This window comes from Myotis nattereri (genome assembly GCF_964212035.1).
Source record: "Myotis nattereri genome assembly, chromosome: X".
Lineage (NCBI taxonomy): Eukaryota > Metazoa > Chordata > Mammalia > Chiroptera > Vespertilionidae > Myotis > Myotis nattereri.
Genome location: NC_138078.1, coordinates 104,231,370 through 104,303,458, shown reverse-complemented (window position 1 = coordinate 104,303,458; position 72,089 = coordinate 104,231,370).

Here is a 72,089-nt window from a genome sequence, read left to right as displayed (position 1 = left end):
AAAATATATTTAAAAAAAAAGAAATTCCAAACTACAACTTGCACCAGACTCTGGATCCAGAGTATGTGACCCAGGAAGAGAGTTACTACACAAGCTTCTGCCTTTCTTTCTTAAAGCCAACCATCTCTGGAACCATTCAGGGAAGAGTTAGGCAAAGATTAGCAAAATAGATCTATTTATTAGCACAGTTATGAAATATTCAACAAGTCTAGTTCTAAAGTAAATCCATAAAACTTTTTCATTTTTGTGCAGTTATAGTTAGCATTAAAGTTTTCTACCAAATATAATGGGCTCTGTATATTTACAGAGTCAAAATCATTCTTCTGCAAACATGAACTTAATTACTCATACTTGCTCCTTCACATATTTTCTTAAGTGAGCCTTGGGCTAGAGAAGGAACTCAAATTTTTCTCAGAAAAGCAATCAGGAAATACAGAGCTGCTAAATTTGTGCTACCAAAAAAAAGGGAGCGGGGAGGAGATATCAATTCTCTGAAGTAACATTTTAAAGCTTATAAAATGCAAAACAGTTGCTCATCTCCTTCCCTACTCCCACATCCCTACCACTACTTGAATTTCAATAGAGTGATTACAAATGTAGATTTTGCCAGTTGCTAACTCCCTTAGAGACTAATCCCCATCTGTAAAACTTGTTAAATGAATCTGTGAATTTAACTGATTTCAAACAACCATTCTGGGGAAATAATAAGCTGTATACACATTTCTAGAATGTAAGTATTCATTCAGTAAACATTTCTTGAGGGTTTATAATGTGCCAGACACTGCTAAGGCACTATGGGTACAAAGACAAAAGGCACATTGCCCCCAAGGAACTAACTCGCTGTTGAGTTGGGGGGCAGCCAAATAAACAGTTAAAATGCAATATATTTAGCTCTAAAATTAAATCATTCACCCTGAGCGGTTTGGCTTAGTGGATAGAGCGTCGGCCTGTGGACTGAAGAGTCCCAGGTTCAATTCCGGTCAAGGGCATGTACCTTGGCTGTGGGCATATCCCCAGTAGGAGTGTGCAGGAAGCAGCTGATTGATGTTTCTCTCTCATCAATGTTTCTAACTCTCTATCCCTCTCCTTCTCCCTTCCTCTCTGTAAAAAATCAATAAAACATATTTTTTAAAAAATTAAATCATTAACCATGAAGGAGCCTTCCTCCCCCCCACACACACACACTTCAGTCTTATATATGGAAGACAAGACTGCATAGATTCTTAAGAATCTTTAAAGCAAATATATCTGGGTCCAGATCTCATCTCTATCACTAGTCTAACATTGTGTCTTTAGGCAAATTATTCATCACTCTAAGCCTCAGTTTCCTTATCTGTGAAATAGCTATAATAACATTCCAATTCACTAATGCATATTCTTAACACTAGAGGACACACAGCAAGTGCTCAGTTAGTATTAGCTATGGTCACCATATTTTTTTAAATATATTTTATTGATTTTTTACAAAGAGGAAGGGAGAGGGATAGAGAGTTAGAAACATCAATGAGAGAGAAACATCGATCAGCTGCCTCCTGCACACTCCCCACTGGAGATGTGCCCACAACCAAGGTACATGCCCTTGACCAGAATCGAACCTGGGACGCTTGAGTCCACAGACTGATGCTCTAACCACTGAGCAAAACCGGTTAGGGCTATGGTCACCATATTATTAACTGGGAAAATCTTTCCAGAGAAGGTGACACAAACTGAGTGGAGCAAAATGTATCAACCTCACTGTCCATAATATAGGCCATAAAATATCTTGTTGCAGACAGCTTTCCTACCCACTAATTTTCATAACAACCTCTCCTCTAAGTTGCAAGAACCAAAATTTTTCCAGACATTGCCAAACAAGTCCTTAGGGACAAAAATCACTGCTAGTCGATAACCATGGTTGATCATAGAAAGTGTCATCAGAATATTCTTTAAGAAAAACAACACTGGCACTATTTAGGGAAATGGATTTTAAGAGAGAATAATTAGAAGAAAGATCAATTAGAAAACATTCTTGATTCTTCTTTCCTTCTCACCTCCCATTACAGCAACTCCTGTTAGCTCCAACTCTCAAAGATAATCTGAATTCTAATGCCTTCTCATCATTCCAATTACTATTATGTAGTCATCACTCATATAGATTCCTACATTAACTTCCTGTATCATCTCCTCATGTCTGTACGTGCTCCTTTATAGTCTATCTTCTACTCGGAAGCCCAAATGTAAATCCAATCACATCCCTTACTTGATTCCTACTTCCATTAAACGCAACCAGAATTCAAAGCTCAGTAGCATCTTCCAAAAGGGCCTACATGATCTTATCCCTGCCTTCCTCTAGCTCAGGGGTCCTCAAACTACGGCCCGCGGGCCACATGCAAATACAAATATTGTATTTGTTCCCGTTTTGTTTTTTTACTTCAAAATAAGATATGTGCAGTGTGCATAGGAATTTGTTCATAGTTTTTTTTTTAAACTATAGTCTGGCCCTCCAACAGTCTGAGGGACAGTGAACTGGCCCCCTGTTTAAAAAGTTTGAGGACCCCTGCTCTAGCTTCACCTCTTATTACTTTTCTCATGGTGCCTCTTTTGCTATTTGTGAGGTTATTAAGCTCATTCTTTTTTCAGGATTAAAGTTGTTTCCTCTAAAATGTTCTTTCTCCATTCACTTGGCTGGCTCCATGTCATCATTCAGATCTCCATTCAAATGGCATTTCCTCATAAAGGTCCTTCTGGATATTCTGTCTAAAATGCATATACATGCTCAGTGAACCATGATTCCCTAATTTTGCTTTACTTTCTTAACAATATTTGTCATTGTTTCAAAATATATTATTTACTAGAGGCCCGGTGCACGACATTCATGCACTGAGGGGGAAGGGGTCCTTCAGCCTGGCCTGCACCTTCTCACAGTCTGAAACCCCTTGGGAGATATGTCTGACTACTGGCTTAGGTCTGCTCCCCGAGGGGTCCTTAGCACTGCCGTGGAGGTGGGAGAGGCTCCTACCACTGCTCTCGCCAGCTGTGAGCTCGGCTTCTGGCTGAGCAGCGCTCCCCCTGTGGGAGCACACTGATCACTAGGGAGCAGCTCCTGTATTGAGCTTATGCCCTCTGGAGGTCTGTGCGCATCATAGTGGCTGGTCGTTCCGCTGTTTGGTCAATTTGCATATGAGAGTTTTATTATATAGGATTGTTTATTGTCCTTCAGTAGAAAGCAAGGCTCATGAAAATGGAGATTGGGCCGAAGCCGGTTTGGCTCAGTGGATAGAGCGTCGGCCTGCGGACTGAGAGGTCCCGGGTTCGATTCCGGTCAAGGGCATGTACCTGGGTTGCGGGCACAGGATGTGCAAGAGGCAGCTGATCGATGTTTCTCTCTCATCGATGTTTCTAACTCTCTCTATCTCTCTCCCTTCCTCTCTGTGAAAAATCAATAAAATATATTTAAAAAAAAAAAAAAAAAAAAAAAAAAAAAAAAAAAGAAAATGGAGATTGGTCTGTTTTGGTCATTAGTATATCACAAGCACTTAGAACAATGCCTAGCACATAGTAGGCACTCAATAAACATTTAATGACTAAATATGTTCATAATCTAGGGATGAATTGATGCTGGAGAAAATTAAAGCAGTAGCAGTGGGTAAAGAAAAAGTAAATTGTATATTATTAAGCTAAGCTAAGCTATTTATTTTGGGTATCCTTAGACTTAAATTTCTCAAATTACCCTTTAAGTCATTCCTCTGTTGCACTTAAGTATTCTGCAAGTAAGGGAGGCCCAAATAGAAAACCTGAAAGGCAAGGACATCCACATTATAAGCCTTACCTTTCAACCAACCACAAATCCTCTCCAGCTCCCCCTCTTTCCATCTCCGCAAAAAGAACTATATTAATTTAATAGAAGAAATGGGACTTGGTGACCGTTAGAACCCCATAGCAAGGACAATTGGCCAGGCACAGCAACTCACCAGGGCAGAAAGCCCTGGATGCCCAGCAAGGAGCAAAACTGGGCAAACAAGAACCTGATCCCTAGGGTAACCTATCCTCCCCTAGCATATCACTAGTGAGGCAGTTTAGACCCATGACCTTTTCTTCCCTAAAGATAACATCTAGGTCTCAGTTGTATTTCAGCTCAAGGACCAGAAAATTAACAAAACCAGACAAGTGACGCCACGGCTGCCTTAGGACCAAACTGCATTGAATAATAACCCCCTGCCCTAGCACGACTAATCACTGGTCTTGGAGACCATGACCCTGAAAAAGCACATCTGGAAAGCTGATGAATATTCTATGGAGACTCTCCCCTAAGATTTCCACCCAAAAGAAAGAGATAAATATGCTCAGGACAAAGGACCCAGTGAGAGCTCTCCCTCCAATGAGCACACCCATGCCATTTCTTCACAGGTATGTATCCCCTAACCCAGGGGTGGGCAAACTTTTTGACTCCAGGGCCACAATGGGTTCTTAAACTGGACCGGAGGGCCGGAACAAAAGCATGGATGGAGTGTTTGTGTGAACTAATATAAATTCAAAGTAAACATCATTACATAAAAGGGTACGGTCTTTTTTTTTAGTTTTATTCATTTCAAACGGGCCGGATCCGGCCCACAGGCCGTAGTTTGCCCACTGCTGCCCTAACCTCTAAGGGGCCTCACGAGACTTGCAACCAGGGGAGCAGTGGGCAGTGGCAGCTTGTCCTGGGCTAACCCCCTGAACCTGTCTCCAAAACCCCCTTTTCTCTGTATAGTCCTTCCCTTTGGATATCCCCATCTTCCATCCTTTTCCTTAAATAAATTCAATTTTCTTTAATTAAGATCTAAGATGTCTATTTAGCCTGCCCACATACCACCTACTTTAACCATTCAGTAACTAATTAGATAGGAGATGTACTTAAGAGAGAAGAATCAGGAATAACTCCCAGATTTTTGTCTTTACAAATGGGTGAATTCTGAAGGTAATAAGAAAAGGAACATAATAAATAGAAAAAGATTTGGATGGAAGTTTAAAAACACTGAGTTCACTATACTTAGTACAGCCATGTATAGACAATCTAATAAGCAATTGGATGTAAATTCTAGAGATTGGTGACATTTTCATACTGAAAGTAAATATATGGGTGTCATCCATTTACTGTGACAGGTGAAGCCATCCATGGTGGTTGGTGAGATTATCCAAAGAGTAAAATAAGAAAACTTAAGTCTACAGAGATGGAATATTTAAGGTTTATATAAAACTGGGGGATCCAACAGAGGAGATTAAAAAAATGAAATACTTATAGAGGTAGGAAAGTTGGACTTCAAAGAAGTCAAGGGAGAAGCATTTCAAGGGGGCAGTAGAGTTAACAATGTCACATGTGATAGAGCTAATAGCTATTGCATATAATAATTTTAAAAAGGCACTAGAAATATTGGTTAGAGCAGTGTCAGTGGAATTCAGGAGATATAATCCAAACTTAATTGAAAAAATACTGAGAGATGAGAAAATGGATATGTTAAGTATAGACTACACTTCTTAGACATTTGCATTCCAAGGGAAGGAGTAATATGATTGAGAGGTTTGGTTTTTAATGAGCACAGCTTGAACATTTGTATATGCTAAAAGAAAACAAAATAAAAAAGAGAAGCTGCATTTACTGAATGTCAAAATATATCAAAAGAGGAGAGTTTCCTGAAAGGGTGGTAAGGACTGGAATACAGAACAGAAGTGGATGGATTAGCTATGAGAAATTGCTTTGTGTAGAAAAAAAAAACACAACAAAGTGAAGTATTGAGGCTGGTCATGGGTATAGATTGTGCAGATCAGTGGTGAAAAGGATAGAAAGTGGAGAGAGATTCCATGCCCTGGCTAGGACGATTAGAAGAAATAAGAAGTAATTATAGCTGGCATTTATTGAACCCCTATACTTTGTGACATACATTTTTCTCTCTGAAGTAGAAGACATGGTTACCAACTAGAAAGGAGAAAGGAAGGAGTTAGGTCCTAGAGAAAGGGGTTAGGGACAATAGCAAAAAAGTGAAACAGCTTTGGTGGAAATAGGAACAAATTTTTTCCATGTTTCAGAGATATACTAGAGGGATCTTTTTCTAAAGTCTTTGCCTATTTGCTCTTTTAAAAAATCTGGAGACATAATAAAAAAATAAGCAGTTGCTCTTCTACTAATTTTAGACCTGGGGTAAGTCAAATCAATCTTCAGTCTTGCTAGAATTTTGTTGAGGATTTTAGCATCTATGTTCATCAAGGATATTGGCCTGTAATTCTCTTTCTTTGTGGTGTCTTTATCTGGTTTTGGGATTGGGGTAATGCTGGCTTCATAGGAAGAGCTTGGAAGTGTGCCTTCCTCTTGAATTTTTTGGAATAGTCTGAGAAGTATTGGTTTTAGTTCTTCTTTGAATGTTCAGTAAAACTCCCCTGTGAAGCCATCTGGTCCAGGGCTTTTGTTTGCTGGAAGCTTTTTGATTACTGTTTTAATTTCATCAGTAGCTATCAGCCTATTCAGGTTTTTTGATTCTTCCTGATTGAGTTCTGGAAGCTTGATTTTTTCTAGGAATGTGTCCATTTCGTCAAGGTTGTCCAGTTTTTTGAAGTAGAGTTGTTCACAGTAATTTTTTTACAATCCTTTGTATATCAGTAGGGTCAGTTGTTACTTCACCTCTTTCATTTCTGATTTTGTTTATTTGGGTCCTCTCTTTGTTCCTTGGTGAGCCTAATTATATACCATGACCAAATGGGATTTATTCCAGGGATGCAAATCAATAAACGTGATACATCACATAAACAAGTTGAGAAATAAAAATCACATAATCATATCGATTGATGCAGAAAAGGCATTTGACAAGGTCCAGCACCCTTTTCTGATAAAAACGCTCAGCAAAGTGGGAATAGAAGGATAATACCTCAACATAATAAAAGCCTTATATGAAAAACCTACAGCCAACATCATACTCAATGGGCAAAAACTAAAACCATTTCCCTTAAGAACAGGAACAAGACAGGGATGCCCGCTTTCACCACTCCTGTTTAACATAGTATTAGGAGTACTAGCCATAGCGATCAGACAAGAAGAAGAAAGAAAAGGCATCCAAATTGGAAAAGAAGAAGTAAAATTGTCATTATTCGCAGATGACATGATACTGTACATAGAAAACCCTAAAGACTCCATCAAAAAATTATTAGACTTAATAAACAAATTTGGCAATGTAGGAGGATACAAAATTAATGCCAAGAAATCTATGGCATTTCTATACACCAATAGTGAACTTACAGAAAGAGAGATTACAAAAACAATCCCATTTACCATCACACCAAAAAAAATAAGATACCTAGGAATAAATTTAAGTAAGGAGGTAAAAGACCTATACTCAGAAAACTGCAAGACATTGAAAAAAGAGATAGAGGAAGACATAAACAGATGGAAGAACATACTGTGTTCATGGACTGGTAGAACCAACATCATTAAAAGGCCCATGCTACCCAAAGCAATTTATAAATTCAATGTATCCCCATTAAAATACCAATGGCATATTTCACAGATCTAGAAAGAACTCTCCAAAAATTCATCTGGAATAAAAACAAAAACGAATAGCTGCAGCGATCCTGAGAAATAAGTACAAAATAGGAGGGATCTCAATATCAGATATCAAGATGTATTACAAAGCCACTGTTCTCAAAACTGCCTGGTACTGGCACAAGAACAGACATAAAAACAAATGGAATAGAATAGAGAACCCAGAAATCGACCCAAAACACTATGCTCAATTAATATTTGACAAAGGAGGCAAGACAATCTCTTCAATAAACGGTGCTGGGAAATTTGGTCAGACACATGCAAAAAAATAAAACTAAACCACCAACTCACACCATACACAAAAATAAACTCAAAATGGGTAAAGGACTTAAATGTAAGATGGGAAGCCATAAAAATATTAGAGGAATCCACAGACAGCAAGACCTCAGATATATGCCAAAGCAGTATCTTCACCGACATAGCTCCTAGGGCAATGGAAACTAAAGGGAAAACAAACAAATGGGATTACATCAAAATAAAAAGCTTCTGAACAGCAAAAGAAACCATCAACAATACAACAAGAAAACCCACTGCATGGGAGAACATATTTGCCAACGATATCTCTGATAATCTCCAACATTTACAGGGAACTCATGCAACTTAACAAAAGAAAGACAAACAACACAGTAAAAAAATGGGCAACGGATATAAATAGATACTTTTCAAAAGAAGACATAAGGAAGGCCAAGAGACATATGAAAACATGCTCAAAGTCACTAATCATCTGAGAGATGCAAATCAACAAATGACAAATGCTGGCAAGGATGTGGAGGAAAAGGAACACTCATGCACTGCTGGTCGGAATGTGGAGAACAGTATGGAGTTTCCTCGAAAACTAAAAATGGAACTCCTATTTGACCCAGTGATCCCACTTCTAGGAATATATCCCAAGAAACTAGAAACATCAATCAGAAAGGATATATGCACCCCTATGTTCATAGCAGCACAATTTATAATAGCTAAGATTTGGAATCAGCCTAAGTGCCCATCAGCAGATGAGTGGATTAAAAAACTTTGGCACATCTATGTAATGGAATACTATGCTGCAGTAAAAAGGAACTCCTACCATTTGCAACAGCATGAATGGAGCTGGAGAGCATTATGCTAATGAAATAAGTCAGTCAGAGAAAGATAGATATCACATGATGTCACTCATTTGAGGACTATAATGAACAACATAAACCTATGAACAAAAACAGATCTAGAGAAAGAGAGGCATCGATCAGATGCTCAAACCTCAGAGGGAAGGTAGGGGAGGGTGGGGATAAGGGGAAGAAATCAACCAAAGGACTTGTATGCATGCATATAAGCATAAGCGATGGATGCAGACAACAGGGGTGAGGGCAAGACAGGGGGGATCAGGGGACAATGGGGGGATAAAGACACATTCGTAATACCTTAATCAATAAAAAAATTTAAAAAAAATTTTAATCTTCAGTCTTAGATTCCCTCTTCTACAAAATGAAGTGTTTAGACTCATTGACCTAACTATAAGGTCCTTTACAGTTCTGGCATTCTATGACTTTGGTTACATCATCTCTAAACCAGAGTCCATTATAAGACAGAGGGCTCAATCTTGTTTTGTTTCATCTGTGAGACACACTGGAAACACTGCAACAACCAACCATGGAGGAGAAGAAGCAGGAAACAATACAGGGCTGGTGTCTGTGAGGACATAGAGGTAGTTAAAGTTATTGCACAAAGGGGCAAAGTCGTCTTGCATTTAACCTGTATTAGTGATGCCTACAATTATGTGATATCGTGGTTGTGGTAAGGCAGCAATGATTTCAAAGAAGTGGTGATGTTGGAATCAGATGGATGTCCACACCATGGTTCTCAGTTTAGAACATGGTACTAACCTTAAACTGGGAACAGAGAATGCTAGATGTAGTACCTAGAAAGGGTCCTATGACTAAATCCAACAAGAAGAATTATAGATCAAATTAAAAAAACACAGTATCCAAAACATACAGATTTCACAAACTTGCTCAGTGAGCAGGTGGGACCTCAAGTTTGCTTAGACAAGGTATATCAAATTTCAAGCTGCAAGACCAATTTCATTCCCCACTTGTTCAGGAGATTAAACTCCAAAGGTACAGCCTGTCTTAGCAAAGACTGGCTCATCAATATATTTAAGAATTTTCACGGTTTCCAGTATATCTTTCCAGTTTTATTTGTTCCTTCTCCCTAAAGTGAACCCCAAGTTATATTCAGGTGGATATTTGAGTGTTTCCTTCACTGTCTGCAAATGGCTCATGTAATTATTTATATTTGGAATGTTCACTGCCATCTTTTCCCATCAATCTGAAATCTACTCATCTTTCGAAGCCCAATGCAATGCCCTCTACTTATTTTATTACTCGCCATCTGAAATTCCATATACCCACACTCTTATAGTAATTATTGCCTATACCAAATGGATATTTAGAAGATTTCACTTTTAAATTATTTTACTGTTTCTAGCTCATTCACTTTTGCTTCTTAGCACCTAATTTTCTGCTCTGAATAGACAGTTTGATAAATTAATGTAAATATTTACACAGAAAAAAACAACAGATACAGGGGGAAAAAAGATCATTCTCAATGACACATAAATTTTGTGCATTCTCTTTTTCCTCAAACTTTTAAAGTTTTGTGGAGGTTTGTTTTTTGTTTTGTGTTTTTTGTCAAATTGGAAGGCCCTCAAATAAATAGTACAGGAAGAGCAGTGGATAGTAGGATGTGGCTGGAAGATGAGAGTACAAGAAACATTTACCTGTGCATATATGTTTTAATACTTAGCTAGAAACTATGCCCTAGAAAGTGTCAAGAATGCCTTATAATGTAAATAAAAGGGGAAAAGGGGGATGTGAGAGGATAAATCATGAGAGTTAAATAATGAACTAATTTCGCACCAACTAAAATTGCCAAATCCCCATGCTCAAGGAGGATGCTTTTTCGGTGGAATCAAAGGAAGAATACATATTTGAAGAATGTCCTGAGCAGAATCAATATCTTTAGAGTTCTTATCACCACCACTAATCCACTGTGAACTTTGGATATTGATGTGTAGCTGACATTTTAACTTTGGCATAAAGCTGTAAAGAAATGAGCCTGTATCTAAAAGGGTAATATGAAAAATGAATGGTGGTGTGGCTTATAAATCTAAAATATGACAAATGCTACCACATTCGAGAAAATAACCCTTCTATTTGTGTATTTCATCTTCTAAAATGCTTTCCAAAATAGTAAAAGAAGGACCACAAATGGGATTTGGAACCAATCTCTAAGGAGATTGCAATCAATAGCTCTGAGAAATAACTGCTGCATTTAAAAACTTAACTCTGATAGGGCTTTATTTCAAGATGATTGTAATTCTATTTAGCTATAATGTTAAATGGAGTGTGAGCAACTTTCAAATTCTGAAACTGCCTCCATCATCAAAGAAAGTTAAAACTGGAAGTCAGTCACCATCATGTGCTGAGCGGTCAGTTCTTATATCTCCAGGGCAACCTATGGAATATTACTAGTGCTAAGTCATATGAAGTATCAGAATACTTTCAGCCTCATAATGCCAGAATCATATTTTGGTGAATGCTGCCATAAAGTAAAACCATGGACTTTTTCAATTGACTCTTGATGAAGAAAAAAATAAATAAAATTCATATAAGACACATCCTATATAATAAAAGGCTAATATGCAAAGCGACCAAACACTGGAACAACTGGTTGCTATGATGCGCACTGACCACCAGGGGTGGATGCTCAATGCAGGAGCTGCCCCCTGGTGGTCAGTGCACTCCTACAGGAGGAGTGTCGTTCAGCCACAAGCCTGGCTCATGACTGGCGAGTGCAGCAGCAGTGGCAGGAGCCTCTCCCCTCTCCACAGCAGCACTAAGACTGTCCAACTGGGCCTAAGCCAATAGTCAGGCATCCCCTGAGGGCTTCTGAACTGCAAGAGGGCTCAGGCCAGGCTGAGGGACACCCCCCCCCCAAGTGCACAAATTTTGTGCACCAGGCCTCTAGTCTAGTACATTGGGCAATCAGAACAAACTCCAGTTTGTTTAGAGTTTACAGCAGGGTTTAGCATTTCTAGAGTAGAATTATATAAATAGTTGGAGTAAATTTAAGGAAACAATTTTAAAACTAAATGGTATCAATGGAAGCTATAGAAACATGTAAGGAAAGAAATAATTCTGAAAAATTATTGCACTGGTGGATTTCTTTTCATGATTTTTGAAAAATTACATTACTGTTCATACTTTTATATGGTTCTTTGTAAATGAAATTTTTATAGGGTGATTATGGATGACAACAAGTCCAAGTGTCAACAGAAATGGTCAGATGACTATTTGGCAAAAGACCCCATTAGTGTGGGAAATTTACCTGCTTAGGATCTGACCTTTGTCAAACTGGGATTATCAGATTCACATGAAAATTACATTTTTTTTTATCTTTAAATTCTTTATTAGTTAAGGAATTACAAATGTGCCCTCATTCCCCCCCATTAGCCCACATCCCCTCCCCCCACCCCCGACGGATGAGAGTATGAAAATTACATTTTTAAAGCAAACTTTCAATAAATTTACAGTAGGCAATTCTATATATAATTACATATTGTCTCTGTGATTAATCACTATGCTTTAATTATGTTCAATTTGTAACAATGAAAATACATCCTGCATATCAGATATTTACATTACGATTCATAACAGTAGCAAAATTACAGTTATGAAGTAGCAATGAAAATAATTTCATGGTTGGGGGTCACCACAACATGAGGAACTGTATTAAAGGGTCGCGACATTAGGAAGGTTGAGAAACACTGAATTAGAGGGTTGCTTGGTTAGCATGGAATCACAACCAATGAAAGCACATATCATTTTTGAGTTATTTTATAAAGATCACAATGCAGCCAACAATATTATCCCTGCTCCAGTACAAAATGGAGCTCTCTAGTGGCCAGAAAATTTAGGTCCTGAAAATCAGTTCCAGATAATGATAACTTAATGGCTCTGTAGGCTCCCGTCTGTGTTCTAATCTAGACCAATGTTACTCCAACCCTTGACCAGCTCTCTTAGGCAGATAACACATCCAGAGGTGCCTACATGCCACTTCTCATGAAAAAACAGACTCAGTGATAACGAATTAGAAAGAAATAAAATAACATTAAAACCATGATCAAAGAAAAAAATGTAAACACATGTAAAACTAATGGTAATTACATGTTTTTTTTAATTTAACAATAATAATAATAGCAATTGAACCCCATTACCAAAATGAGAAATCACAAATGATACAGTATCCTTCCTAAAAATGTGAAGGAGCCCTAGCTGGTTTGGCTCAGTGGATTGAGCGTCGGCCTGCGAACCGTAAGGTCCCAGGTTCGATTCCGGTCAAGGACATGTACCTTGGTTGCGGGCACATCCCCAGTAGGGAGTGTGCAAGAGGCAGCTGATTGATGTTTCCCATCAATGTTTCTAAATCTCTATCCCTCTCGCTTCCTCTCTGTAAAAAAATCAATAAAATATATTTAGTTTGCAGTCTGACGCTCTATCCACTGAGCCAAACCGGTTAGGGCAATAAAATATATTTAAAAATAAAAATATAAAAATGTGAAGGAGTCCACTAAAGACTTTGCACAATTGCCAAGCATTTTATAACAGCCATGTATCATTATTATTACGTACCTCTAAAAAATTCTTCTTAGAATAATACTGAATTAAATACTCAGTAAATCTAATACTATGCTAATTTTTCTAATTATTATAAAGGTAACCAACTTTTATTATTAATATATTAAAAAGAATCCTTTAGCCTGCTTGGTGTGGATCAGTGGATGAGTGTTGACCTATGAACCAGGAGGTCACACTTCGATTCCTTGTCAGGGCACATGCCCAGGTTGCAGGCTCGATCTACAGTGTGGGGCGTGCAGGAGGCAGCCAATCAATGATTTTCTTTCATCATTGATGATTCTCTCTCTCCCTCTACCTTCCTCTCTGAAATCAATAAAAAAAACATAGTAAAAAAAAACAAAACCCTAAAAATAAAAAAAATTAAAAAGCATACTTTAGATATACATAAAAATAAAAGCATATGAAATTACATGATTTTCCTCTATAAGAACTGGAAAAAAGATTTCATTATGTATCAGCTATTGGCCCATCAGGAACCCCAGGAAACTAAATGGAAGGTTGTCAACTAACTTTTCTTTAAATAAAATATAGTGAGGTGACATTGGTTAATAATATATAGGTTTCAAATGTGCAATTCTATAATACATGACCTGTATATTGAACTGTGTATTTACAACCCAAAGTCAAGTCTTTTTCCATCACCATATATTTGACCCTCTTTAGCATAACTTTTGTAGGATAATTCTTGCCCTTTGGATACAAATCTTTCTCCAAACACTATATAATAAAGCTGATTAATTTTCTGTTGCCTAAATTATAGCCACATTTAAGTTACAGATTCTTGGAATTGTTCCCAGATTATCCTGACAGAAGTTTGGAGGTTTACCTACTTCTTCAACCATATATGTATAATATTGAGATTTACCATCTTCCAGGTGGCTATGCACATTAATTAGGTGTCAGTTCTACTGGCTTAGCTATCAAAGGTCATCATTATTTCCAAATCATTGACAAAGAATTAATACCTTGTTATTGCCATCATGTACAATAATAAAATATATTTCATAAATGTATGTTAATATTTATAAGTTGTTTTACATTTTCTACCTGCAGACAGATTAGCAAATATTTTCATGGGTTCATAGTTCTAGTCAAAGCAACAGTTCTTAAGTAGCTAACACCAACATAAATATAAACAAAGCTCTATCTAATGAATATGCTCATTGTTGGGCTATGTTCCAGTAAGTAGGCTGCTAAAAATATATATCAACATTATACATACAATTATTTCAAAGGAAAAGATCTCAACTTCTATAATAAAATATAAAAGGAATATAACATGCTGCGAAAAATATACCTGATTTTTTTTTTAATTATAGGTTTTGTTGGTTTTTTATTGATTTCAGAGAGAGGAGAAAAGAGGAAGAGATAGATAGAAACATCAATGATGAGAGAGAATTATTGGTCAGCTGCCTCCTGCATGCTCCTAACTGGAGATCAAGGCCTGAACATGAATTGAACCATTATGTTCTGGTTCATAGGTCTACACTCAACCACCTAGCCACATCTATCAGGCTATACCTGATTTTTTTTGTAAGCATGTCTATTCCATAAATTGAGGTTTACCTGTGGAATCATGTATTTCAAACTACTATAGTAAAGAATAAAAGGAAAATAACATGCTGTAAAAAAATATACCTGATTAAAAAAATATATTATTATGCGGTCTTAGAATTCCTTGACTTGTGCTAGGGGATATCATGCCACAGGACAAACTAACAACACTTTTATAAAAAAATTATTTAGGCTTCCAAACTTCTATCATGATAATATGTTAATTAAAATGTTTAAATATATTAAGCATAAATATATTAAGAAATAAAATTCAAAATGTGTTCAACTTTTTCAAGATAAAGTAGTAAGACCACACCAAGTAGGATTTATTCCAGGGATACAAGGCTGGTACAATATTTGCAAATCAATAAACATTGATATATCATATAAACAAATTGAAAAACAAAAACCACATGACCATATCAATAGATGAAGAAAAAGCATTTGAAAAATTCAACACCCATTTTTGATAAAAACTCTCAGCGAAGTGGGAATAGAGGAATCATACCTCTACATGATAAAGGCCATGTATGACAAACCTAGAGCCAACATCATTCTCAAAAGGGCAAAAACTAAAAGCATTCCCCCTAAGAACAGGAACAAGACAGGATGTCTGCTTTCACCACTCTTATTCAATATAGTACTAGAAGTCTTAGCCACAGTGATCAGACAAGAAGAAAAATTAAAAGGCATCCAAATTGGAAAGGAGGGATTAAAATTGTCATTATTTGTAGATGACATGGTAATGTACATAGAAAACCCTAAAGACTCCACCAAAAAACTACTAGATTTAATAAATGAATTTGGGAATGTATCAGGATAGAAAATTAACACCCAGAAATCGAAGGCATTTTTATACATCAATTAGAGGCCCAGTGCACAAAATTCGTGCAGGAGTAGGGTCCCTAGCAGCTGCCAGCTGCCAGCCGGGACCTCCCTTCCCCAGCTGCCGGCTGCTGGCCCAGGCCTTCCTTTGTTCCGTGCCGCCTGTGGTGGTCAGCACAAGTCATAGTGAGTGATCGAACTTCTAGTGGGTTGAACTCCCAAGGGGTCACTTTGCATATGATCTCTCAGAAAGAGAAACAAAAACAATCTAATTTATCAGTGCAACAAAAAATTAGAATACTTAGGAATAAACTTAACCAAGGAGGTAAAAGACCTGTACTCAGAAAAATATAGGACATTGAAAAAAAAGACATAGAGGAAGATATAAACAAGTGAAAGAATATACTGTGTTTATGGATTGGTAGAATCAATATCATTAAAATGTCCATACTACCCAAAGTAATCTATAGATTCATTTCAACAGCATATTAAAATATCAACAGCATGTTTCACAGACCTAGAACAAATACTCTGAAAATCTATATGGAGCCAAAAAAGACCCTGAGTAGCAGCAATAATCTTTTTTAACACTTCACCTGTAGTGAAACAGTGCACTGTCATTGAACAAGTTTTTAGCAGGGTTTGTTACTTCTTTGTCATGGTGATATTTCTCAATAAATATTCATAGCCCAATTTCCTATGACTTTAATGGCTAGGTTTAGTGGTTAACAAACTTAAACTCACATTCTCTCCTTTGTCACCTGAGAGAGCATTACTCATCACAAAAGGCTGTTGAGAACTTAAGTTTTGTTTCACAACCCAGACATTTTTCCATGAACTTGGTAGAGAACCAAATTGTTCCAAGATGGGAGATAAGTGAGAACTAAGGTTTGACTAGTGAACCTGCTTTGGATCATGTAGATTGGGGTTTTTTCCTGCTTTGGAATTTCTTATAAATGATAAAGTAATTAATGTCTTGTGCAAGGCTTATTTTTGTTGTCCAGTATAATGTTTTTATATTTATACACATTGTCATATGTATCAGTAGTTTGTTCATTTTTATTTGTGAGTAGCATCCTATTTTATAGATATAGAACAATTAATTTAGCTATTCATCTACTGATTATCATGTAGATGATGTCCAGTTTTGAGCAATTATGAATAGAGCTTCTGTGCTAAAAAAAAAAGTATTTGTGCAAGTGCATGTTTTTATTCTCTGGGCAAATGCCAAGGAGTGAAATTGCCAGGTAACATAACTACATGTTAATCTTTGTAATAAATTAGCTGTGTGGAACAGCTGTGACTACAGTGAAGAGCTGCTGCACAGGAGACACCCGTATGGAGCAGGACTTGCTTCGGTGGGGCTTTGGTGCTCACTTAAGTCTGCCCTTGAGTGTGCTGCTTGGGGATGTATAGAGTTGTAATCTGGTATGGTCTGAAGCTGGGTGCACTGGCTCTGGGGCCTCCCTGGAGGTGTATGAATAAAATGGCAACAAATACATTATCTATCAATAATTTAATATAAAATCAAAATAAAAACAAGTAAACTAATGAACAAAATAAACTGATGAATAAAACAGAACGAGAGGCAAGGAGCAGACTGATGAATCTCAAAGGGAAGAGCAGTAGCAGGGACAGGAAGAGATTAAGGAAGTAATTTATATGCATATATTCATTACGTATGGACACAGACAATAGGGTGGTGAAGGCTTGGGGCAGGGTGGGAACTGAGTGGAGGGGGGCAATGGGGGACTTCTGTAATACTCTCAAAAATAAAAATCTTAAAAAAAGGAATGAAATCTTACCATTTGCAACAATATGGATGGATCTAGCTGGTATAATGCTAGTGAAATAAGTTATTCAGACAAAGACAATGATTTTACTTATATATGGAATCTAAAGAACAAAACTGAAACAGACTCATAGATACAGAGAATAGCTTTATGGTTGCCAGAGGGGAGGGATTGAGGGGATTGGGTGAAAAAGGTGAAGAGATTAAGAGGTACAAATTGGTAGTTAGAAAATGGTCATGGTGATATAAAGTATAGCATAGGGACAATAGTCAATAATATGGTAATGAAGGGGAAAATTAAGACATTTGGGGGCTAGCTATCTGAATCTGTGCCAGTATCCTGCCTTCTGACGCAGACTTGCTTGCCAACAAACTCCATTCTTATCAAATTCCATTCTTATCTGTGATGCCTCTCCTGCCTTGCAGAACCTGTTTCCCAGAATACTCCCATTTTACAGAGGCCATAAAGCATGAACCATATACAATCCCCAGAGGGGCTGGCGCCAGTGCTGGCAGGCCTCTAGGTATGGTCTCACTTCCTCCATCCCACTCACAGGGGACTGCAAAGCCCACGAAGGGTCCGGAACCCTGATCCATATTTGAGGGACAGAGGAACTAAAGGGTATAAAGGGAAAACTCGGTCCATATTCATCACTCAGGATTTGGAGACTGACTCCCCTGAGTCAGGGCACTAGTGCAATCTGCAATAAAGGCTACTTTTCTGAATATTCTGAGTGCCCGGCTGATTAATTCTCCCACGCCGCCTGGCAGGTTATCTGCAACAGTAATAACTGTATTGGTTCCAGGAGGGTACTGGAAATATCAGGGGAAATACTTTGTAAAGTATATGATTGTCTAGCCACTATGCTATATACCTGAAACTAATCCAAAATATTACTTAATGTAAATTGTAATTTTAAAAAATTATTTTAAAAATTAAAAATAATAAAAAATAAAGATAACTTATAGGCTTCCAATCAGTAGTTAGGATATAGACCTAGAATCTTAAATACATGCCCACAAGCATATAATCTATTAAATGAAGAAATTAAATTTGTGCTTGAAAAAATGTTTAGAACCAGCTATTATAATACCAGGAAAATCTGTAGAATAACCAGGAACGTAGACATAGAAATTAAAGTGCAAAAATGTCACCATTATGGCAAAGGATAGTTATATTATGTGTCATTGTGGCTGACCAGAGCTTGCATTAGGTGAATATGCTTTAGTACAATAATTTAGTTTCTTTAATGTTATTAAACTTATTTTCTTACCAGTTGCTCTAGGGCTTAGAATATACATTGTTTCATATAAAAATTTATTTCAGATTTATACTAAATACCAGTGACATATAGAAACGTTACTCCTGTATAACTATTTTTTCCTCCCCTTTTCTGCTATTATTGTTTTATGTAATCTATATTTCCTATAAATCCAGCAATATATTGCCACAATTATTTATGTAATTTGATATACTATATAGAGTTGTTACATTAAGCATCCTATTTACCATTTCTTACCCAATGTTTGTTTTCACTGAATTAACAATTGTCAAAATACGAAGAGATATGATTTTTACAGCTTTCCTCACAATCTTATTTTGACCAAAGTTGTGCTAAAAAAGTTTTCCATGGAAAGTTTTTCACCTCCTAGTTCTGTGATTCATATATGTTTCTGAGGAACTGAAAACCACAGGCAAAATTAATTGGGTTTTCTATACCTAACCTCCCCTGTAGTTATAGACTCTTGGAAATTTTTAATTTAAGGCTGCATACTTCTATTTTTTTTCATTCTAGGTTAACATTTCTAGTGAACTTATTGGGATTTGTTACAAGTAGTCCTAAATTAAAAGATAGAGTCCACACTACTGGTGATCTTCAGGGCCTTTCAATTAGAATTTCTTATCCAGAAATCCCCCTCTAAATCAAAACTGTCAAGAGTTGATGATGCAAAAAAATGTTCTCTCTCCAGGGATCTTTTCTTTTGGTAAGCTGTGTTTATGTTTTAAATTCCTATTTACAGCACTTTAAAACACACAGGGAGGAGTGACATGAAGCATTCACATAGCACTGATTCTGTTTGTTAAAATATGTCACCAATTATATTTTCACAAACATTAATTACATTGAACAAAAAGGGCAGACGTGAAATAGTGCACAGTGTGTGATTCCATTTATATGAAGTTCAAAAAGAGGTAAAAGTTACCCATGATGTTAAGAGTAAAAATAATGGTTACCTTTGGGAAAGGTTTGTGATTTGAAGGGGGCATGAAAGGGAGTTCTGCACTGCTGGAGATATTTCATTTCTCTTTCTGTATGCTAGTTACTCAGGTGTGTTCAACTTATGGCAAGTCACTTGTCATTATGTACTTTTTAAGCATATCTTGTAATTCAACAAAGATACAAAAAGAAATATTCTTTAATTGTAAGATATTTTCCTTCCAATTGTAATATGTAAGATTGGATTCTACTTATCACTTACTAAAGAATAAAATATTTTCCAAAGGAAGGAAAGAGCTTGATGTGTCTGAAATATATATATATTTAAAACGCAGCCTATTATTTGTTTCTCTCATAAAAGTAAAGCAGACCTGACTATGTAAAATAATGAAATTTTTAATTTAAAACATCAAGGGGAATAAAAGGATATGGAAAGAAAAATATGTTCACATAATGGCATAACATGCATTCAAAGCAGAAAAATAGCAGTCATTTATCTATGCCTCTTAAGAATATCAACAGACAGTTCAGTGACAAGCTGTATGTAGATGTTTCTGTATTCTTTGGCTTTATCTGTGATGTGTCTGAACTAGACAGAGAGCTTTCCACCACAATAATAAAGGCCTACTTACATTAGTTAATTTGACTTAATATATCATGTCTGGCTATCAAGAACATTTTTAAAAGCATACTGGAAGGCTAAAATCCCAGCTTGAGGAGAAAGAACAAGCATCAGAATCACTCTCAGATGTAGCAGAGATAATGGAATCATCAGAATGGGAATCCTATATAATAAAAGCCTAATATGCAAATAGGCCACATGGCAAAAGGACCGGCAGAACTATTGGCAGAATGACCGGTCACTATGATGTGCACTGACTACCAGGGGCAGATGCTCAATGCAGGAGCTTCCCCCAACCTGCAGGCCCCAGGCCTGCCAAGGCAGGTGCCAGCAGGGGTCCCCCCAATCGCCCTGCCAGTCGCCCCACAGAGGGAGGTGACTAGCAGCAGTGAGGGGGGGGGAAGGGCCAGCGAGCAGGTGGCGCCAGGCTGGCCAAGGTGGGTGCCAGTGGGGGCCCCCCAATTGCCCTGCCAGTCGCCCCACAGACTGACCGTGATTGCTGGCCAGGCCTAGAGACCCTACCTGTGCATGAATTTTGTGCACCGGGCCTCTAGTTTAAAATAAAACTATAATTAGCATTCTAAGGGTTCTAATGGATAAATTAAATAGTGTGAAAAATCAGAAGGCATTATAAGCAGATGGCAATTTAAGCAGATGGCAATGTAAAAGAAATTTTAAGAATAAAAAAAGAAATGGTAGAGATTAAAAAACACTAACAGAAGCAGAGAATACCTTTTAATGAGCTCATTAATAAGCTGGGCATGGCTGAAAGAATATCTGAGCTTGAAAAATGTTGGAACAGAAATGAAAATAGGAAAAAAAGACTTGAAAAAGCCAATGTCATAGAACTAAATACCCAAGGACTGGGCAACACTACAAAAGATGCAACATATGCATAATGCAAACTCCAGAAGCAGAAGGAAGAGAGAAAGAAATAGAAACATTTCCCTATCAGCTGTGGGCAAACTACGGCCCGCGGGCCGGATCCGGCCCATTTGAAATGAATAAAACTGTTGAAAAAAAAGACCGTACCCTTTTATGTAATGATGTTTACTTTGAATTTATATTAGTTCACACAAACACTCCATCCATGCTTTTGTTCCGGCCCTCCGGTCCAGTTTAAGAACCCATTGTGGCCCTCGAGTCAAAAAGTTTGCCCATCCCTGCCCTAGCTGATATGGCTCAGTGGATAGAGTGTTGGCCCACAGACAAGGGCATGTACCTGGGTTGTAGGCTTGATACCCAGCCCCAGTCAAGTTGTGTGCAGAAGGCAACCAAATAGATGTCTCTCTCACATCGATGTTTTTCTCTCTCTGTCTCTCCCCCTCTCCCCTCCCTTCCACTATCTCTAAAAAAACAAATAAAATAAATTTTAAAAACCAATGGAAAAATATCTTCATGTGAGGATAAAAACAAATGAACAAGCAAACAAACAAAAACAGAAGTACAAATATTTCTAGGCGTAGAAGAAATATATCTAGCAATAATGACTGGCAATTTCCCCAAATTAATGTCAGGCACAAAACCATAGAGACAGAAAGCTCAGAGAAAACAAAAAATAATGACACTTAGGCACATCATATTCAAACTGCAGAAAATTAAAGATAAAGAATAAAGTCTTTAAAAACCCCTCTGGTAAATATTACCATACTTACAGAGGAGTAAAGTTAAGAATTATATCAGACTTCTCAAAACCATGCATACAAGAGAGAATGAAGTAACATATTTAAAGTGTTGAGGAAAAAAAACCCCACCAACCTAGAATTCTGTACTCTATGAAATTATTACTTTTTATCCTCACCTGAGGATATCTTTTTATTGACTTTAGAGAAAGGAGGAAGGAAGGGAGATAGAGAGTGAGAGAGAAACATTGATTAGTTGCTTCCTGTATGTGCCCCAACCAGGGACTGAACCTGCAACCTAGGTATGTGTACTGACCAAGAATAACCTTTTGGTGTATGGGGTGATGCTCTGACCAGTTGAGCCACCCAGCCATGTCTAGGAAATTATTCTCCAAAAATAAAAGACAAATAGACTTTCTCAGACAAAAACAAACACAAAAATACAAACAAAACAAAACAAAAAACACCCAAAAATAAAAAGCAAAACAAAGAAACAAAAACCCTGGGGGAATTTGTTACCAGTAGCTCTGCCTTACAAGAAATATTAAAGGAAGTTCTTTAGGGAGAAGGAAAATGACATAGCAAAAATGAATTCAGTTCATCACTATAGATCTCATGTACATGAAAAACATAATACAGAAATGTTACTAACAACTGTGCCTTCACATTTGATAACCAAGGTGAAATGGGCCAATTCCTTGAAAGACACAATCTACCAACACACACAGTAAGAAACAGTCTGAATGGGTCTATATTTACTAAACAAATTGAATCAATAATTAATATCCTTCCCAAACAGGAAACACCAGGCCTACATGGGTTCACTGGTGAATTCTACCAAATATTTAAGAAAAGAATTATACCAATTCAATACAATCTCAGAAAACAGGAAGATAGGGACTATGTCCTAACTCCTTTTGTAAGATTAGCATTACCCTAAAATCACAACCAGGCAAAAACATTATAAGGAAAGAAAACCACTGATCAACATTTCTCATGAAAACAGATGCAAATATTCTCAAAATATTATCAAATTGAATACACTGTATAAAAATAATTATACATTACAATTAAGTTAATTTATTCCAGTTATGCAAGGCTGCTTTTTAAAAAATTTATTCATCTTTATTGTTGGGGGTATTACTGATGTCCCCACTTCCCCCCCCCCTGCTGCCATTGTCCCCCTCTACCTGGTTCCCGCCCCACTCCAGGAATTTACCACACAATTGTCTGTGTCCATGGATTATGCATATATGCATATAAATTCTTTGGTTATTCTCTGCCCGAGCCCCTCCCCCTTCCCTCTGAGATCCATTAGTGTGTGCCATGCTTCCACACCTCTAGGCCTATTTTGTTTATCAGTTTATTTTGTTAATTAGATTCCACATATAAGTGAGATCATGTGATACTTGTCTTTCTCTGACTGGCTTATTTTGCTTAGCATAATACTCTCCAGATCCCTCCATGCTGTCTCAAAGAGTAAGAGATTCTTCTTTTATATAGCTGCATAGTATTCATTATGTAAATGTACCACAGCTTTTTTATCTATTCATAGGCACTTGGGCTGTTTCCGGATCTTAGCTATTGTAAATAGCGCTGCTGTGAACATAGGGGTACCTATATTCTTCCTGATTGGTGTTTCAGGACTCTTAGGATATATTCCTAGAAGTGGGATAAGCAAGGCTGTTTTCACACTAAAAAAATAAATTAATGTAAACCATCATATCAACAGGCTAAAGAAGAAAAATCACATGATCATACCTATACATGCAAAAAAGGCATTGAAAAAATTCTAACACTCATTAATGATAAAATAATCCAAGTAACTAGAAATAAAGGGGAACTTCCTCAATCTACACTAATAAAAGAGAAAAATGGTAATTGGCGTACAGCGATACCTTTTTCATTGGCTAATCAGGGCTATATGCAAATTAACTGCCATCAAGATGGCGGCTAATTTGCATAAGTAGGCACAATGCAGGGAGGTGAAAGGGAAAGCAGGAAGAAGCCCCCTGCCACTGACAGTGATCTGAAACCCAGGGGGGAGCTAAGAGATGGGGGGCAGGGCAAAGGCGGCAATGGGGCCGCCTTTGCCCTGTCCCCCAGCCATGATCGGAGAATCAGGCGCCTTTGCCACCCTGGCCAGTGATAGCAGGAAGTAGGGGTGGAGCCAGCGATGGGAGCTGGGCACGGTCGAAGCTGGCAGTCCCAGGAGCTAGGGGTCCCTTGCCTGGGCCTAAAGCGAAGCCCACAATCGCGGCGCCCCCCACTGCCACTGCAGGTCCCCGCTGCCTGGGCCGGACGCCTAGGCCAGAGGCGTTAGGCCTGGGCAGGGGCGGAGCCTGCAACTGCGGGGAGCTGGGGGTCCCCTGCCCAGGCCTGACACCTCTGCTGGAGGCCTCAGGCCTGGTCAAGGGGCCGATCCGGTGATTGGTGATCGGAGGGTGATGAGGGTCAACTCCTCTGGCTGAGGCATCAGGCCTGGGTGGGGGGCGGAGCCGGGGATTGGGGGGATATGATGGTCCCCTTGCCCAGGCCTGAAGCCTGGGTCAGAGGCGTCAGGCTTGGGCGGGGGGTGGAGCAAGCGATCAGAGGGAGATGGGGGTCCCCTGCCCAGGCATGATTCCTGGGCCAGAGGCCTCAGGCCTGGGCGGGGGCCAGAGCCAGTGATCAGGGGGAGATGGGGGTCCCCTGTCCAAGCCTGACACCGCTGGCGTAGGTGTCAGGCCTGGGCAAGGAGCCGATCAGGCGATCGGAGGGTGATGGGGGTCAACGCCTGAGGGCTCCCAGTATGTGAGAGGGGGCAGGCTGGGCTGAGGGACACTCCCCCCCACACACACCCAGTGCATGAATTTCATGCACAGGGCCCCTAGTATGATATAAAAACAAATCCTACCAATAACCTATAGCTAACATCATACTAATTGTATGAAATTAGAAGTTTTCCCCCTAAGATCAGAAACAAAACAAGAATGTCCCTTCTATCCACTCCTTTTGAACATCATACTAAAAGTTATAGCTAATGAATTCAGACAGGAAAAAAAATTAAAGGTATACTGATTGGGAAGAAAAAATAAAACTGTCTATTTATAGCTAAATTTATAGCCAACTGGTGAAAAGTACAGAAGACAACCTGGGACTGGCATCTTAAATGGGGGGAATACTGTAAAACTAAGCCCTTAATTTGTGGGATGTGGCACTAACTCCAGGTAGATAATATCAGAATTGGATTGCGCCCTGGCTAGTGTGGCTGAGTTGGTTGAGCATCATCCAATGCACTGAAAGTTCGCTGGTTTGATTCCCTGTCAGGGCACAAGCCAAGGTTTCAGTCAGTCCCTAGTCGGGATGCTTACAGGAGGCAACCATTGATGTTTCTTCCTCACATTGATGTTTCTCTGTGTTCCTCTCCCTTCCTTTCTCTCTAGAAATCAATAAAACATATTTTTTAAAAAGGAATCAAATTGAATTGTAGGACGCCCAAGCTGTTGTAAGAGAAGACAACACACATTTGCTGTCAGAAGTGTAGTAAGTAAAAACTCTATCAAATCCAAGCAAGTTATTTTGTGGATATCAACAAGTTGATACTCAAGTTTATATCAAGTGTCAAAAGACTCAGAATGGCTAACACAATATTGAAGGAAAACAAATTTGGAGGATTTATATACTTGACTACACCAAGACTTTCCATAAAGCAGTGGTTCTCAACCTTCTGGCCCTTTAAATACAGTTCCTCATGTTGTGACCCAAGCATAAAATTATTTCCGTTGCTACTTCATAACTGTAATGTTGCTACTGTTATGATTCATAATGTAAGTATCTGATATGCAGGTCTTAGGCAACCCCTGTGAAAGGGTTGTTCGACCACCAAAGGGGTCGCGACCCACAGGTTGAGAACCGCTGCTATAAAGCTATAGTAATCAAGGCAGTGTAGTATTGGCAAAATAACAGACACATAGATAAATAGAACAGACAGCCTAGAAGTAAACCTAAATAAATATGGTCAACTAAATTTTTACCAAGGAGCAAAGGCAATCTAATAAAGCAATGATAGTCTTTAACATATGATGCAGGCACAACTGAACATTCACATGCAAAAAAAAAAAATATTCTAGACACAGACTTTATACACTTAAAATTTAACTCAAGGCAGATCATAGATCTAAATGTCAAATGCATCATTATAAATCTTGTAGGAGATAAAGATAAAACCTATATAGCTTTGAGTAGGGCAATAACTTCTAAGATACTATACCAAAAGAATGAAATTTGAAAAGAAAGTAACTGATAAGTAGATTTCATTAAAATTAAAACCTCCATCTCTGTAAGTGACATGAATAGAATGAGAACACAAGCCACAGACTGGGAAAAATATTTGGAAAAGACATATCCCAAAAAGGACTGTCATCCAGAATACACAAAGAACTCTTAAAACTAAGCAATAAGAAAACAACCTAATTTAAAAATGGCCAGAAGACCTGGACAGACACCTCACCAAAGAAGATATACAGATGGCAAAGAAGTATTTATTTGCTCAACATCATATATTAGGTAAAATGACTGACATCATATATTATTAGGGAATTGCAAATTAAAACAATGAGTTACAACTACCCAACTATTACAATGGCCAAAATCCAAAATACTAACACCACCAAATGCTGGCAAGGATGTGGAGTAACAGGAATTCTCATTCATTGCTGGTGGGAAGGCAAAATGGCATAGTCACTTTAGAAGATAGTTTAGTTTGACAGCTTCCTTCCCAACTAAACATACTATTAATATATGATCCATCAATGTTATTCCTTGGAATTTACCCAATGACTTAAACATTTATATCTACATAAAAAACCTGCACATGAATATCTATAGCAGCTTTATTCATAACTGCCAGACCTTGAAAGCAACCAAGATGTCTTTCATTAGGTGAATGGAAAAATAAACTGCTATACTCAGTCAATGGCATATTATTCAACTTTATTTATAAAAGTAAATGAGTTATCAAGCCATGAAAAGACATGGAGGAGCCTTAAATGGGTATTGCTAAATGAAAGTAGCCAATCTGAAAAGCAATACACTGTAAGATTCCAACGATACGACATTCTACAAAAGGCAAAACCATAGAGATAGTGGAAGGATCAGTAATAGCCAGGGGTTAAGGGAGAGGTTAAATAGCAGAGCACAAAGGGTTTTTAGGGCAGTGCAACTACTCTGTATGATACTATAATGGTGGTTAGACATAATTACACATTTGTCAAAACTCATAGAATGTACATTACCAAGAGTGAACCTAGGGATTTTATATAATAATGATGTGTCAATATAGGTTCACCAATTGTAACAAATGTACCACTTTGATGCAGGATTTTGATAATGGGGAAGTCTGTACATATATGGGTATAGGAAATACATGGGAAATCTGTACCTTCTGTTCTTCTGCTCAATTTTGCTGTGAAATCAAAAACTGTTGTAAAAATAAAGTTTTAGGTAGGAATCTAAAATTTGTGGTAATAGATACATAACTCTGAATATACTAAAAGCCATCAGATTATTTTTAAATGTATTGGCCTTGTGATATGTACATTTTTATTAGTTTCCTATTGCTGCAGTAACAAATTTCCATAAACTGGGTGATTAAAAACAACACAAATTTATCCTCTTCAAATTATGAAGGTTAGAAGTCGGAAATCATTTCACTGGCCAAAGTAATGTGTTGGCAAGGCTGTGCTTCCTCCAGAGGGTCTAGGGAAGAATCTGTCCCTTGCTCCTTTCAACTTCTGGTGAATGCCAACATTCCTTGGCTTGTGGCCACATTACTCTAATCTCTGTTTCAGTGGTCACTTTGCCTTTTCCTCTTCTATCATTCATAAAAACTTCCTTTGCATCCCTCTTCTTAGGACATTTATGATTCCATTTAAGAAGGGCTTCCCAGATAATCTAGAGCAGTGGTTCTCAACCTTCCTAATGCTGTGACCCTTTAATACAGTTCCTCATGTTGTGGTGACCCCAATTTCATTGTTACAAATTGAACATAAATAAAGCATAGTGATTAATCACAAAAACAATATGTAATTATATATGTGTTTTCCGATGGTCTTAGGCGACCCCTGTGAAAGGGTCATTTGACCCCCAAAGGAGTCGCGACCCACAGGTTGAGAACCACTGATCTAGAGTAACATGAATAATACTGTATAGTTTGCTGAACTAAAAAGATTGGACAATTGACCAAGAAGAATATTACATAATTTAAAAATCTGCTGAATTATTATTATAGCATGTGTTACCATGAAAATGAATCTTTGCTCACATTTCAAATCTACATACTTTTCAGAAGATACATTATATGGAAACAGCTTCTTAAAAAAAAATTAACCAAAGCAAATTTATATCACAAATACAAATGAGATCATCAATAGCTTTTACTCAATTGCAAAAAAATGCAGTTTTATATAAAACAATGAGTTGATCTGTTTGGACTTATCTTAAAGATCATTTTAATTAAAATATTATAACCAGCAATTTTTATTTGGTTGAGTTTTTTTTAAAAATCACTGTGTGTTTTTTTTCATTTCAAAAGGTTTTTTATATTTTTCAAAGTACTTCCATATACATTCATCTCATTTTGATTTTAAAACATCTTCATTGCATATGTAAATATAATATTATTACAGTGATTATGTACAGATTTTAAATGAATTTTCCAAGCCAAAGAACAATTTATAACAAAGGGTATATGCGACTCAAGTCTAGTGCTGTGTTTTTTTAACCTTGAAACTTCCCTATAAAATCTGGTTTAGACTGGCAAGTTTCAGAAAACAGCATAAAAGTTACAAAATTTTTTTTCCATTTGCTATCTAAATCATAAGAACCTAATATTGAAATTTATAGTTTATACTTGGATACTTCACCACATCTAAAAAATGACATATGTACTACCGGAGTAATCCTTATAGAAATAATTGTTGAAATCATGAGGCTAGTTAATCTTTCATGAAATACTGGAAAGTGATAAAAAGTCAGGATAGAAAATTAGAAAATGCCCACCTTGTTATTCTGAAGTATCAATGAAAAATTTTACTTTTTGGTATTTAAATCTGCCATTCATTTAATATATATTTTCTTTCTTCATTGAACTCTGTTCTGTCTTAGGTTATTGGGGTAGACAAAATTTGTAACATGTTCCCACAAGATTCCTGTCTTCTGTTTATTCAATTAAACACTAACAACTGCTACAAAGGGACTTGCTAGATGGAATTAAGATTGCTAATCAACTAACCTTAAGTAGGGAGATTATCCAGGTGGGCCCAAAGAAATCACAGAGACTCTTAAAAAACAGAAGAGGAGAAAGCGAGGCCTCACAAGAGATGAGATAGAAAAAGAGTCAAAGGCATTTCAATCATGAGGGGGCCTTAGTCTCTTGTTGCTGGAAGAGCCAGAACATGTCAGAGGCCTCAAGAATCCGAGAGCAACTGCCAGCTAAGAGCTACCAAGAAAATGAGGACCTTAGTCCCACCGCCACATGGAATTGAATATAGCCACCACCCTGAATGAGCCTAGGTCACAGTGGTCGGCAAACTCATTAGTCAACAGAGCCAAATATCAACAGTACAACAATTGAAATTTCTTTTGAGAGCCAAATTTTTAAAACTTAAACTATATAGGTAAGTACATTGTTATTAACTTAATTAGGGTACTCCTAAGGCTTAGGAAGAGCCACACTCAAGGGGCCAAAGCCGACCATTGGGAGATTCTCTCTAGAGCCCCCAGAAAGGAATACAGCATGGCCAGCACTTCCACTTTAGCCTGTGAATCCCTAAGCAGAGGAGCCACCTCAGCCATGCTACACCTGGACATCAGACCAACAGAAGAGTGAGATAAGTTTGTTTTAAACCCTTACATTTGTGGCACTATGGCAGTAGATCAAAACTAATGGAGCTGGAAATTTTGCAGTGAGGAAGAGACATAGTGTGGGGAGCCGATATAGGGTTAAACCTCGGGACTGACCTTTTGGCAAAGTCACAAACAAGTCCCAGCTTAGAGGGCACAGTCCTCTTAAGCATAATTAAGCTTGACCTCATGACGCTCCCTAGATCTTACCTGGGAAGCTAATGGGCTGAGGGAAGTGCAGCAAGAACAAAAACAAGTGAAACTCACAAGAACAGTGTAACTGTGGAAATCACTACCTTGTTTACCTCTGACTATAAAAATAAAGGCTTAGTTTGCCTCGGGATCTTTCTCTGTGGCCTCAGCCAGGCACAGGAAGATCCACGGAGACTAAAGAGAGCTAGAGTTCTGAACGCTGTCTCCATGTAAAACATTCTTGGGGGACTCTGTCCACACCTTTAGGAACCCCTGACCCCCAGGGCTGGACCCCAGGAACATAGTTAGCCCCCTCTATATATTCCATGTACTCTCCTTCTCATCTGTTTTCTTTGCTGGCTCTGAACCCTCCAAGAGCTAAAAAATTCTTAATTGACCAACCAAATAAGACCGGAAGAATAGAACAGACTGACATACCTCCATATGGTTGTGGGGGGACAAGGAGAGATAAATCGAAGAACTTATATGCATAGCCCATGGACACGAACAATAGGGTGGTGAAGACGTGGGGAGGGGGGGAGGGCCTGGGCAAACGGGGGTAATGGGGTACTGTCAACAATATAAATAAAAAACAAACAAACAAAATAAAAAAAATATTAGTTGTTTCATGCCGTTATATCCTAGCATTAGGGCATGTATTGGTCAGGGTTCTCCCAAGAAACAGAATATATATATATATATATATATATATATATATATATATATATATATATATTTGTTATAGGAATTGGCTCACGTGTTTATGGAGGCTGAGAAGGCCCAAGATCTGCAGTTTGCAAGCTGGAGAACCAGGAGAGCTGGTGGTGTACCTCAGTCCAAACCCAAAGTCTGAGAATTGGGTGGCCGATGTTGTAAATCACAATGTGAGTCCAAAAGCCCAAGCAACCAGGATCACTGATGTCCTAGGGCAGGAGAGAATAGATGTCTCAGTTCAGAGAGAGCAAGTTTATCCGTCCTCCATCTTTTTATTCTGCTCAGGCCCTCAACAGATTGGGTGATGCCACCTGCATTGGTGAGTTTCATCTTCTTTACTCAGTCTACTGCAAACACCTGGGGAGGTTCTTTTACTCCTAATGCCGAAGTAGCACCCAGAGCAGGGGTGGGCAAACTTTTTGACTCGAGGGCCACAGTGGGTTCTTAAACTGGACCGGAGGGCCGGAACAAAAGCATGGATGGAGTGTTTGTGTGAACTAATATAAATTCAAAGTGAACATCATTACATAAAAGGATACGGTCTTTTTTTTTTTTTTTTTTTTTTTTTTTTAGTTTTATTCATTTCAAACGGGCCATCCGGCCCGCAGGCCGTAGCTTGCCCACGGCTGACCCAGACCAATTACAACAGAAAACCTGCCATCAGTATCTTAAAACACCCATCATAATCGAATATACTGCCAAATTTGAGAACTGCTAGCTTAGTATTAATTTGGACATGTCCACTTATTAAGGTGAAATCTAAAGGCAGGCCCACGCAATGTTTTCCATGAAGCATATACCTCAATTTTTAAAAGAATATTTCACATGTCTCTATGGGTTTTTTCTGGGGCATATTTTACTACTTAGCCACTTCAAACAACACAGCTTTATTATCACAGTTTCCTAAGGTGTCTAATATTATCACATCTGCTGAGTCTGTTATAAAAGTTTCCAAAGTAATTTATCTTTTTTGCTTCTCCATCCCTCACCCAAACTATTCCATACCTTACCTAGCAAACTGAATTATCATTTCACCATGTAAATTTGATTATGTCATTCTCCCCCTTTAAAAAACAAACAAAAACCCTTCTTTGGTTTACCATGGCTTATAGGTCCCTGCATGATCCGTTTTTCTCTCCTTATTCATCACCCTGGCCTTCGTTTAGGCCAAGTTCTCTGCTCATGACCTCATATGGCAGATATCACGTTGTCAGTTCGGGCTGCATTCCTATACTAGGATGAGGTATGGGTCCGCTTCCAAGCTCATTCAGATGATGGCCATAATCTAATTCCTTGTGGTTGAAGGACTAAGGTTCCAATTTCCTGGCTGGCTATCAACCAGGGTTCACTCTCAGCAACCAGGGGCTGTTCTCAGGTCTTTTCCAAGTGGATCCTTCCATCTTAAAGCAAGCAGCAGTGCCTTCAACTCCCATGTGCTTTGAATCTCTCATTCCCCTTCTCCCACTGTGCAGAGAAAACTGATTGCTTATAAAGGACCTGTGTAATTAGATTAGGATCACCTGGATAATATCACTATTTTACAGTCAGCTAATTAGTAACCTTAATTATATCTGCAAAATCTCTTTGCCATGTAACAATCATGCGGATAACACCCAGGCAAAAAGCTCCTGCGGGTCTTCTTAGAATTCTTCCTACCACACTTTGTATTACATGTGCAGGCATACCTCAGAGATATTGCAGCTTTGGTTCCGACCACCACAACAAAGTGAGTATTGACATAAAGCAAGTCATAATATTTTTGCTACCGGAGGGTCTTACCTTCAGTTTGTGGAAAATGCAACATCTGTGAAGCCAATAAAGTGAAGCACAATAAAATGAGGTAAGCGTGCTTTTGTATATTTGTTTTTCATTTGGAAGCCACTTTAAGAGCAAAAGCCAAATCATGTATCTCCTTTTCTTTTTTATATTCTTCCACAATCCGTAACTTAGTACAATTCTACAAACATAGATGTTGTTCAATAAATACTTATAGACTGAACTGACTAGACTAATGACAAATTATGGTCAACCTTCTAACTTGAAAATTGCACACATGATTCACACTTGAATGATCATTATTTCCCCAAGTCAGACCTGGGGCAGATTGTCTAAAAGTTGTAATCCAAATAATTCAGTTGTCAAGTATGGTAGTCAAAGTGAAAAATGGTGCTATGGCCCCATTAGTGGTCTAATTTAGTAATCATGTCCTCTGAGGAGAGCTATTTTTCAAAGATTGTCTTATAAAAATAATTGACAAAAAAAATCCTAAGCTACTATTCATTTCATCAAAGTGCATGCAATAACTCAATGTATTTATAAGGTTATCAGTTATATGTTTTTCTCAAATACATGTAATGCATGACTTTTATACTTGCACTGCACCCTCAGGACACGTTTTCATTTTCATTTAATGTAGCATAAATTTACTTGCTTGGAACTACTACACTAGTAACATGAGCTTGCGATTTTAAAATGCAAGAACTTCACATTTCTAAAAGGGTCAACATTTCAAAAAGTGAATGCCTCAGAATAAGGCTACCCTTATTTACCTTTATCTCTTTACCTATCTGGGGCAGTTTGACATTGCTCTGCTATTTGGGGGACCTCCATAGGTAAAGCCATATAAGTTATTGCACTTTTTAAAAAATGTTTTTTAATTGATTTCAGAGGGAGGAAGGGAGAGGGAGAGAGGATAGAAACATCAATGATGAGAGAGAATAGAATCACTGACTAGCTGCCTCCTGCACGCCCCAAACTGTGGATTGAGCCAGCAACCCAGGCATGTGCCCTGACAAGGAATCAAACTGTGACCTCCTGGTTCATGGGTTGATGCTCAACTGAGCAGCATTGACCAGGCAATACACTTTTTTCATTTTAAACATTTAATTTAAAAACAGAACTGCTGTTTGCACAGTATAAAATATTTAACCTAAGAGCTTTCTGGAAAAATACACATGAGAAATAATTCCCCGCCAATCAGTATAAACCAGACATATTTATTTCAAGCATTATAAAAAATGGTTTTGTTGAGTTGTGGTGATTTAAATAGAATTGATATTAGTAAGTTTGGCTATATTTATAAAACTTACAGTATCCACAATGGGAATACTCTGGGGGTTGGCTTTTAAGGAATGTGCAAAAATTCAAAACCAGTTTTTCTTCTTCGTGGTTTTTAAAACCCAAAGTAACATTCTCACAATTTGGCTTCATCCTTTATCACCCTCCCTCACCTGCTAGCACTCTATTGTTTCTCTGCCTCCCTTCACCTCTTGATTTCACAGCTCAGCTTTCAATTCTGCCTGCTCCCACTCTAAGCAGAAGGATCTCTTATTTCTAATTTTAAAAGGCAACATATTTTCACACATTTTCACCCAAAAGGATAACAAGGCTGAAGTAAGACCTAACATTTTGAGTTATTTATTTGGTCACCCTAGCCGGTTTGTCTTAGTGGATAAAGCATTGGCCTGAGGACTGAAGGGTCCTGGGTTCAATTTTGGTCAAGGGCACGTACCTTGGTTGCAGGCTCTTCCCCAGCCTGGGCCCTGGTTGGGGCTCGTTCAGGAGGCAACCAATCAATGTGTTTCTCTCACATCAATGTTTCTCTCTGTCTTTCCCTCTCTCTTCCACTCTCTCTAAAAATCAATGGAAAAATATCCTCGGGTGAGGATTAACAAAAAGAAAAAAATCACAGAAGTGTTTATTTGGTATTATAGGTATGATTATTTACAGTGTCTCCCTAAATTATTTTGTCTTACTAGATTTTTCTGTGTTAAATAATTCACCAATGGGCAGACTAGTGCTACTAGCTTGGAAAGCATTTTGTTCTATAAAGAATTGTAACAATGGGCTCAGTCTATATTGTAACACAATAACATATAAGCATTGATCTCATCTATTTCCAACAATCTCATTAGATAGATACTACATTAGTATGTCCATTTACAAAATAAAAAAAAAAACTGAAAATAGGGGAGAGATTTGGCAATTTGTGAAGGTCACATAGCCAGTAATAGTGAAACTAAAATTTGAACCCGGGCAGTCCACCTTCAAACCTAGTGCCTACACATCACTGCCTCCTGCTTTTGTTAAGAATTGAAATACGCATGGACGGTGTGACTCAGTGGTTGAGCATCGACCCACGAAGCAAGAGGGCACATGCTCAGGTTGCTGGCTCAATCCCCAGTAGGGGGCATGCAGGAAGCAGCTGATATTGATATGTTTCCCTCTCTATACCTCTCCCTTACTCTCTCCCTAAAAAATCAATAAAAACACATATTTTAAAAGAATTGAAACTCTTATGAACATGCAGATAACTGTTTCCCCATAGTTAAGTACTGAAACACTTTTGTTCACCTAAATCTATACTTTGCCTCTGTAACTTTTCATATGAGCATATTACAAATACAGAAAACTTGCATAGTTTCATTATAGTTGGGATTAAGAAAATAATAACCCAACAATTACCAGCTAAAATTTAACAACCTGGAATTTTAAGTGACATTTTGTTACCTGAACCTATGAGCAAGAATTCTTCCCAGAGGCCTTGTCTCATGGAATCTAAGAATGAAGCCACGGAAGAGAGGAATTCTAGCAAGGCAGTTTATTGCAGGCGAACACAGAACCCATACTTGGGAAAGGAACCCAAATGGGTTGCAGCTGCAGCATTCTGCTCTTCTCCTTATACCAGCTGAAAGCCCACTCTTTGTGTCACTTTCTGATTGGCTCCTGGCCTTTTACAACATTTTATTTTGCAATTGTCTCAAAACATCCTGTTTTTCTGACATCTTGTTTTTCTGCAAAACATTTTGTGGTTTCAGCTCCAAGTGTAACATCCACACTTCTTCCTTCTTTCACCCCTTATCCTGTCTGTCTAATCCTGGTTCTAACTTCTCTCAATTTTATCAATAGGAATTCACAACATTCAATAAGAATGATGACTTTGCCCTAGCCAGTTTGGCTCAGTGGATAGAGTGTCGGCCTGTGGACTGAAGGGTCCTGGGTTCCATTCCAGCCAAGGGCACGTGCCTGTGTTGTGGGCTGAATTCCCAGGGAGGGGCATGCAGGAGGCAGCCGATCAATAATTCTTTCTCATCATTGATGTTTCTCTCTCTCTGAAATGAATAAATAAAAAAAGAATGATAACTTTATGCAACTGCATTGAAATAAGAGCAATGCCCATTCCCTTGAGTTTACAATCAATATCTAAAACAGCTTCCTTGGAAGTTGTACCAAGCAGAAGTGTTGCTCTATGAAAATATAATTTCTATTCCAATTTGAGTATCTTAGTAGTGTAGATGTAATCTTTAAAGGTGCTGTTATTTATTTTTAAATAAATTTTAAAATTACATATAAATGTATATATAGCTTATTCATTTGTCACTGCATTTCCTAACATTTGTTATGTTCAAGCTCCTGCAGGAATGCAGGCAATAGCTTCATCAGGCATCTCTATAATGCCTGAAGTTTCCCTAACAATTTGCTACCTTCACCTCATTGCTAATCATAATTATAGCTGTGCCCCTTTCGCAGGCAGCTGGGAGAATCAGAATGTTGAAAGCTAATCAGTTCACAGCTGGTCTAAGCTTGCTTACCAGCTTCTGATAAAATTTATGGATTATACCAATCAAAAGCAATCTAAACAATTTATTATAAAGTCTAAACAAAAATAAAAGATCTAAGTGAATATAAATCAATCAAATATTTAAAATGAGATGAAAAGTGTTTCCTGGTGGAATCCTTTAAAACATTGGCCATTATATCATGTAAAGCAGTAAAAATAACTAAAACGTTTTGATAGTGCCAGGGGATTCAATGAGATGAGCATGTGTGGAATGTAGGGTCTCAAAAATCCCCAAAGGCTGGAGATATAGGTGCCACAGAAGTCTGAGTTTCAACGTCTTTGATTAGATTTAACCTGTCAATTTCTTTTTTTTTTTTACTTTGCCAACATGAAGATGGGAGTCACTGTATGGGTAAGTATGCAGGAGTTCAGAACTAAAAGGGGCTTCTCACATATTGACTTTCCCACTTTAATGGCAGTTATCAACTCAACTGAGTCAATAATAGTCAGTGGCAGAAGTAAAACTACATCCTGTTGCTTTCAGCTCAGTGCCCAGTTGGTAACAGTATTCCATCTATGTGCATTGTGTCTTTAATTTTCCAAATGCATAAAACTGGGATCTTCAGAGAGAGAGTGTTTCATTCTCTGCTGCCAAGTTATGGGTTATATATTAGGAACTAAAAGGCATTTTTAGGCCATAATGATGGTACTGCTGCCATGCAGTTTTGACCAGGAAGTGACTGCAGAACAGAAAGATCTGGGACATATCATTTGGGAAGGACAATAGTTCCACTAGCAGCCAAATGTGACTTAGCTTTCCAAATGTAATGATAAAAGTCATTGGAAATTTATGGCAAATAAAAGCAGAAACTACTGGAAAGGGCTTTGGAGATAGTGTAATCCAACTCCATTTTAGGGATATGGGAAGCAGAGAACAGGGGATACAACCTACTCTCACTGGTAATAGTAATGATCTTGATGTTAAGGGTATCTTTTCCATATTTTCCTATGAAGTAATGTTTTCAGTCTCAAAATATCAACCACTATGTGGTCGTTGCCAGAGGGGTGTTCTCTAAAATATAATAATCTCCAGCGGTGGATTATTCATTTAGCCAATGATCAAAAGAGAAATATTTTTAAGATTGTCATGATGTGATTACGTCATGCTAAATTATACAAGTTTATGAGTCCCATAAATTTCAAGTGCATGATTTTATTATTATTTTTCTAAATATATTTTATTGATTTTTACAGAGAGGAGGGGAGAGGGAAGAGAGTTAGAAACATCAATGAGAGAGAAATATTGATCAACTGCCTCCTGTACACCCCCTACTGGGGATGTGTCTGCAACCAAGGTACATGCCCTTGACTGGAATCGAACCTGGGACCCTTCAGTCCCCAGCCCAACGCTCTATCCGGTGAGCCAAACCGGCTAGGACTCAAGTGCATGATTTTAAACAAATGCATTTTGAAAGAACAATATTGTACACCTATCAGATAAAATACACAATCTGATGTTTGTTACTATTTTAAAGCTGTGTGTGTGTGTGTGTGTGTGTGTGTGTGTGTGTGTGTGTTTTAACAATTATACAGCTATTTAGCTCATCTTGAGTTATGCTCACAGGAGGAGCAGAAGAAACCACTTTAAGTGATGGTTGCAAATATGCTATTAACACAAGGTCTGTTATCAAAATCAAAAGACAACTGAGATGGATCGAGATCATTCACGCCACATTTAACATAGGGCTAAGTAAGCATTTTAAATAGTTCCTGTTCCCAAGGTAAAAGTCAGCCATTAATGAAAATTATGTTATTAGTATGAGTGCATGCTTATTTCTAATTTGCCGATCAAGCATTAAATGATTAGAATGATGAAGATATATTCATAGTTTTATATTAGAGTGTTAAAACATGACTATCTTTCCAGTGCTAGATATGTCAAATTTACCTTGATTGCTAGAGTAAAGCCACAAGATTATGGACTGAGGAAAGCCATATGAAAAAACTGCTTTAACAAGTAGGGAATAGTGTCATATGTCAAATAATGGTGATAAATTTAATAAGAAGAGGACTAAAACCCATCTATGAGAATGAACAACAGAGATATTTTATAACATAGTGTTTTAGATTGTGAAATATTAAATTACTACTCAAAAGATTTGCTGCCTCTCTTTACAGTCTCTCCTATGAGCTCCTCCTTGTGGGGTGAAGTACAGTGGGGCCTTGACTTACGAGTGTCCCGACTAATGAGTTTTTTGAGATACCAGCTGTCTCTCGGCCGATTTTTTGCATTGAGTTGACAGAGTAATTTGAGTTAATGAGCTCCTTAACGAGCTTGGTCTCAGAACGAATTAAACTCGTAAGTCAAGGCCCCACTGTATTAAATATAGATGTGAGCAGAAGCCTATACCTTCTCTATCTTTTTCTTCGTTCATAGGAAGAATAGTATTCCAGAGAAAGGGTTTCCCTTTAGCCTAGATCTTGAAGTGAAGAGGGCATATTGAAGAATTTCAGCTAACCTGAAACCGAAAGGCAATATACAAAATAAGTGCACATTGCTTATGGGCAAGCCAATGACCTTCTTTGCTACTGCAGCATAACTTAATCTAACCAATTGTTACAGTTTGTAAAAGCAATTTTAATGGAGTGATATTAATGGGGGAACAAGAGAGTACGTTTCAGAAAAAAGAGATAACTTATTGTGCCAACAATATTTTAAATAAAGTTAACTGAAAATCTTCCTATTGCAAATGTATGAAAATGCAAAATAAAACAAATCTTTATTTCAAATACATAGTTGGGCTCAGAATAAACAGAGAAATGACCAGTAACACAGACAAGAGAGAGAGAAAGAGATACCAAAAGAGAGAGAGAGAGAGAGAGAGAGAGAGAGAGAGAGAGAGAGAAAGAGAGAGAGAAAAGAGAGAGAGTGCACTGATAACAAGAATTCTAGGCACATAAGATGACACTTTGGGATGGTGAGAAAGGAAGGACATGGGTTATCATAATCACAGAGTTTGAAAGTTTTAGTGGCCCTGCACAGTAAAAAGTTCGTGCTTGTCCATTCATAAAGTGATAAAAGAGAGCCCTCTGCATAAATTGAAACCAGGGCTTTGCAACTAGTGTGTGGTGGGGCATAACTTAGTGTACCTTACAAATGTTATAATTTCCTACGTGCAACATGATGTAAAGAGTTTAGGAAGCTTTGGGTGGAAACAAAATAATGTATGACCTCAATGGAAGTGTAAAATATGGAAAATCCACTCAATCTCAGAGAAAGACAACAAGGCATCTTATCAGTTCTATGAGATTTTAGGGACATAATCCCACATCACTTGTGGTTTGGGGTTAAATCATACATCATATATGACATGAGAACCTTAAGCTAGGATATTAGCACAATTTATACCCTATAGTACCTATGGGACACTTTAATGACCCCAAAACAAATTATATAACAAATTCTGTCTCAAATTATGTAACAAAGGATTATAACAGAAAATCCCCTAATAGATATGTGGTTAGAATGAAAAATTACAAAATGAGTAAGAAAATAATCTACCATGGTAAAAAGTTATCTGACATAAAAACAGAAGGATCAGATTCTCATGAACAATATTACAGAAAGTACAAAAATGCTTTAAAGAGTTAGATATATTAATTTAAAAAATGTAATCTAAAAAGTAAGAAACATTCTATGAAATAGAGAGAAATCTTAAAAATGAATTGATTTTATAAAAATTAAGAATATAGTGATCATAGTAGAAATAAAATTAGATTGTATAAATAACATATTAGAATCATAAAATTCATGGAATAGAAAACATAATTTTGGAAAATTGCCAAAATTCATTACAGAGATAAATATATGAAACATATGAAAAAGACATAAAGACATATGGGAAACTGTGTTAGAATATCCACTATACATCTTTTAGAAGAGTGAAGAGAATGGTAAGAAAAAGGTAATATTTTAAAGAGATAATAGCTGAACATTTCCAGAATTTAATGTGATAGGGATTCTCACATTCAGAAGTTGCAAAAAGTCCTGAAGGAAAATAAGAGAACTATAAGATAGTTTTATACTAGAGCCATGCTAAAAAGAGAATATAGAACATCGAAAAAATAGAAAGGCAACCAGAATGAAAAATAATAGCAATTGTATATCAATAATCCTGTAATATCAATAATTCTGTAATATTGTTCATGAGAATTTGATTCTTCTGTTTTTATGTCAATATCAATAATTGTATCAATAGCAAAAACAGAAATCAGTAATTCATTCAACAACTATGCACTTATTTTCTGGGTTTGGGGGATTTAGAAGTGAGCAAAACAAAGTATATGTCTGCATGGAACGTACATTATAGTGGTGGGAGATAGACATTAAATAAATAAGGAAATACAAAGGATGCTAATGATAGTAAGTGCTAGTTAAGAAGATAGGAATACTGTGGGGTGCAATGGAAACATACTAGTTTAAATACAGTGGTTAGGAAAAGATCTCACTGATAAGGTGAAATTTAAAGAGATGGAGAAATTGAAGCAATGGGCTGAAGATAAAATAATATGAACCTATAATTCTACACCCATCTAAAGGATCACTCGAGTAAGAATTAAATGAAGACAATCCCAGTAAAAGACTGAAAGTGTTTATCACTAACAGTTTCCTATTCAATTAGTCATTAAAAAATATGCTTCAGTATGGCTAAGATTGGATCTTCAAGGAAGATATGTATAACAAGAAGAAGCTAAACACAAATATATCTAAACTAGAGGCCCAGTGCACAAAATTCGTACACAACTATGGTCCCTAGGCCTAGCTGTCAATCAAAACGGGAGCGTCTGGCATGGAACGGCAGGTCCCAGCTGACCTCTCATCCCTGGGCAGCACCTGGGCCACTGGGCACCTGCACTCCTCCCTCCGACTGAGTCAAAGCACCCTACTCCTCACACAGAGATGTGGTGAGCGCAGCTGGATGCCGCAGGCTGTGGCGCAGCATTGGCCTCTGAGCTGCCCGGCAGCACTGCACAGAAGCTGGGCAGGCAGCACACTCTTTCCTGGCTGGCTGGCGACCTCACAGGCTCCTGCATAAACCCACAGGAAGCCCGACTGGCCCCTGCAGTCCCAGCAGCTGTGGCCCAGTTAACCCAGAAGAAGCCACATGGGGGCAGGGCAGGCTCCTTACGGGCGCCCAGCACCTGAGTGTGAGGGCTTCTCCTGCTCGAGCCCTGGTGTCCCAGGGGAGGGTAGCAGGGGGAGTGAGAGCGAGCTCAGCAGACACCCTGTGTTCTCACTGCACCTCCATCCCTGTCACCCACGCCTACAGGTAGCCAGCGAGAGGTCGCAGCCCACCACCCAGGCTACGCCAGAGGTTGGTCACTGCCACCCAACCCCAGTTCCCCATCCCAGCCCGGGGCCAGCCACTGGTTGCTATCTGCCAGGTGACTGGCGGGGCGATTGGGCCTCTGCTCATACCCGCTCTGGCCTGGCACTGCCCACTCATCTGCTCCACCATCCCGCCATGGTCCCACTCTCATCAGGGCCCATCGGGGCTGGCAGCGCCTCCACTGCCGCCTGTTGCCAGTGTTGCATCACCTATACCCACCATGTTCCACTGCCCCCTGATGGTCAGCACACGTCATAGCAAGCGGTCGAACTGCGGATCAAACAATTTGCATATTAGGCTTTTATTATATAGGACTAGAGGCCCAGTGCACAAAAATTTGTGCACTGGGTGGGGGGGGGGTCCCTCAGCCCGGCCCGTGCCCACTCGCAGTCTGGGAACCCTCAGGGGATGACCACCTGCTGGCTTAGGCCCACTCCCTGGGGGATTGAGCCTAAGATGGCAATCAGACATCCCTCTGGCAGCCCGGCTGCCCTTGGGGGATGCCCACTTGACAGCAGGGAGAAGACCTAAGCTGCAGTCAGACATCCTTAGCACTGCTGAGGAGGCAGGAGAGGCTCCCACCACCACTGCTGTACTGGCAGCCATCAGCCTGGCTTGTGGCTGAACAGAGCTCCTCCCATGTGAGAGCATCCTGACCACCAGGGGGCAGCTCCTGCATTGAGCGTCTGCCCCTGGTGGTCAGTGTGTGTCATAGTGACCAGTCATTCCCAGTCTTTCTGCTGTTAGGGTCAGTTTGCATATTACCCTTTTACTATATAGGATAGAGGCCTGGTGCACAGGTGGGGGCCGGCTGGTTTGCCCTGAAGGGTGTCCCGGATCAGGGTGGGGGTCCCACTTGGGTGCCTGGCCAGCCTGGATGAGGGTATGATGGCTGTGTGCAGCTGGTCACACCCCCTTCAGGGTGGGGGTCCCGCTTGGGTGCCTGGCCAGCCTGGATGAGGAGATGATGGCTGTTTGTAGCTGGTCATACCCCCTTAGGGTGAGGGTCCCCACTGGGGTGCCTGGCCAGTCTGGGTGAGGGGCTGAGGGCCGTTTTCAGGCTGGTGGGTGACTGAAGCTCCCAACCTCTCCTTTTTTTCTTTCTTCTTTTTTTATTCTGGGATTTATTTACCTTCTATGGCTGTCACTGGAACTGAGAGCCGGCTTTAGCTCTGAGGCTCAGTTCCAGCTCTGAGACCTCGGCTGCTGAAAGCAGGTATCTGGGTTTGTTTGGGTTCTATAATTGTAACACTGTTGCGGTCCTGCTTGCTCTAGCTCTGATGTCTGAAAGCAGGTTTCTGGGGTTTATCTATCTTCTATAATTACAACATCGTTTCTTAGACTGCAGCTCAGAGGCTGGCAGTGGTAGGCGGGGAACCTTGGCTTCCTCCATCACTGGAGCAAGCAAGTCTTCTGTTCACTTCAGCTGCCTGGCTCCTGGCCGCCATCTTGGTTGGCAGTTAATTTGCATATCTCGCTGATTAGCCAATGGGAAGGGTAGTGAAGTTATGGTTAATTACCACGTTTCTCTATTATTAGATAGGATAAGTATTCATGGCATAAAATAAAAATAATTTTAAGCAAGAATAGATATAGTTTGACAGTATTTTATAGAGAAGAGATAAAAATAATAAATAACCCTGGTCAGTGTGGCTCAGTGGTTGAGTGTGGAACCATAAATCAAGAGGTCCCCATTCGATTCCTGGTCAGGACACATGCCTGGATTGTGGGCTTGATCCCAAGTGTAGGGCGTGCAGGAGGCAGGCAATCAATGATTCTCTCTCATCATTGATGTTTCTCTCTCTCCCTCTCCCTTCCTCTGAAAGAAATCAGTAAAAACAAAATATTAAAATTTATTTTAAAAATAAAATAAAAATAAAGGCCCATGCTCTTGCTGTTCCTTTATATTGTTAATTCCCTCATTTCCTGGGGTCTTTTTTTTATTTTAAATTCCTCTTATCAGTGAGACCTTATATTGTACAGAAGTTAGTATGTTCTGTTTACTGCTCTATCATCAGGACAAAAAGTGCATTCACATGATAGGTGAATAAATTAATAATAATGAAAAAAATAACAACCCTGTAAAACACTGTATACAAAAAAAAATCTTTTCAAATATATTCAAGATCTATATAGAAAATAAGGAAAATTGAAACTGCTAAAAAATAAAGGATACTATTATAAATTTCACAAATGATTTCTTAAACAAGACATAACAGTACAAAATATACAGTAAAATATTAATCAATGTTACCAAATTTAAGTTGATCTTTAAAAAAACCCAACATATATAATAAATATGAAAGACATATACAGGGAGAAGTTATGCATATAACTGGCCACATTTTAGTGTACAGAATATATTAACAAGTGCTTCAAATAACAATGTAAATAAAATAGATAAACAACCCAAAAGGAAAATTAGCAAAAGTACAGAAAATTCAGAGACTTATATACTGATAGGATTTATATACATATTAAAAGTTGCTCAATAGTAAGGAGAATTAAAAAAAAGTAAATACAATTTTACCCACAATAATTTTTAAAATTTATTTTTCCACACTCCATAAGCAATGTTGTGGAAAAACTGTAACACTCATATACTGATATCAGGTAAAAATGTGCATACATTATGAACCACCAATTCCACTACTTAGTATACCATAATACTTAGTAGTATTATTGGTTTACTAACCCATGGACACAAGGAGATGTATGAAAGAATGGTTATCTAGCATTATATCTAATCCTATCTAATAATAGACAAACATGGTAATTAACCGTAACCTCGCTACCCTTCCCATTGGCTAATCAGCAAGATATGCAAATTAACTGCCAACCAAGATGGCAGCCAGCAGCCACGCAGCTGAAGTGAACAGGAGGCTTGCTTGGTCCAGTGATGGAGGAAGCCAAAGTTCCCCGCCTGCCGCTGCCAGCCTCTGAGCTGCAGTCTAAGAAACAATGTTGCAATTATAGAAGCTAAACAAGCTCCAGATACCTGCTTTCAGATGTCAGAGCTGGAGCAAGCAGGACCACAACAGTGTTACAATTATAGAACCCAAACAAACCTAGATACCTGCTTTCAGCAACCGAGGTCTCAGAGCTGGATCTGAGCCTCAGAGCTAAAGCCAGCTCTCAGTTCCAGTGACAGCCATAGAAGGTAAATAAATCCCAGAATAAAAAAAAAAGAAAAAAAAGGAGAGGTTGGGAGGTTCAGTCACCCGCCAACCTGAAAACGGCCCTCAGCCCCTCACCCAGACTGGCCAGGCACCCCAGTGGGGACCCCCACCCTAAGGGGGTATGACCAGCTGCAAACAGCTATCATCCCCTCATCCAGGCTGGCCAGGCACCCAAGCGGGACGCCCACACTGATCCAGATCACCCTTCAGGGCAAACCAGCTGGCCCCCACCCATACACTAGGCCTCTATTCTACATAGTAATAGGGTAATATGCAAACTGACCCTAACACCAGAAGGACTGGGAATGACTGGTCACTATGAAACACACTGACTACCAGGGGGCAGACGCTCAATGTAGGAGCTGCCCCCTGGTGGTCAGGGTGCTCTCACATGGAAGGAGCTCTGTTCAGCCACAAGCAAGGCTGATGGCTGCCAGTACAGCGGTGGTGGTGGGAGCCTCTCCTGCCTCCTCAGCAGCGCTAAGGATGTCCAACTGCAGTTTAGGCCTGCTCCCCACTGGCAAGTGGACATCCCCCGAGGGCTGCCAGGCTTCCAGAGGGCTGTCTGATTGCCAGCTTAGGCCCAATCCCCCGGGGAGCGGGCCTAAGCCAGAAGGTGGTCATCCTCTGAGAGGTCCCAGACTGCGAGAGGGCACCAGCTGGGCTGAAGGTCCCCCTCCTCCCCCCTGAGTGCACAAATTTTTGTGCACTGGGCCTCTAGTATAAAATAAAAACCAAAATAAATTAATTTTATACACTAGAGTATTACATAGCAGTCAAAATAAATCAATTAGAACTGTATTTAGGAATAAATTTGAAGAAAAATAGTACACTTCATAATCTTAAGAAAAGTATAATACCATGTACATAACTTTAAAAGCCTCATAAGCAAAGATATACATATACATATACATATCATATATATATTAGAGGCCTGGTGCATGAAATTTGTGCACGGGGCAGGGGGGTTTTCCTTCAGCCCAGCCTGCACCCTCTCCAGTCCAGGACTGCTGACATCCAGCCGCTCGCCTGCCTGCCTGCCTGATTAGCCCTAACCACTCCCCTGCCAGCCTGATCAATTCCTAACCGCTCCCCTGCCAGCCCGATCGCCTCCAACTTGCCTTCCCTGCTGGCCTGGTCCCCCCCAACTGCTCTCTCCTGCAGGCCTGGTCGCCCCTAACTGCCCTCCCCTTCAGGCCTGATCACCCCCAACTGCCCTCCCCTGCCAGCCATCTTGTGGTGGCCATCTTTGACCACATGGGGGCAGCCATCTTGTGTGTTGGGGTGATGGTCAATTTGCATATTATCTCTTTATTATATAGGAGATATATATATCACATATTATGGTTACATATTTAAGTCCTGCTCTGGAGGTGGACCCTTGCACAGCTGGTCCTTCATGGTGGTCCCAGCCAGTCTTCAAAGTCAATTGGATTGAGGGATATCCCTCCAATTGAGGTGCAAGCAACAATCTAGGCTCAACTACAACAGCGTGTGCACAGAGCCCACATGGGGAAACGCATCTGGAGAGCCCACCTCAGGTGAACTGGGAGGCTGTTCCACTGAGCACTATAGGACACCTACTACATTAGCTCACTATACCAAGCCTGGGAGATGTAGCAGGTCTACCTAATACATAGAGATAAGCACAGGAAGCACCCAAATTGAGGAGACAAAGAAAGAGGTAATAAGTGAAAGCACAAGAAAAAGAACTAAATGAAATGGAGGCAAACAAACAGATGCAGAGTTCAAAACAATGGTTATAATGAAGCTCAAGATACTTAGTGACAACTTCAACAGCATAAAAAAAGACATGGAAGCCATAAAAAAAGAACCAATCAAAAATGATGTACACACTAACTGAATAATGTACAAGGAATCAACAGTAGAGAAGGTGAAGCCAAGATTCAAATCAGCAATTTCTAATATGAGGAAGCAAAAGACACCGAATCAGAACAGCAAAAAGAAAAATGAATTTAATAAAATGAAGGTAGTGTAAGGAGCCTCTGGGACAACTTCAAGGATACCAACATTCATATTATTGAGGTACCAATGCCTGGTCTGGGTGGTGCCAGTGACCTCCCCTCTAGCTAAGCTGTTACATTCTTTGTTTATGGCCCCTTTATAAAATGGGAGGATTCTGGGAAACAGGTTCTGCAAGACAGGACAGGAGTCAATGGAGTTAATTATTGGCTAACAAGAGCAATGCCTTAGAAGGCAGGTTACTGGCACAGATTCAGATTGCTAGTGCCCCACCCCCCCAGCCCCAAAATGTCTCATATTCCCCATCAAAACAACTCAGAGAAAAGTAGATCAGATTTGTAGTTACTGAGGAGAGGTGAAGGTGGGGAAATTGGATAAAGGTGGTCAAAGGTACAAATTTCCATTTATGAGATAAATACTAATAAGTACTGGGGATTTAATATACAATATGATGACTGTAGTTGATACTGCTGCATGGTATATTTACAAGTTGTCAATGTGAAGCCTCACAGTTCCAAACCTGTCTTTGATTGGGAATTTTTATGTGCCTCATAAAGCAGAGGATCATCTTCTGGGAAGAAAAAGTCATCTTCTCTCTGAAAAAGCCTCCTACATGGAACAACCTTTGGAGGAGGAGGCTGGGGAAAAATGTTGTAAAGGGAAATCTTAAGAGTTCTCATTACCAGGGGGAAAAAAGCACATTTTATTTCTCTATGAGATGATGGATGTTAATTAAACGTATGTGGTATTCTTTTCACAGCACATATGTCAAATCATTGTGTTGTATGCCTTAAACTTATATAATGCTATATGTAAATTATATCTCAATAAAACTGGAAAAAGTCACTTTCTACTAAAAATTAAAATAAATGCTGGTTTCAGGACATCATCTGCTCTTTCATTTTCATCAATCAGGCAGTAAGATACTATCTGATTTCATCAAAATGTTTATGGTGGGTGTTAAATATTCACAGACTTAGAGGACAGTAATTAGCTCACAGAGAAAATTTAGGTATCTTATTCAAACCCATTCATTTCCAAATAGCCCAACCCAGACCTCCTCAACCTATAGATACTAATGAGATTCCTTTTACATTCATGTTCAAATTTCAAAGTATTTGTTATGCAGGAAACTATTCTTCCTCAAACCACCCTCCAATTATTTCTAAAATTCTACTAAATGGTTTTCTTGTGAGGTTTAAAATGAGTCTGATAGCTTTAGTCACCACTCCTTTAGCCCTATTTACTCCAATTTCCATTTGTTGATACTTCCATTCATTGTCATCTAAGATCTGGAAGTAGCATGGCTAAGTGATTGAGCCTGACTCCTGGAATCACATAAATTGGACTATTCCCTAGCTGCGTAACATGAGCAAGTAATTTATCCTCTGTATTTATCAGGTTCCACATCTTTAAATGGTGTTGAGCAGGGAAAATATGCTATCTGCTTCAAAACTAAAAGTGGGAAGGTCTTACTGTATTGAATACAGAGTGGAAAGTTGTTCTAAGGGCAGAGATACATTTGTTGTTGAAACAGAAACAGAGGGAAGAAAGGGAAATGAAAGTGATAATGGCAATTAGATAAGGTAACATAAAATTTTTGATGAATATTTAGTACTCAATATATGCTTATTATTATTATTTGCAAAACCACTTCTTAAGTATGAAAGGCATTTTTTAAATTATTTCCAATTAACAGACCAGTCAAAGAAGGTATTTACTTTAGCTGTCAGAAAGTGCACAATAAATGTTTATTATTTGTATTTACAAAGCTGTCATAGGACGCTTCACAGCTGCCATTTCCGATGGTGCTTGATCCCTCACAGGAATGCATACATCAATGCCAATTGTGTCCTTACCTGCTGCCATAAATCTTCAGATGATAACACAGTGCTGATAATACCAAACAGGTTTGGCTGCCTACTGCTTTGAAAGCCAATCCTGGAGAGACAGGTGCTGATATAAGGAAAGATGATTTATTCAAATGCTGGCAGCCTGAGAAGATGGCGGTCTTCCGTCCCAAAGACCTTCCTAACATCTGAGTGCAGGCAAGGGTTTTTATTAGGAGGGAGAGGGAAAACAGAACAAAGAAATCAGGAGGAGGGAGTTGAAAGTTATCTTCCTGTAAGTCAGCACAGTCTACTCTACTCCAATGATTATCTGGAACCTGGTTAAGCAGAGGTCCAGTTTTTATGCTTGAGAGACAATAAGTCTCCTGGAGCTGAAACCCTCTGGGTGCTGGAGTCAGCCTTCTCCTTCAAAGGTAGCTTCTGGAACTCTTACACAAATATGTTTCTATCCATGGGTTGCATATTAGTTAACAATTCATCTTTTATAAAAACAATGTGAACAGAAACAATATTACGACAACAGAGGGGTGAGATGGAAGTGCTGTCTCCTCTAATTATGTGACACATTTTGACACCTGAGTTAACAAGTCTTAAGCAGTCCTGGCCCTCAGGCAGGAGCTTTTGAAGTATGCAAATAGGCCTCTGTTAGGGCAAGACTAAGAGATGGGTGTTTCTTACCTTCTGTGCAGAGCCCAGGAGGGAATAGACATAGGGAGTCTGGTTTCTTTGTTTTTTATAATCTTGTGAATATCAGGGACACTAGCTCTGTTGGATTTGAGGTAGGTGTTTTCAGGTACTCACTCCTCATGTGAAAGTCTTAAAAGCTGGGGCAATAGCTGTTGTCTTTTGATCCTCAGGGAGAAGTTGGGAGTTGGGAATTCACTGCCAATTATATGTAGTTGTGCCTGGGATAGACTTATGGGGAAAATGCATGTCAGCCTTTCCTACCCATACCAATGTGGGTATATTCTCATTTGCCTGATACGTAGAAGTCTCTTAGCTACTTTCTGAATTTCTTTCAGAGGAAACTATTCTATTTGTAGAGGTAGATTTGGTATGTCAATAGGAGGAGCTGAGTTCAAGATCACAAAGTATGAAACATTTCATATAAAACAATACAGGCCCCTGGCCAGCTTGGCTCAGTGGATAGAGCGTCTGCCTGCGGACTGAAGGGTCCCAGGTTCAATTCTGGCTAAGGGCACATGCCTGGGTTGCGGGCTCATTCCCCAGTGGGGTGTGTGCAGGAGGCAGCCAATCAATGATTCTCTCTCATCATTGATGTTTCTATCTCTCTCTTCTCCCTTCCTCTCTGAAGTCAATAAAGAAATATATTTTAAAAAAATGAAACAATACAGGGATTTTCATTGAACAATAAGATAAAAAATATACCATTTGCCTCTTGCTATATTATCTCAGCTAATGCTTTGTGAAAACAAAAAATAAGCAAATAAACTGTACCACCATTTCCAGAGTAGTATTAGAGGAGGAGATGTCTTCATTTTCCCTCAGATTTCTCTCCCTAAAATGATTTAATTGTCTTTTCATTTAAGCCTTTCTGTCTACAGCATGAATCACAAATATTCATAGTCTGCTTACTCTCTGTGTCAGAAAATCCATTTTTATGTTATGATGTTCTGAGGAATTAAATTAATTTTATTGTCTAAAATCACCTTTTAAAATTTGGAAAAAAATGGAAATAAACTTTATTGGAAGCTTTTTTCCTACCTGAATGAGAAGACATGCTGTATTCCACCTTTGGTAATGAAACTGGAAAGTAAACACATTTATTCCTTATAAGTACCGCGTGCTAACCGATTGCGCCACTGGAGCTCCAAAACACATTTATTCCTATGGAAAGTGGGAAATCAGTCCTTTTCTACAACTGACTGATCTATCTCTGAAATTTTTATGACCGATTTAGTAAACATGAAGTAGATTTTAAACTAAATGAACTAATTCTACCTGAAGCTAATGCCACTTTGTTGAAAAAAAAAAAAAGAACAACAACAAAAACAATAGATTTGTCTGTTCTAATTTTTGGTTAAGTGTTTTGGTTAAGGCCAAAATGAAAATATTAAATAGTTATAAATTTTAGATGTTAAATTTGAACAACAGGATTTTGTTTTTAAATTACAAAGAACCTAAAAATCAATATTCTCATTTTTGTTTACAAATTATTGAATTTTTTGAAGGATAGAATTACCTGTGGAATTGAAAAATGAATTATTTAATGTGTTTAGCCATAAGTAATTTGTTCATAAAGTCTTATTTTGTTTAAATTACTGTTGTAATTTCAGCTCTTTTAATATCTGAGATTAAAAATCCATATATTTAAAAGAATAAGTCATATTGAAATTTGTTTATATATACTACTCAGCCAACGAGGAATGGAGGAGAGAGCCTCACACCCTAGGGATTAATAATAGCCTGTGATTGCTGTCCCATGTGTGCCTGTTCAATTGGACGCCCGCTTTTGCAAGAATGAGTGAAAAGTCTTGTTTTCGCCATACTTCTCTCTCTGAGTCCGTTATTTGAAGTTGGACAGGTTGGAGGGATGGAAGATGGTGGCAATATAGGCAGACACGTCCCAGGTCATGTCCCGGAGCAAATGGAGTGAGCAGCTGAAACTAATAACACCCACACCGAATTGGCAAAATTGCTCAGCTGGTGAGATGGTTTTGCAGCCGGGAAGAGCAGAACTCCCCTGGAAAGCAGATCCAAGCAACAGCAACCTCCTGAGCACCACACCCTCTGCTGAGGAACAGCAGCTATACGTGAAACCTCGCCCCACCAGCCAGTAGAGCCACCACAGCTGTGAACAGCACCCACCAGAGGAGCTGCTGCCAACTGAAGAGCAGCTGCTACCGCAACTGCGTGAAGAGCAACCACAGACCAAGGAGTCACTGCCACCAAGGGAGCAACCACTGAACAACTCAACGTCTAGATATGTCAGTGAGATCAAACATGGGTAGACAAAGAAATCCCCCAAAGGAAAGAGAAGGAGGACTCTCCAGAAAAGCAGCTAAGTAATACAGAGGCATGCAACATGGCAGAAAAAGAATTCAGAATAAGGGTCCTAGAGTGCATAAACCAGATGGAGGAAAATATCGACAACCTCTGCAAGAAGCAAGAAGAAACAGATGAAAAAATCGATAACATATGGAAGAAGCTAGAAGAAACAGATGAAAAAATCAACAACTTAAGTAAGACCCAAGAAGAAATGAAGAGTGATATAGCTGCAATGAAAAACTCCATTGAAAGTATCAACAGTAGACTAGGAGAAGCGGAGGACCGAATTAGTGAATTAGAAGACAAGGAAGCAAAACACACCCAAAATGTACTGCAATTGAAGAAAAAAATTAAAAGACAGGAGGAGATCCTAAGGGAGCTTTGGGACAACATGAAACGAAACAACATACGAATAATAGGGGTACCAGAACAACAGAAGGATGAACAAGGATTAGAAAACCTATTAGAAGAAATAATATCAGAAAACTTCCCTGAGGTGGGGAAGAAAAAAGTCACACAAGCCCAGAGAGTCCCAAACAAGGTGAACCCGAAAAGACCCACACCAAGACACATCATAATTACCATGGCAAATGTTCAGGACAAAGAGAGAACCTTACAGGCTGCAAGAGAGAGACGAAAGGTTACATACAAGGGATCTCCCATTAGATTGTCAAATGATTTCTCAACAGAAACACATCAGGCCAGAATAGAATGGACAGAAATTTACAAAGTGATGCAAAGCAAAGGACTGAATCCAAGAATACTCTATCCAGCAAGGCTATCATTCAAACTTGAAGGGGAAATAAGAAGCTTCACAGACAAAAAAAGGCTAAGGGAGTTTATCACCACCAAGCCAGCACTGCAAGGAATGCTAAAGGGACTGGTATAAAAATAAGAAATAAAAAGCTCAGAAAGAAAACGGCCACACAAAAACAGAAATGGCTACAAACAAGTACCTTTCAATAATAACTTTAAACGGAAACGGACTAAATGCTCCAAACAAAAGACATCGAGTGGCTGAATGGATAAAAAACCATGACCCATACATCTGCTGTCTACAAGAAACCCACCTCATTAGAAGGGACTCACACAGACTGAAAGTGAAAGGATGGAAAAACATCTTTCAGGCAAATGGAAAGGAAAAGAAAGCTGGGGTAGCAATACTTATATCGGACAAAATAGACCTCAAAGTGAAGGCCATAACAAGAGATAAGGAAGGCCACTTCATGATACTACAGGGATCAATACAACAAGAAGATATAACCCTGGTAAACATATATGCACCCAATGCGGGAGCACCCAAATTCATAAAAAAACTCCTGGAAGATATCAAAGGAGAGATCGACAACAATACAATCATAGTAGGGGACTTTAATACACCACTGACAGCACTGGATAAGTCCTCTAGACAAACACTCAGCAAAGATACAGCAATACTAAATGACTCACTAGATCAGATGGACTTAATAGACATCTTCAGAACACTTCACTCCAATGCCATGGAATATACATTCTACTCAAGTGCTCATAACACTTATTCAAAAATAGACCATATATTGGGTCACAAGCAAAGTATCCACAAATTCAAGAAGATTGAAATCATAAAAAGCGTCTTCGCAGACCACAATGGCATAATATTAGAAATAAACTACAATAAAAACAACCCAAAATACTCAAACACCTGGAAGCTGAATAGCATGGTATTAAATATTGATTGGGTTACCAATGAAATCAAAGAAGAAATTCGAAACATCCTGGAAACTAATGACAATGAAAACACAACAATCCAAAACCTATGGGACACAATGAAAGCTGTCCTGAGAGGGAAGTTTATAGCTCTACAGGCCTATCTCAAAAAACAAGAAAAAATGGTAGTAAATCATCTAACTCTACAACTCAAAGAATTAGAAAGAGAGCAACAAGAAAACCCCAGAGTGAGGAGAAGGAAGGAGATAATAAAGATTAGAGCAGAAATAAATGACATAGATACCAAAAAAACAATACAGAAGATCAATGCAACCAAGAGCTGGTTCTTTGAAAGGATAAACAAGATTGACAAACCTCTAGCCAGACTCACCAAGAAGCAAAGAGAGAATACCCAAATAAACAAAATCAGAAACGATAGAGGCGAAATAACAACAGACCCCACAGAAATACAAATGATTGTTAAAAAATACTATGGACAGCTCTACTCCAACAAACTAGACAACCTGGAGGAAATGGACAAGTTCCTAGAAAAATACAACATTCCAAAACTCAACCAGGAAGAATCTAAAAATCTCAACAGGCCAATAACTATGGAAGAAATTGAAGCAGTCATCAAAAAGCTTCGAGCAAACAAAAGCCCAGTACCAGACGGCTTCACAGGGGAGTTTTACCAAACATTCAAGGAAGAACTAAAACCTATCCTCCTCAGACTACTACAAAAAATTCAAGAGGAAGGAACACTTCCAAGCTCATTATATGAAGCCAGCATCACCCTAATACCAAAACCAGGTAAAGACAACACAATGAAAGAGAATTACAGGCCAATATCCCTCATGAACAGAGATGCCAAAATCCTCAACAAAATCTTAGCAAATCAGATCCAGCAGTATATCAGAAAGATCATACACCATGACCAAGTAGGATTTATCCGAGGGATGCAAGGATGGTACAATATCCGCAAATCAATAAACGTGATACATCACATAAACAAATTGAAAGAAAAAAACCACATGGTCATATCAATTGATGCAGAAAAAGCATTTGACAAAATTCAACACCCATTTTTGATAAAAACTCTCAGCAAGGTGGGAGTAGAAGGATCATACCGCAACATAATAAAAGCCATATATGACAGGCCCACAGCCAACATCATACTCAATGGACAAAAACTAACACCATTTCCCCTAAGAACAGGAACATGACAGGGATGCTCCCTCTCACCACTCCTGTTCAACATAGTACTGGAAGTGTTAGCCATTGCAATTCGGCAAGAAGAAGTAATAAACGGCATCCAAATTGGAAAAAAGGAAGTAAAACTGTCCTTATTTGCAGACGACATGATATTATACATACAAAACCCTAGAGACTCCATCAAAAAGCTACTAGACTTAATACATGAATTTGGCAATGTAGCAGGATACAAAATTAACCCCAAGAAATCTGAGGCATTTCCATACACCAATAGTGAACTTTCAGAAAGAGAGATTATAAAAACAATCCCATTTACCATCGCACCAAAAAAATTAAGTTACCTAGGAATAAACTTAACTAAAGAGGTAAAAGACCTCTACTCAGAAAACTACAGGACGTTGAAAAAAGATATAGAGGAAGACATAAACAGATGGAAGAACATACCGTGTTCATGGATTGGTAGAATCAACGTCATTAAAATGTCCATACTACCCAAAGCAATCTATAAATTCAACACACTTCCCATTAAAATACCAACGGCATACTTCAGAGATCTAGAACAAACTCTCCAAAAATTCATCTGGAATAAAAAAAGACCCCGAACAGCTGCAGCAATCCTGAAAAAGAACAAAGTAGGTGGGATCTCAATACCAGATATCAAGTTGTATTACAAAGCCACTGTTCTCAAAACTGCCTGGTACTGGCACAAGAATAGGCATATAGATCAATGGAATAGAATAGAGAGCCCAGAAATTGGCCCGAACCAATATGCTCAATTAATATTTGACAAAGGAGGCAAGAACATACAATGGAGCCAAGATAGTCTCTTCAATAAATGGTGTTGGGAAAATTGGACAGATATATGCAAGAAAATGAAACTAGACCACCAACTTACACCATACACAAAAATAAACTCAAAATGGATAAAGGACTTAAATGTACGACACAAAACCATAAAAATTCTAGAAGAATCCAAAGGCAACAAAATCTCAGACATATGCCGAGCAATTTCTTCACTGATACAGCTCCTAGGGCACTTGAAACTAAAGAGAAAATGAACAAATGGGACTACATCAAAATAAAAAGCTTCTGCACAGCAAAAGAAACCATCAACAAAACAACAAGAAAACCCACTGTGTGGGAAAACATATTTGCCAATGTCATATCTGATAAGGGCCTAATCTCTAAAATTTATAGGGAACTCATACAACTTAACAAAAGGAAGATAAACAATCCAATCAAAAAATGGGCAAAGGACCTAAATAGACACCTTTCAAAAGAGGACATTCAGAAAGCCAAGAGACATATGAAAACATGCTCAAAGTCACTAATCATCCGAGAGATGCAAATTAAAACAACAATGAGGTACCATCTCACACCTGTCAGACTGGCTATCATCAATAAATCAACAAAGGACAAGTGCTGGAGAGGATGTGGAGAAAAAGGAACACTTGTGCACTGCTGGTGGGAATGCAGACTGGTGCAGCCACTATGGAGGACAGTATGGAGTTTCCTTAAAAAACTGAAAATGGAACTCCCATTTGACCCTGTGATCCCACTTCTAGGAATATATCCCAAGAAACCAGAAACACCAATCAGAAAGGATATATGCACCCCTATGTTCATAGCAGCACAATTCACCATAGCTAAGATCTGGAAACAGCCTAAGTGCCCATCAGTAGATGAATAGATTAGAAAACCGTGGTACATCTACACGATGGAATACTATGCTGCTGTAAAAAAGAAGGAACTCTTACCATTTGCAACAGCATGGATGGAACTAGAGAGCATTATGCTAAGTGAAATAAGCCAGTCAATGAAGGAAAAATACCACATGATCTCACTCATTCATGGATAATAGAGACCATTATAAACTTTTGAACAATAATAGATACAGAGGCAGAGCTGCCTCAAACAGAATGTCAAACTACAACAGGAAGGCCGGGGAGGGTTGGGGGGCAGGATGTAGGGAGGTAAGAGATCAACTAAAGGACTTGTATGCATGCATAAAAGCATAACCAATGGACATAAGACACTGGGGGATAGGGGAGGCTAGGGGACTGTCTAGGATAAAATGGACACATATGTAATACCCTTTGTAATACTTTAAGCAATAAATAAATAAAAAAATGAAAAAAAAGAAATTTGTTTATAAATAATGTGTGAATGTCTAACACATCTTAAGCTGTAAAAATTTGCTAATAATCAAATGAAGCAAAAATACATTTATATTTTTATTTATATTTTTTATATGCTATTGCATATTATCTTCACTCATGAATCATTTCCAAAAACATACATCATATCTATTTGACAAAGTAGTAAAATAAGAACTAGATTATGAAAAGTTAACATACCAATTAAGTTATTCAAAGTAAACTCTCTAATCCACTATTCATAATATTAATACTAGAAATGCCCCCTTTGAATAACAAAGTTCTTACAAGAAGGAAATAATAACTCAGGATTTATCTGGGGTACAATATTTCATTTAAATACAATTTAAATGTGTTTTATAAGGAATAAATTTCATGCAGGCTTATTTATTCTAGTATATTATCTCTATCTTGAGTTCAGAATAATGTAAAAGAATTGTAACAATTAATAATAACCATTCAGCCAAAACCGGTTTGGCTCAGTGGATAGAGCGTCGGCCTGCGGACTGAAAGGTCCCAGGTTCGATTCCGGTCAAGGGCATGTACCTGGGTTGCGGGCACATCCCCAGTAGGAGATGTGCTGGAGGCAACTGATTGATGTTTCTCTCTCATCGATGTTTCTAACTCTCTATCTCTCTCCCTTCCTCTCTGTAAAAAAAAAAAAAAATCAATAAAAATATATTTAAAAAAAAAATAATAACCATTCATAAGGACTTTCATTATGATGATTTTGTTATTAACTAGCTGAGTGACTTTGAATAAGCTAGTCATTCTGATCCTGAGTTTCTCTATTCAGTAATAAAAATTAAAAAACATAAAAATATAAGATGGCTTTATCCTGTTTGAGGAAAGCACAAAAATATGCAAGTTAAAATTATAAAATATTTAAATACATAGGGTTTTCATGTTATCAAAAATTTACTGCTGGGTTATCTTACACATCATTCATGCAGAATAGAGAGGTAGTAGAGCTAGCTTAGGAGAAGTAAGATATATTTGAAGCTGAAACAGGAGATATTTTTCATAATAATTCCATTATATGTTATAGAACATCAAAAGATATTAACATCAACCATAGCACTTTTAAAAGAACACATATAAAAAGAGTAAATACAAATTCTGTTTAGGAGAAAGAGAAGATTAACACTAAATTTGAAAGCTAAAATATCATTTTTAATAGAAATAATGTTTTCTCCCTGAGTTCTTTTAGTACAATTATTGCATCCAAAATGTATGCTATATTTAACCCTTTTGTTGTAAGTACCTATGTAGTATGAAATTTCCTTTTGAAATATGAAAATGGAGATGCAAAATGGCTAATGACAAAATGGCATACCAAAGCCACCCAGCAAAGATCACTCACTTTCCCTTTTTACAGACACCCCCCAAAAAAAACACCACAAACAAAAACAACAAGGTTAGAAAATATTTTTAAATCCTGTATCTGATAAAGGACTTTCTCCAGAATATATAACAAACTCTTACAGCATAATATTAAGAGTACAAACAACTCAATTTTAAAAATCTAAAAAGAATTTAAACAGACATTTATCCAAAGAAGATGTGTTAGTAGCCTATTAACATGTGAAATGATAATCAACATCCTCAGCCATTAGAAAAATCCAAATCCAAACCACAATAAAATACCACTTTAAGCCCAATAGGATGACTATAATAGTAATAATAAAAAGACTGATAAAAAAGTTGATAAGAATGTGGAGAAACCAGAACACTTACATTTTGCATGTAGGAAGGTACAATAGTTCAGCTGCTTGGAAAACAGTCTGACAGTTCCTCAAAATATTAAGCAGAGTTGCCATATGACCCAGCAATTGCACTTTTACTCCTTAGTAAATGACAACAGGAAAAGAAAGTATCTACAAAAATATTTGTACATAAATGTTCATATCAACATTATTTATAATAGCCAAAAACTATAAAGAATTCAAATGTCTCTCAACTGAGAATGGATATATAAAGTTTGGTATATCCACACAATGGAATATTATTCATTTATATGAAGATACAAAGTATTGACACATGCTACAACATAGATGAAACTTGAACACCTTATGCTAAGTGAAAAAATTCAGGCATAAAAAATACATATTGAATGATTTTGTTTATATGAAATGTCTAGGAAACACAAAACTTTAAGGGTAGAAATAAGATTAAGGATTTTCTGGGGGTAGGAATGAGGATTAAATGTCAAGAGGGGTGACAGAAATGTTCTAGAATGAATTGTGATGATTGACCCAACTCTAAATTTACTCAAAACCCTTGAGTTGAGCATTTACCAAGGCTGAATATTACAATGGGAAATTAGACCTCAATAAAATAGAATTTTATATGTATAATAATTTAAAATAGGGCTTCTAGTTAAGATGGCAGCATAGATAAACACAGTACTCAGAAGCTCCCACAACCACATCAAAATCATAGCTAAGTTCCAGAACAACCATCATTCAGAACTTCATAAAATCTAGCTGAACAGAAGTTCTATAACTAAGAATATAAAGAAGAAACCACATTAAGACTGGTAGGAAGGGTGGAGACACAGAACCAGATTGTCCCACATGTGGCGTTAAAAATCAGAAGGTGAACCGCGTCCAGCATAGCCAAGGGTGAACCTGAGGAGGGGAGGTAAAGGATTAAAGAAAACAGTCAAGATAATACAGTTGGGACCAGGTAAATCACTGTGCCTGGATGAGGAAACAGTGACACAGCCTGTAAGCTGAAGATTTATTTTATACTCAGATCACACAAAGCAAAACAAGGGCAAGATGTTTTCAATGTTCTTGTGAATTTCAAATCTGCTTCTTTCCTGTTGTTGCCATTCTCTAAACTCTATCAAGCTTTGTTTAGGCAGCACTTGCTGCACCCCCCTCTCCCCCCACAGCCCACATCCTTTAGCTACCTAGGACTGCAGGGTCAGACTATAAGGTCAAGCTTACAACCATAGCCTTTTGGTTATAATTGTGCTGAGAGGGCTTTTCCCTCCAAGCTGGGACTTGTATATGGCTTTGCTACAAGTCAATCCGAGGCTTGATCCTGTCCAAATGCTGTGGCCGCTCTTCACAAGAAGGGATATCTGGGCTACAGAGGTCTTCCCTGAGGAGCAAGGAGACTCATTCCCACACCAACCCTCCTCCACCCCACCCCTTCTGAAGCCCATGGTTCTAGTGCTGGGAAGAGAAGTCCCTTAAATGTCTGGCTATGAAAACCAGCAGGGATTGTAGTCTTGGTATGCCCCATGTTTTTTGTTAAGGGGTCCCTAGCTATAGCTGGACTTTGTTTGAAACTTGGGCTCTACCAGGTATACCCAAGCAAAGCACAAGTAGATCTCTTTGTAGCTCATACCAGGTGACCCTGGGCAAAACAGACAGTGGGTGACCTTGGCCTGCATGTCCTGGGATGCCCCAGAGTTAGAGTTTATGGTGGACAGCTTCAGACTGAAACAAAACACCACCCAATCACCTCCAAGATGGACACAATCAAAGGGCAATTTCAGTGGGCACCAAAGCCCAGATGAAGTGAGTCCTGCTCCGTGAGGTTGGCCCCTGCACATATGCTGCAGTCACTGCAAGTTCTCTCAGCCTATCACCCTGGGACTAAATTCCTTCCATTGACAACAGTCAAGGCTCACCTACAACAGGAGGATGCACACAGCCCACAGGCAGGGACACACCTGAAGTACCCTGCTCAGGTGAACTGGGTGGCAGTGTCACTAGGCCCTACAGGACCCTTACTACATAAGTCCACTCTACCAAAACCAAGAGATGTAGCAGCACTACCGAATATATAGAAACAAACACAGGGAGGAAGCCAAAATGAGGAGAAAAGGAAATATGTTCCAAATGAATGAACAGAACAAAACTCCAGAAAAAGAACTCAACAATATGTAGACAAGCAATCTACCAGATGCAGAGTAGAAAACACTGGCCATAAGGATGCTCAATGATCTCAGTGAGAACTTCAACAAAGAGATAGAAAACATAAAATGGAGATAGGAAACATAAAAAAGAACAAGTCAGAAATGAAGGATACACTTATTGAAATAAAGACTATATTAGCAAAAACCAAAAGTGGAGTAGATGAAGCAGAGGATAAAACTGCAATTTGGAAGATAAAGAAGCAGAAGACACCTGATCTGAAGAGCAAAAAGAAAAAAACAATCCCCCGAAAATGAGGATGGCTTAAAGAGCCTTTGAAACAACTTTAAACATGCCAATATTGGCATCATGGGAATGCAGGAAAAAGAAGAGAGAGAGCAAGAAGTTGAAAATTTATTTGAGGAAATAATGACTGAAATCTTCCCTAACCAGGTGAAGGAAATAGACATACAAGTCCTGGAAGCACAGAGTCCCAAACAAGATGAACCCAAAGAGGACCACACCAAGATATATCATAATTAAATGCCAAAGATTAATGCCAAAGAGAGAATCTTAAAAACAGAAGGAGAAAAGCAGTTAGTTACCCACAAGGGAGCTCCTATAAAACTGTCAGCTGATTTCTCATCAGAAACTTTAGAAGCCAGAGCAGAGTGGCAACAAATATTCAAAGTGATGAAATGCAAGGACCTACATCCAAAATTACTCTACCAAACAAAGCTATCATTTAGAATCAAAGGACATATAAAAAGCCTCCCGGACAAGAAAAAGCTTAAGAGGTCATCACCACCAAAACCGGTATTATAAGAAATGTTAAAGGGTGTTCTTTTTTTAAATATGTTTTATTGATTTTTTACAGAGAGGAAGGGAGAGAGATAGAGAGTTAGAAACATCGATGAGAGAGAAACATCGATCAGCTGCCTCCTGCACATCTCCTACTGGGGATGTGCCCGCAACCAAGGTACATGCCCTTGACCGGAATCGAACCTGGGACCTTTCAGTCCGCAGGCCGACGTGCTATCCACTGAGCCAAACCGGTTTCGGCTAAAGGGTGTTCTTTAAGAAAAAGAAGAAAAAATAAATAAAAGTTCAAAAATATGAATAATAAAATGGCAACAAATACATATCTATTATCCATGTTCATTGTGGCATCTATCCTATCTAATAAAAGAGAAACATGGTAATTAGCCGTACGTCCGCTACCCTTCTCATTGGCTAATCAGGGCCATATGCAAATTAACTGCCAGCCAAGATGGTGGCCCACAGCCAGGCAGCTTGAAGCTAACATGAGGCTTTCTTGCTTCAGTGACGGAGGAAACCAACATTCCCCGCCTGCCTTGCTGGCCTCTGAGCTTGCATTTTGAAACATTGTTACAAATACAGAAGCTAAACAAAACCCCAGAAACCTGCTTTCAGCCAGCCAGGATCTCAGAGCTGGAGTTGATACAGTGTTTCGATTATAGAACCCAAACAAACCAGATACCTGTTTTCAGGAGTGGAGGCCTAAGAGCTGGAGCCAGAGCTAAAGCTCGCCCAGAATAAAAAAAAAAAAAAAAAAAAAAAAAAAAGGAAAAAAGGAGCAGTTGGGAGCTTCAGTCACCCGCCAGCCTGAAAACAGCCATCAGCCCGTCACCCAGACTGGCCAGGCACCCCAATGGGGACCCCCACCGTGAAGGGTGTGTGACCAGCTGCAAACAGCCATCATCCCCTCACCCAGGCTGGCCAGGCACCCCAGTGGGGACCTGCACTCTGATCCAGGACACCCTTCAGGGTAAACCAGCCAGCCCCCACTCATGCACCAGGTCTCTATTCTATATAGTAAAAGGGTAATATGCCTCCCAGCACCAGGATCAGCGTGACAGGGGGCAGCACCCCAACCCCCTGATTACCCTGCGGCTCTGTGCATGACAGGGGGCAGCGCCCCAACCCCCTGATTGGCCCTGCTTTGTTCATGACAGGGTACGGAGCCCCAACCCCCCTGATGGGCCCTGCTCTGTGCATGACAGGGGGTGGCACCGCAACCTCCCCATCGACCCTGCCTTGAGTGTGACAGGGGGCAGTGCCCCAACCCCCTAATCGGCCCTACTCTGAGCGTGACTGAGGGTGGCATCACAACCTCCCAATCTGCCCTGCTCTGTGCATGACAGCGGGCGGCACCCCAAGTCCCCAATTGGCCCTGCTCTGAGCCCGACCAGGGGCTGCATCTAGGGATTGGGCCTGCCCTCTGCCACCCGGGAGCAGGCCTAAGCCAGCAGGTCATTATCTCCCGAGGGGTCCCAGACTGCGAGAGCGCACAGGCCGGGCTGAGGGACCCCTTCTACCCCTCTGAGTGCACAAATTTTTGTGCACCGGGCCTCTAGTGTATATATAAAAGCCGAATATGCTAAGTATCTGACCGTTTGTTTGACCATTCGACCAGTTGCTATGATGAGCACTGACTATCAGGGGGCAGACACTCCAAATGTTAGGTTAGCTTGCTTCTGGGTCCGGCCAATCAAGACTGGGCGAGATGGGCCAGACACTCCCTGGAGCCCTCCCATGGTCCCTCTCTGGCCCTGATCATGCACTGGTGGAGTCCCTCAGCCTGGCCTGCACCCTCTCACAATCCGGGACCCCCCGGCGGATGTCGGAGAGCCAGTTTTGGCCTGATCCCCACAGGCCAGGCCGAGGGACCCCACAGGTGCATGAATTAGTGCATCAGGCCTCTAGTTATTTATCATAGCCAAAATATGTAAGCAATCTAAGTATCCATCTGTAGATGAATGGATAAAAAACGTGGTGTATATATATAATGTGTGAATAAGACTAAGCCATAAAAGTGAATAAAATATTGCCATCAGCAACAACATGAATAGAACTAGAGGGTATTGTGCTGAGTGAAATAAATCAGAGAAAGACAAATGCCATATGATTTCAATTAAATGTGGAATCTCATAAATAAGATAAATAAATAACCAGAACAGAAACAGACTCATAGACAGAGAGAACATTTTGATGGTTGCCAGATGGAAGGGGGTGTAGGGGATGGGTGAAAAAGTTTAAGAGATTAAGAAGTATAAATCTGTGCTTGTCCAGAATGGCTCAGTTGGTTGAGCATCATACCATGCACCAAAAGGTTTTTGGTTCAATTTCCAATCAGGGCATACCTGGGTTGTGGGTTTGATTCCCAGTTGGGGAGCATACAGAAGGCAACTGATCTTTGTTTCTCTCTCTCATTGATGTTTCTCTCTCTCTCTCCCTCCTTCCCTTCTGCTCTCTAGGCATATCCTTGGGTGAGGATTAAAGAAAAAGAAAGAAGTATGAATTGCTAGTTACAGAATATTCATGGGAATGTAAAGTACAGTATAGGGAACATAACTAATAATATTGTAATAACTATGTATGGTGTTATGGGCACTAGAGGGTGATAACTTCATAAGTTATATAAACCTGAAACTAATATAATATTGCATATCAAATGTAATTAAAAAATTTAAAAAATGTAAGAAGAAAAATACTTTAAAATATAACTTATTCATAAGTATAATATTTCTGTTTTAAATCCTTATTATATATAATAATTTTTAAGGAGCTATGAAAATGTGTTGCTCTGTGCCAGTATGTTGCATAAATCAATGCTATCTTAGAAATGCAGAAAGTTATATTTTTTTGGTATTCTACAATATAGTGTATTATTTGAAACCTTGATGAAATTTGACATTTTTCTTCTTTTTAAAATTATGCACAGAACTTTGAAGCCTCAAACTACTTTAAGAAGAAAAATTATACTTGCCTATTCATCAGAGATGTAATTTCCAATAAACCTCCAAAAGAATTCAGCTAAAACATGAACAATTACTGTCAAATGCAAACAATCCACAAGTGAAAGCTGTTGCTCTAAACAGTTCAAACCTAAAGAAGATTTTGACATTTACAATCTCCAAAGACAGGCTGTTTCTCAGTAATTCTATTATGAGGAATAAAGTTAGATAACTCAGAGAAATTACTGAAACATTATTTCAAGTAATTGTGCATGAGTCAAGTTCATTAGCTAATAAAAGTAATTGTGTAATGAAAGCTTTCTGTGTAATAGATTTCAGAACATCAGAGTAGAGAATCTCTAAAAGAAACTTTAACTCCATTATCAAAAGCCAAATCCCACAGGAAGTCATATGGTTCCTATCTGTAAAAGGCTTAAAACTTATTAGTATTAAATATTAAGCATATTTCTCTCTCAACACTAGAGCCATAATTTCTTTAAAATGCTTCCAGAATGAATTTTGGATTAATAACATTTGTATCTCTTCCCAATATGTAAATTACATTTACATGAATGCATCAGTTAATATAGCAGTGTAGTGGTTAAGAGCACCTTGGAATCTAACAGACCATCAATAATTAGCTGTACATTCTTGTATAATTAATTTCACCTTTTTGAACTTTAATATCCCTGAAAATAAAATGGGGATCATATTAATCTATAACACAGAATATTATGATGGCATATATTGAAAGCAAGGCATATAAATATTATTTACAAACTGTATTCATACTTTATGCATTATGGATAATATGACTTTCAATTACACTGTGAGTTATTTATGACAGACAAGAGTTTCAATCATTTATCTGTACTCAAAGGAAATTATTTTCTCTGAAATTATTTCCCATTTTGCTTATCTAAAATGTCCTCACATTTGAAATATATAATAATATCTGCTTGCAGTGTTCTTGTGTGAGAATTACTTGAAATTACATATGCAAAAATGTCTGGGATAGTTCCTGTGATGGAGTAAACACTCATATTGAGTTCTTTTCTTCCTAGTCTGAATGACTGAGCTAGTCCCTGAAGAATCTGAAAAGTATTGTAAATAGCCTAAGGCTAAAGTTTAATGGCAGAAAAGTTCCTTAGTACCTATAGTCTTGGTAACCAGGAGATAGATGCCTTAAAAAATTATTGCTCAGAAATAACTGAGGAAATCCTTGCCTTTTCAGGCTGCTCACTGATTTAAGCCATTTTGCGTAACTATTCCCTCTAGTCTAGAAACTCTTACAGGATCCTTCAGTTCTCATCTCTTGATGAGGGTTTAGCAACAATGGCACTTTTGACATTTTGGGCTGGATAATTCTTTGTTGTGGTGGACTGTTCTGTGAATTGCAGCATGATGCTAGTAGCACTCTTCCTAGGCTGATGTGACAGTAGGTCCCTTACCTTCTGTTTTGGCCCAATTCCTTCAAGAAGAATAGCATATATTTTTGGTCTAAAACATTCTTAATGGGTCAGTCTGACATTTATATTTGGTGTTGCCTAATATTTTTCACTTCTTCTGATACAGTATTCTGTACATTCTAATATGCATTAGAAAGAGATAAAATTCAGAGCTGACCTCCAAATTTGACACTGTTAGTCAAAATTGTCATATTATTTGAACATACATTAGCAGTTGTTTGGAGAAGACATGTATTAATGTGAAGGATTGATAAAGCTCAATCCTTTAGCTTCTGTTGATGGTTATAAACAAAAACAGGTCAACAAAGCTGGAGGACTTATACTTTTAGATATCAAGTTCTATTATAAAGCTATAATAAGTAAGATAATGTGATATTGAGCAAAATAGAGTCCAGAAACTGTCCCATGCATATATATATATATATATATATATATATATATATATATATATATATTCATCTGATTTACACAAAAATGACACTAGAGAAAACATGTTTTCTTTTTTTTTAAATATATTTTATTGATTTTTCACAGAGGAAGGGAGAGAGATAGAGAGTTAGAAACAACATCGATCAGCTGCCTCCTGCACATCTTCCACTGGGGATGTGCCCGCAACCCAGGTACATGCCCTTGACCGGAATCGAACCCGGGTCCTTTCAGTCCGCAGGCCGACGCTCTATCCACTGAGCCAAACCAGTTTTGGCGAGAAAACATGTTTTCACTAAATGATACTGGGTCAACTGGACAGTCATACAAGAAAAAACATCTAGATCCCTACCTCACACTATACATAAAAATCAATTCCAAATTGATTACACATTCAAATTTAAAATAATTCAGTTTTGAATAGTAGGAGCAGCCAAATATTTCTGATACAGAATCCAAAACACTTTCATCATGAAATAAAACAATGATAATTTGGACTATACTAAAAATAAGAGCACCTATTTTTTAAAAGTCACCATTAAAAGAATGAAAGAGAACTTGCAGAACAAGAGAATGTACTTACAGTACTTTTATCCAAGAAAAGACTTGTATCCAGAATATTTATAGGATATCAATAATTAAAATGATACATGAAACAAGAGAAAAAAAACCTAAAATATGAATTTTATGAAAGAAGATGAGCACATGATGAATAAACACATGTGAAGAAACTCAACTACATTAGGCAATGAACTACTACTACACATCCACCAGAATCTCACACTTTGCAATGATTGATAAATCTAATACAAAGTTAGGATGTAGACTTAAGACTCTCATACTACTGGTAGGAGTGAAAGTGATACGACTATTCAGGAAAATTCTTTGTCAGTAAGTATTAAAACTAAATGCATACATACCCAGACCCAGCAAAGACACTTTTAAGTATATCCAACAGAAATAAGCACACAAATTGACCATAAGACATGTACTAAAATGTTTATAGTAACTCTCGTTATAATAACTTTAGACTGTAAACAACCCAAATACAGATCAACAGTAGAATGTTGTATAGTCACACAAGAGTGTTATATAGCAATGAGAATAAATTACAACTGCAAACAACAATCTGTATTAATCACATATACAAAAACTTCAGAGAAAACCAGAAACCAAAAAGTTCATTATATATGATTTCATTTATATCACATACTAAAACATGTAAATTGTTAGAATTCAGAATTTTTACCCTTGGGTGTGTGTGTGGTGGTTGCTGTTATGAAAGATTATAAGAAGGGCTTCTGGTGTCCTGATAATGTTCTATTGATTATGCTCATTACTCAGATATTTATTTTGTAAAAATTTTCTAATTCTTTTGTATGTTGATTAGATTCTATATAAAGATGAATGTATGCCTTCATAGCTTCAGATTTTATCTGCAGCTCTCCTACCACATGACACTATATATTTTAGCCAGTTATTTGTTCTATCTAGTGCCAAATCTACAGTCACCTCCCACTTAGGTTGCTCGTTTGCTTTGGCACATGAGAAAGATCTACTTTTCTTTTACATCTGCTCATTTGTTTGCTCTAGCTCAATCCTTTGCAGATTTTAAAATCCTGGTTTCATTTCTGTTTGCAATAAAATGCTATATGTATGATTGATTCAATCATTTTGACTACAGTCGTCTCCCCATCCCTTATCCATAGGGAATTTGTTCCAAACTCCCAGTGGATGCCTCTGAACTACAGATAGTAGCAAATCCAATGCATACACTCTGTTGTTTTCCTATACATACATACTGACAACAAAGTTTAATTTATAGACTAGGCATAGTAAAAAACTAAAACAACAATTAATAATAAAATAAAAAAATTACAACAATCTCTATATATAAAAGCCTAATATGCTAATTGTCCCTCTGACCTTTCCACTGATCAACCAGTTGCTATGACGCACACTGGCCACCAGGGGGCAGATGCTCCGACCACTAGATTAGCTTGCTGCTGGGGTCTGGCCGATCAGGACTGGGTGAGATGGGTCAGACATGCCCTGGAGCCCTCCCGCGGTCCCTCCCCAGCCCCAAATGTGCACTGGTGGGGTCCCTCAGCCTGGTGTGATCCCTCTCGCAATCTGGGACTCCTCGCGGGGGATGTCAGAGAGCCAGTTTTGGCCCGATCCTCGCAGGCCAGGCCGAGGGACCTCACCGGTATACAAATTTGTGCACTGGGCCTCTAGTATAGTATAATAAGGTTTATGGGAATGTGGGCTCTCTCTCCCTCAAAATATCTTATTGTACATTACCAACCCTACTTTTTTTTAAAAAAAACAAAATATTTTTATTGATTTCAGAGAGGAAAGAAGTGGGATAGAAACATCAATGATGAGAAAGAATCATTGATTGGTTGCCTCCTGCATGGTCCCCACTGGGGATAGAGCCCCAACTGGGAATCAAATCATGATCTCCTGGTTCACAGGTCAAAGCACAACCACTGAGCCACACTGGCTGGGCTCTACTAACCCTATTTCTTACGATAATGTGAGATGATACAGTGCCTATGTAAAGGGATGAAATGAGGTGAATGATGTAGGCTTTGTAACATAGTGTTAGGCTACTATCAGGATTACTTGAACATAAGCACTGTGATACTGCAGCAGTGGATATAATAACCAAGATGGCTAGTAAGTGACTAACAGGTGTGGAGCTTATACAGTGTGGAGATTCTGGACAAAAGATGACTCATGGTCCCTTGAGATGGAAAATGAACATGAGAGATTTCATCATGCTACTCAATATGACACACAACTTAAAATTTATGAATTGTTTATTTCTAACATTTTCTATTTAATATTGTCAGACCACAGCTGAGTACAGGTAACGAAAATTGCAGAAAATAAAACCATGTATAAGAGGGGACTGCTATATTAATTACTATCTCCTTCTCTGAATTTGTCACCTCACCTCCTTGAAGGGAATAATGAAAGTAATAAGGCTGAGCTGTTAAGTACAAATAAGCTCGAAGGCACAGTGTGTAGTCACCTTTCTTTTATTTATTAATACAAATATAAGCTTTCCTCTTGCAAAGTATATGTGAAAAGAGTTAGACCAAACACTTTAAATTACATAAATGCAAGTGACTTTTCCAGCGGCCTATTATATTGTTCTACAATATATATAATAGATGATTTATTCGTGTGTGTGTAAATTTGTTTGCTATTAATATTTGCAAAAAAAGGTAATTGAAGACTTTGTCTGAGGGATAATTTCTCATTATTAAATATTTTGATATCTTTTAATTAGGTAAATTAATAATATCAGTGAATATAAAGTCTGAATTGCCATGTTTTCATTTTGAAATTCAATGTGCCAGTGATAAAGTTAAAATAATTGAAACTTATAACTAATATTTCCCCTTGAACAAAATGGCAACAAAATTATTCTGATGTAATGTTCCAAAGCCTGTATCCGTACCTAATGTTCTTCTCCTTGGCTCTTGTACATATGTATGAAATTTGTACTGTGATCTCAGGAGTGGATTGAATATTCAGCAAACTACATAAATATGTAATTAGAATGATAAATTATATCACCACAATTATGTTAGATTTTGAGATTCAAATCTCTTTCTTCCATAAGCTCTTTAGATATCACACCAGGAATGTTTTAATAGAGATTTTTCATAAAATTTACCTTCCCCTCCCTACCTAGAATACTCTAAAAATTTTAACAGTTCATAATCCTCATAGAAACCTGTGCACATGTGGGGCCCTAAAGGTTAAACTTCATTAACTTCTTGATAAATCTGCTTATGATCACCATAGCATTATTCAGAAAAGCCGACACTGGGGAAAAAAATCAACTTTCCATGTGTATCAGGATGCATAAATTGTGGACAACCATACAATGGAATGCTATACAGCAATGAAAATAAATAAATCACTGCTATATACAACATCTTACATTCATAATGTTGAGTAATGCAATCTAGACAGAAATGAATATATACTGTATGATTTCATTTCTATACAGTTCAAAAGCAGATAAAACTAACCTGTGGCAACAGAAGTTTGATATTGCTTTCTTCTGGGGAAGAGGAGAATAGGACATTTTTTGTAGATGGTAGAAAGGGGGCTTTTGAAATACTCAGTGTGTTCTCTTTTTAAAATCTGAATACTGCTTATGTAGATGTGCTCACTTTGTAAAAATTCATAAAACCATACATTTAAAATTTGGGTATATTTCTTCTTGTATATTACACTTTAATTAAAAGCCTATTAAGATTGGATCCAATATGGTGGTGGAGTAGGTCGAAATTACATTAACTTCCTCCCAAGACTAAACTGTAATTATAGTTAAAATATAGAACATTCAACTTGAATAACCAAGAATAGCTGAACATATTTTTTATATAGAATTTATTGGAGTAACATTGGTTAATAAAATTAGATAGGTTTTAGGTGTACAATTCGATAATACATCATCTGAATATTGTATTGTGGGTTCACCACACAGTCAAGTCTCTTTCCATCACCATTAATCCACCCTTTACCCTCTTGTATCTCCTCTCACCCCCACATAATACTATGTACCGAAATTTATATGCTTTTCTAAATAAGAGCCTATCAATCTCCAATAACACATGGATATCTGAGCACTGAAATAGGATGGCAGGAATGATTTATTCTTGCACACAGAACCATTATGTTGACAAGGTAATTGAAAATGTGCATTTTATACTACTTTCATATTTTTAATTTTGAGAATTCTGGTAACTATTCTAAACACTTTCCTTCATTCGTATTTCAAGTGCATGAGATGTCATTTCACTATTTTGACTCATGAGTGAGATTTATTCTGATTACATTTTTAAAAAATCACACTTTAAATTCCTAATTTTTAATCCTTTCTTAGTTTCTGTTTTTATACTCAGTACCACATAAAGTGCACACTTAACACACATGTAAGAGGCAGCAGAAGATCCAAATTTTAAAAAGCACTGAGATAATATTTTTCCAGGTTAGGATGTTTTAAAATGTGACTATATCACAGAGTACCACAAATAGGTGTGTGTGTATCTCTGTGTGTGTAGTGCTTGGATGTATGTATATGGATTCTCCACTTGACAAGTGATCATCCTAATGGTTATCTACAAGGAAGCCAGTCTTCTCCACACCAATACAACTACGCAAGAATAAACTGCAGAAAGCAGAAATGCTATGACTATGTGTGGCACTTAACAGGAATTCTGGCAGCATGAAATTAGGGATGAAAAAACCACAGAGAGACAGGGGAGCTCAGTAAGAGCATAGCAAGAACAGCATGAAAAAGGAGGCACTTACAGACTTAGAACAGACAAAAGCTGCAGATGGCTGTGGTAAGAGAGAAACACAGTGTTTTACTGTTGTCTGCTGGAAGGGTAACTAAAAAGAAATATATGGCAGTGCAAGAGGACAGACAAAAGAAGAATCTAATCTAATAAAAGACAAACATGCAAATTGACCATACCTTTGCTACGCCTTAAGTGATGCCCACCAGCCAATCAGAACAGCTATATGCAAATTAGCCCAACCAAGATGGCAGCCGGCAGCCATGGAGCTGGAGCGAGCAGGAGGCTTGGTTGCTCCAGTGATGGAGGAAGCCAAGCTTCCCGCCTGCCGCGGCCGGCTCTGAGCTCCACTAAGGCAATGAAGTTTCAATCATAGAAGATAAATAAACCCCAGATACCTGCTTTCAGCCGGCCGTGGCCACATAGCTGGAGCGAGCAAGAGGCTTGGCTGCTCCAGTGATGGAGGTAGCCAAGCTTTCCGCCTGCCGCAGGCGGCTCTGAGCTCCACTGAAGGCAACAAAGTTTCAATTATAGAAGGTAAATAAATCTCCCCCCCCAAAAAAAAAA